Genomic DNA, 72089 nt, shown 5'->3' on the forward strand with positions numbered 1-72089 from the left:
GGTGTTGCTTCATTGTTCAGTGGCGCATGGAGAACTGCATCTCCTGGAACTGTTTTCCACAGATAACTGCATAGAAGAGCAAAACAATGCTATGCTCCCCCCTCTTTTCCAGGAGGTGAGAAATTCCGGAAGCGCAGGGCTTACCCGGGTTTGGGTTCCTTTGGAAGGAGGTGGCTGGGTGCTTACGACGTTCTGTAACATTCGAGTTTGTGTACGAATATAGAGGTTGAGCACAGCTGGCGACATGTAGCTTAAACACTCTAGCGGCCAAACCCACCGTCCCACGTGTGATCTCCAGAGGGAGGCAGCCCTCCCGAAGAGGCATTTTCCAGAACCTCCAAACCTGTCCTCTGCCTTTTTCTCCACAGGTACTTCCAGACAAGGTTTATCCTGCAATCAAACACAGAATTTGACAGCAGGCTCCAGATGTTGGCATCTTCTCTTTGTAACTCTCCTGCATTCCCCCACCATTTTGTCTAACTTTTGCCTTACTGGAAATAATCAGCTAAGGCAGAAAAGATGGAATAGCTGCACGACGCCTTTGATGGTTAGCGGCAGGAGCCCTTTGACTGGAAGCAGGCCAAGAAGCTGTCCACGTGTTGCCTTTAGCCAAAAGCAGAGTTCTAGTCCCAGTCACGGACATCTGATTTCACTTCTAAAGCATGGTAAACTAGGATCAGGCAGCTGAGCCTGCAGTGTCGAGATGGCCCCTTGAGGAGTCCCAGTAGCCCATTGCTGACAGAGCAGCAGGAGAGGGGTGCAGGGAATCTGGACTTGCTGATAACCCACTTTGAGAGACTGTGGGAGGACTGATCCACCACACTTCATCCTTTCCCCTTCAAAAGTGCCCTCCTGCAAACATACTTGGTGAGCCGAGCTACTAAAAGAACCACAGTCAGTTTCCTCTTAAAGAAATTAAGAAAAAATTGATCTCCTGGGCTCATTGCTAAGGATGAAGAAAGAGGCCTTCACCCAGAGTGTAACCCTCAAGGCTTCATCATACCTTACAGTCTGTTTATATTTAGGGCTGTGCATGGACCACCCCCCATCCACCTTGGAGGCTGCTTCGGGGCTTCCAAGGTGGCCCTAATTTGCTTCAGGCTGATTCGGAGGCCTCTGACCTGCTTCAGCCCCAGAGCCAAAGTGGGATTCAGACATCCAAATCCCACTCCCCCGCCCCCCCCGCATGCCACACCACAGGGTTAGATCCTGCAGGATCCATTTCCAGAAATACAGGGAGTTGCCATTTTAAAAACACCTCCCCGACCCACAAACAACAAGATGGCTGCCAGGGCTTCAGGTGGATGTCTCCTAGTACTCCCAGCTAAAAGGCATTGTGCCGAGATACCATTTCTCCCGTCCTTAACAGATCTTTTTCTGTGGTAAGAAAAAGGATGGAAGAAGTGGCGGGAAGGCAGAGGAGGGTTACAAACAGAAGATCTGCCATAACATTCCACAAATGTGCCAGGGCAACTGCACAATAAATGCCCAGTCTGGAAACACCCTCTGAAATGGAGGTGTGGAGTCTACTCTGGACAGGATTGCACTCCCCCTGAAGATGCAGGGGTGCAGAACTGTTTAGGGATGGGAGGCTCAAAGTGAGCTAGATGAAACAACGATCAGGTGGATCCACAGTTGGCTAGATAATCGGATTCAAAGAGTGCTTATCAATGGGATCTTCTCAAACTGGGGAAAGGTAACGAGCGGGGTACTGCAGGGTTCAGTCCTGGGCCCAGTGCTCTTCAACATTTTTATTAATGACTTGGAGGAGGAGGTGCAGGGAATGCTTATCAAATTTGCAAATGACACAAAATTGGGTGGGATAGCTAATACCCTGGAAGACAGAAACAAAATTCAAAGTGATCTTGATAGGCTGGAGCACTGGGCAGAAAACAACAGAATGAAATTTAATAGGGATAAATGCCAAGTTCTGCACCTAGGAAAAAGAAATCAAATGCACAGTTACAAGATGGGGAGTACTTGGATCAACAACACTACAAGTGAGAAGGATCTTGGAATTGTTGTCGATCACAAGCTGAATACGAGCCAACAATGTGATGTGGCTGCAAAAAAGGCAAATGCTCTTTTGGGCTGCATTAATAGAAGCATAGCTTCCAAATCCCTGGAAGTACTAGTTCCCCTCTATGCAGCAATGGTTAGGCCTCATCTGGAGTACTGTGTCCAGTTCTGGGGACCACACTTTAAGAAGGATGCAGACAAGCTGGAGAGGGTTCAGAGGAGGGCAACGAAGATGATCAGGAGACTGGAAACAAACAAAGCCCTATGAGGAGAGACTGAAAGAACTGGGCATGTTTAGCCTTGAGAAGAGAAGACTGAGGGGAGAGATGATAGCACTCTTCAAGTATCCGAAAAGTTGTCACAGAGAGGAAGGCCAGGATCTCTTCTCAATCATCACAGAACACAGGACACGGAATAATGGGCTCAAGTTACAGGAAGCCAGATTCCGGCTGAACATCAGGAAAAACTTCCTGACCGTTAGAACAATATGACAATGGAACCAATTCCCTAGGGCAGTGGTGGGCTCTCCCACACTGGAGGCATTCAAGACGAGGCTGGACAGCCATCTGTCAGGGATGCTCTGACTTGGCTTCCTGCATTGAGCAGGGGGTTGGACTCGATGGTCTTACAGGCCCCTCCCAACCCTACTATTCTGTGATTCTATGGTTCAAGGCCAGATTGCTCCTCACTGGGCCAGCTGATGTCACATCAGGGTGTGTGTGGCCCCATGACCCCACCCCGTGACATCACCCCCTTTTTTCTTTCTTTTTCTTTTTTCTCTGTGCTGGGAGGAGGCACAGTTTCCAGCATGGCAAAAGGGGCTCAGGCCAGGCTGAGATCAGAGAAAGCAGTGGGGATTTTTGGTGGTGGGACTCGCCCACATGTCCTCCAGGGCTTTCTATTCTCATCGGAGGCACAGATGACATTGGCGTCCAGGGGTAGCATCCAACAGGGGCTGTGTGGTGCAGCCAGCCCTGCTGGGCCCCAGCCCATGCACACCCAGCCCCACCAGCCCAGGCCGGCGCGCCGCCGCAATATAGCATTTCTGGGCGAAAGCCCTGATGCAAGTGAAAATGCACGTTTCTGGAAGGGGTGTGTCCTGCGCCTTCCAGAAATCAGAGTTTTCTTTCACGTCAGGGCCTGCCCCCGGCAGCGCTATATTGTGGCCACACACAGTAGGGGCTGCATGTGGACCTGGGCTGGCAGGGCTGGGCGGACCAGGCCACAAAGGCAGGCCATGCACACACGGCCTCTATTGGATACTATCCCAGCTTTGGCTGGTTCACTGGCTGCAGCCCTATCTGTGCAAAGTGGACTGCCTCATACTCTGGGTACCTTCAGCTGGATTACTGTAATGCCCCCTAAGCGGGCTGCCTGTAGAGATGCTTCAGAAACTGCAAGTGCTATAGAACGTGGCAGCAAGGATGCTTGTGGGGGCCAATCAAGGAGAACATATTATACTAGCTGCCTATTACTTTCCAGGCCTGATGTTAAGTTCTGGTCTGAGCCTTTAAAGACCTTAATGGTTTCAGACTATCCAAAGGGGACCGCCTGCACCCATCGGAGCCTATCCATGCATTAAGATCTGTATCTGAGGCTCTGCTCTCTGTCGCATCATTCTCCCGTCACTGAAAGATCCTAGATTGACAAGTACCAGGGACTTGGGATGGGCAAATCTGTCGGTTTTACTTTCTCCCACAGTCAATTGTTTTTAATCGCAAGGTCTTTCTCTCGAATATGAAGAACTTTGCAAATTTTGCTACACTATTATCAAAACAAACTGCAATGAAATTCTCACCCATCTCACTGGCCAAATTCAATAGGTACAGCTATTCCTAACATAGAGAGAACCATGATGTACTTACCTGCCATACAGTTGTTAAAGATGAGGAGCCTGTCAGAAAAAAAGAGGCGGCAACCCAAATTAAGCACTAACAGGGTTGAATAAACAGGGTTTCAAACCCAGGCTTTTAAGAGTAAAACACTCAAAGACATGGGCCTGGATGGACAAATCTCTCAGTTTGGGTTTCTCCCACATTCATTTTTTTAAAATCTCAAGTTCTTTTTGTCACAAATACAGAGTACTTTGTGAATTTTGGTAAATTCTTATCCAAAACAAACTGAAATGAAATTCTCACTCACCCTTACCATGGACAGGGCTATTTTGGTGGTAAATTCACATTTGTAGAATTAATTCCTCCTGGAAAGCCACGTAGCTCCATTCTGTGTTTTTTTTAAAAACCCTCTTCAGACATTTTAATTTCCATCTGTGTTTTACTAATTGCCATGCTCTGGATTTATGCAATTAATTTTCAGTGGGTAGGGAATGAGGAATGCATGATAAATGCTATATGCAGAAAAGCCCTAACATTTGAATATGGACTAATCAATATTGGGGGGGGGAGGGGTGCTGGATCACTTTTCAGTGTGAGGCTAGATGATCTCTACATCTTTTTCTAGTCACACTACATTTTATGATTTACAGAGAATTTCTGCTTTTTTACAAATTGGATATGATTTTGAGGAGTCCACAGCCAGTTCTTTCAAGCATGCAGTAGCCAGAAGTTTCCAACAGTCACCTCAAGCATTTATTTGATGAGATGGAAGAGGAATTGCATAAATCTAGTCTAATCTAACCAATACCAACATCATGGCCAGGTTGTCTACACAGTTTGATTCCATTGGTTCAAGGAAGATCTGGTAATGTATGTTGGTAATATATAATTGAGAGCTAAGATCTATGGAATACGTGGGTTCCGTTTGAGAGTGCTAAACTGTCATAGAAGTGGTTTACACTGTTGCATCAAAGATTTAACTGTTTGGCTAAGAGAAGCATCCAACTATCCCTGGGCTAGAGAGCTAGTGTGTTTATCAGGTTGGGCATGGTAACTATTATGTTGGGGGGGGGGAATCCCAACTTGGAGGCACTCACCAGCTTCTTCAGATGGGTGTCCTGGTGGGGAAATGCCAGTTATTACAATGTTTTCACACCCTCTAGTGGCTTACCATGAAACACTACAGCTGAATGCTTTTCAGGAATTGTGAATGAGATTCCAGACTCAAAAAGGAGGATAAGCTAAAGAGAGATAAATGAAAACCGCTTGCTGTATAAGAGATGCCATTTCACTGCTCCTTGAAAAACAGACCATCCACTATTAAGCTAATTAGGAAGCACAGACATCCTCAGACCCCTTGATTTCCTCATCCTGTTTACTTCCCTGTAATTCCATTGTGAAGAATGATCATGAATCTCAATACAGTAAACAGGTGAAAATCAGCATGCAGAATCTGATCCATAACCTTGTGTTTCTTGAATAAAAGAGAAATTCTTTTTCTCTTTAAAAGCAGCTCTAAAAGCAGCTCTAAAATCTAAAATCTAAATCTAAAAGCAGCTCTTTAGATTCATGATCTGACCTCTCAGGTACTTGTATTCCATACCAGAGTAACACCAAAATTCCCCATTGTCAAAATACCCAGCTAACTTAGTAGCGCAATTCTGTCTTTGTATTATGCTGTCTGGACACAGTAGATGTGCGACTAAATCCCTTATGGTAGCTAACTTGAAGTGTTGATGGTGTAGTTATGTTATGCCCACATAATTTTAAGTCAGTGTTTGTCCTTGGCTGTTACTGCTGAGATATGGAGGGAGAAATGCCGTGGAGGCTGGTGGCTCCGATGTCAGTGTCAGCACCCTAGATAGCTCCTTTAGAGTTCTGACTGAAACCCGGAGCAGATTCACTGCCCCACTGACATCGGAGCTACCAGTCTCTACGGAGGACTTGGGGGTCGGTTGAGTACCCAGTTAGATCCTGATCCTACCCTCCACAAGAACAGAGTCCCACTACCCCTGCCAGTATGATGTTGAGGCAGAAAGAAAGAAAGCCATCATATCAAATACATTGAAATCAATGGAGAGTGATTCAGTCAAGGAAACTACTTGCCCCACTTCCAGCCACAACGGAGAATAGGCTACCAAGGAACTCCGTTGCCAAACATGGCACAAAAACAATAACAGGGAGGCACCCCGATCACGAAAAAGAAAAAAAAAAGTGAGAAAGTCACAGCTTGGCAAAGCACATAATAAATAGGCACTGTAGTGACATTCTCACTTGCTTTTCTTTTTGCCACACATGGCACACCCATAAGAACAGAAGAAGAGCCCTGCTGGATCGGACCAATGTGTATTGAGGTTCAAGTCCATCTAGTCCAGCATTCTGTTCACACAGTGGCCAACCAGCTGTCAACCAGGAACCCACAAGCAGGCCACGAGTGCTTCAGTACCCTCCTGCCCATGTTCCCCAGCAACTGGTGTACATAGACTCACTGCCTCTGGTACTGGAGGTAGCACGTAGCCATCAGGAGGACTAGTGGCCATTGAGAGTGTTTTCCTCCAGGAATTTGTCTAATGCTGTTTTAAAGCTATCCAAATTGGTGGCCATCACTACATCCAGTGGCAGCAAATTCTATAGTTTAACTATGCGCTATGTGAAGAACTACTTCCTTTTATCTGTCCCGAATTTCCCACCAGTCAGCTTCATGGGATGACCCTGGGTTCTAGTATTTTGAGAGAGGTTTGCCACCACAAGCAGTAGGAAACACTCACCCAGGGACACACAGTTCCTGTATCAAAGCAGCAGGATTGGATGCCTTATTCTGTTTCTAGAGCTGGAAAACAGAGCACAGAAGTGGGAACCCTGTTGAAAGGACACTTTCCACAAATGCAGTGAGACACGCAGTCCCAAAACTGCGGGTCTGTGCCTCACTGGCTGTAGAACAGCACTGTCAAATCTCTTGCAGCCCAAGAGCTGAAATCAATTTCAGAGCAGCTCTTGGGGGCTCCATTCCAGTGGTGGGTGGGGTCAATGGCAAAGTGGTCAAGGCCAAAATTTACAAAAAACAAACAAACCACCTCGCGTATTTTAGCTTAAAGCTCTTACTGCTGGTAACTAAGCCTTATGAGAGGCATTTCAACCTTTTAGAAGAGGAAAAAAACATACACACACGTGCCAGAAAACCACCAACTAATCAGTAGCTGGAGAAAAGGGAGGGGGACAGGGGAAGGGGGGTGTCAGGGTGGAAACTGAGCTGATAGAACCCCAGAGCAGTTCTGATTCTGAGGAGGATCAGCCATCTGTGGGAGAGGAGCCAGGTCATCCCTCACAGGCATGGCAGCTGGCAGAGATTCCTCCTGCTGGCATTCCTGAGATAGTGACCCTGGCAGTGAGAGAGTGCGGGAGGGGGGCTTGCTAGATGCTCGATGCAGATGCAGGGAGCGATGAGCAATGGAGGGCGCGGAAAGGAGGCATAGCGCCCATTAGGCGCGCAAGCAACAGCCGCCTCCCGTGGACCCAAGGGAAAGAGGGAGGATCTCTCCCTAGCCCATGAGTTCAGGGTCTTCAAGTGATTCTCCTTCAAACGGGGATCAACTGCCTACCCGGAGCATAGGCGCTGTTCCTTCCTTAGTTGCTGGTGATTAGCATCTGAAAGAGTCATTAAGTTGTAAAAGGATTAAAGCCTTACAAAGAATCCATTCGACTGTGTCTTGAGTTGGCTTTTGGAGTGTACTGAAAGAGGCCGCTAGGGCGCTCCTGACAGGGGCCATCTGGGGAACCCCAGGCCGGTGAAATTTGGCCCACAGTTCTGAGGTTCAACACCCCCTGCTGTAGGATATTACCAGGATCTTCAGAGTCAGAAGAACATGAGCTTTTCTACGCGAGGCATTTACCTCATTGAGTGTCATTCCCCACTCATGATTGTTTACAAGTTCTGTAGATGACATCATAACCCTCCAGTTTCACTTCTGTTTGTAAACAGCACTTTCAGTGTGTGTTTTTAGAACAGTGAAAATGGGGTATTATTTCTGATGGTGAAAGAAAATGCTGTTTCCACTTGTGTATTTGCATTATTCTGCTATACCACAATGCCACCTTGAGATTATGTAGTGGAAAAGCAGGAAAGGAAACACTCCATATGTAGTGCATGGATCTCAGTTCTGTGACAAAACTGATACAGCAGATTAACAGCTTCATGTAGAAAAGCCCCATGTTCCTGGTGAGAAGGGAACTGGAGTTAAACTGATTGTTTGTGTGAACATGGTCTTGGAATAACTGAGCAACCTGTTATTTTCTGTCAGAAATGTGCAATACCCTGATCTGGGACCAGTGACTGAAGCAGGTCTGGGTCAAGATGTGATAAGACTTCATAATCCCTGGCGCAAGACAGAACAGTGAATGAGGTGACACTTCTCCTTCTCTGTCCCCTTTAAAGGGAACAGCAGCAAACAGCACTTGAAGGAAGAGGCATCTGAAAAGCAACATTTCTGGGGCTCCTTATTATAGGCTTTTGAATTTGTTTAATTAACCCAAATGCTCCCTTTGGGGCAAGTAACGAAGTCACAGCTGTCGTTAAAGTCCATATATGGTGTGTACTTGCCTCTTAATGCAATGCATTACTGCCATCCTTTTAAGCTGGTGTTTTTTCATTAACATGAAGTTCTGATTCACTCCTAAGGTTAATATGTAGGGATTAATCACCTAAGCTAAGTTTTTAAAACTACAGGGACTTGAGATTAGAAATATGAGGAAAGAAAAGAGGTAGCACTTTGATTCAGAATATATAAAACATGATGAGAGCAAGGACAGCTGTGGCTTTGAAGTTTTGATTACAGTACTGAGCACTGCTGTCCCACTAACTTGTCACAATTGAACAAAATGAAATATTCACCTTTCAATTCGTTTTTCTTTTTCTTCTTAAAACATACTTAAGTAACCACTTTTATTTTAAAGGAAGAGCAGCTGTAGGCCCCCACACCAGTTTCCTGCAGAAAATGGCTCCCTCCCTGGCTGACTAACACAAATACTAGCGAAATGCCTCCAAAGTAAAACGTGCAACCACCTCAGACACAAAACTCAACTTGTGACAGAGAAACAGGTAACATGTGATGCAAAAGCAGCATGTTTTTGTGTCATTCTAAAATGGTGGATGTGCATATCGTCATTTGGAGGGGAGGCTGTTAAACATAGCCCTGCTCTGAAAAAAACAAAATACCAAGGGGGTCATTTGCCCCACCATCTGGGGCAAACATTACACAAGCCCAAGATGTTGAGATCCAGCAAGGCTGGGTAAAACAAACAAACAAACAAACAAACAAACTGCACATACCTTGCAGGTGACACAGAGCCTGTCTCTCTAACCTTCAGCATGCAGTAGTAGGGTTGTCTGAGAAGTCCGTTTGCAGGGTGAATACTCAATGGTTTTTCCTGTTCAGAAAATCCTGGTGGATTTCATTCCATTTCTCCTGGTGGGCGTCCACTCAATCTATAGCAAGTCAATCCAATACACGGATTTCATAGTGGCTCCCCCCACTTTTCGAGGGTCCTTCTCAGAGCAGTTACTGCTGGTGCACAAATTGGCCCAAAGTTTACTATGCAAATTTAGAGGCTGGGAAATAAATGCAGGGGAAATTTGTGCAAATGTAAAGGCTGGGCAGTAAATGGAAGGGGAATTTGTTCAACAGCAGTAACTGCTCCGAGAAGGAGCTGCAAAATGCAGGGGGGGGGCAATGACTCCCCTTTCTAGATTTGCTGGAGACTCAAGGAAGTGTCGAAAGGGAGGAGGACACTAACAAGTATCAGTTCAACACTTAAGAGCAAGAGGATTACATTGCCAAGTGAGAGATACTGCCTTTGATGCGCTTACTTCATCCATATTTTTTTCCTTTTTCGGTGCTTCTGAATTGTGCAAATGGGTTCCTCCTTTGTCTTACTATTATTTTCCTAGGTCCTTCACAATTGTATGCAAATTAGCTTATATGTAGTCTCTCCTTGTCAATTTCCTTGTATGTTACCTACTCCACTTTGGTCCTCCTGTTGACAACTAAAACATACAAGGAAATTGACAAGGCAAAACTGAACATATACAGCTGAATCGCTGCTCTTGCGAAAGACCGAGGGATTTTTTTTTTTTAAAGAAGACCCCATTTGCACAAATTCCAAATCCACATTTTTTAAAACAACAACAACTCTAATTTGTACAAATTACCATTGGTGCAAATGGTGGACCCTGAAAAAAAATGTGCAAAACATTTCCAGAATTGGGGGGGGGATCCACCACAGTCTGCCACTGCTTACTGGAATAGAAACAACGAGGAATCCCATCTGGCTCAAATGGAATGGAATTCCCAACATTGTACATCCCTAGGCAGTACACACATGTCTCAAATGCAAGCAGCGTTAGACATTTTAAGAAAATTTTAAGAATTAAATATTTAATTTAATATTAAATAAAGGGCCATAAATCATCTGCTATTTTGTGGGCAGGGCTTAGGAGACTGACAGGAGGTGAACCTTTTCACTACTGATATTACTTTCCAAAATGCTGTTAGCTTATCAAGTCCAAAAGCTCAACTTTGTGTCATTTTCTGTCTCTCACTCAAAACTAGTGATGCTGCCAAATTTTGTAATTAGCTTCCTAGTTGAAGCTTGTTTGCTTGTAGTGCTCGCCTTTGTAGCAAGCATGAATCTGTGTTACGTTCAGAATTCATTGTGAGCTTTGGAGCATGCCCAGTCTGCATCTGAACAATGCCATTTCTGCTCATGCACAGAGTCGGTTTTATCAACCCCCAAAACAACCAATTAGGAAGGGGGTACATAGCCCGGTGACACATGATGCAATGCCACAATACATGTTTCCAAACTACAGCTCCCAAGATGCACTTTGATATTGTGCATGTGCAAAACCTCATATACACAAAGTGGGGAAGGTTTGTCCTCTTCTCTGTTCATTCTTCTTATTCAGAACATACTTCAAAATGATCCTGTACCAGGAAGCAATTGTCTGACTATTAGTTAGTAAACTCATATGTCACCTGTAGTTTACCTAACAAAGAATATGCCTGGCCAGACCTTGACAGCAGTCTTTCTAGCCCATTAACCCTCTCTTGTCCAAACTCCCTGTCTGACAACACTATTCCCTTGGGGAAAAGTTTCATTTTCATCACTGGACTTTTTCTTCTAAGGATGCATACACAGATGGCAGCTTTTGTGCTTCTGTTTCATCACTGTAGTCAATACTTTGGAATGTAGGAAATGCCTTGGGGAAAGGCAGGTACTATTCCCTAGAAACAACCATGGATCTTCAAAGTACATACGTGGTCCCACATCTCTGTGCACTTTTCCATGTCTATTTATGGCAAAATAGACACTCTCGTGTTCCCCACATGCTTGTGGAGCAGTCTTGTACACTTTTTCTCCTCTTACATAAGAACATAAGAAGAGCTGTGCTGGATCAGACCAAGGTCCATCTGATCCATCATTTTGTTCACACAGTGGCTGTATGCCCTGGCCGTGGGCTGCTAAGGTTTGATAAGCCAGATCCAGGTTTACTTTCAAGGAGACTTTATTGAGCACAAAAGTGTACCTAATGGTTGGATCAGACAGCTTCTCTGAACCCAGAGCCAGGGGGTACAATGGCTCTTATACCATACATGTTAGCAGTGAGGCAGCATGACAGCAGCAAGTGTTAATTAGCATTCATCTGCAACTTTCCCAGCATAGGCTAAGAGTGCTTGTTCAGAAAGAAAGCAATCAGAACTTTCCCAGCACAGCCACCTGTAAACAGAGCCTAAACAGAGCCTCACTTCTCAGGCACTTCCTAGGCCCTGATAAGATAAGCGGTAGCTTGTTAGCATGGAATGTGCTGAGGCTGCGATATTGACCTTTGCCTCATCTTACCAGCCAAGAGGCCCACTAGCAAGGGAATTGCATCAAAGCAGAAAGCATTATGGATCTCTAGGCCCCACTAAAACTACTGGTGACTTGGTTACAGGCCTGGGCCATTACAGTGGCCAACCAGCTGTCCATGGGAAACCTACAAGCAGGACATGAGTACAACAGCACCCTCCTGCCCATGTTCCCCGCAACTGGTGTACATAGGCATACAGCCTCTGATACTGAAGGTAGCATATAGCTATCAAGCCACTGATCATATTATGAGAGAGGGAGAAAAATGTCTCCCTATCTACTTTCTCCACACCATGCATAATTTCATAAACCTCTACCATGTCTCCCCTTCCTTACTTGCCTCTTCCTTACTTTTCTAAGCTAAACAGTCCCAGATGTTGTAACCTTTCCTCACAGGGGAGTTGCTCCAGCCCCTTAATAATTTTACTTGCCTTTTCTGCACTTTTTCCAACTCTACAATATCCTTTTTTAGGTGCAGAACCATACACAGTATTCCAAGTGTACTCACACATAGACTTGTACAGTGGCAGTATGATACTGGCAGTTTTATTTCCAATTCATTTTCTAATTACCCCTATCATGGAATTTGCCTTTTTCAGAGCCGCCGCACACTGGGTTGACATTTTCATCAAGTTGTCCACCACAACTCCACGATCTCTTACTTGGGCAGTCACTGCTAGCTCAGATCCCATCAGCATATATGTGAAGTTGGGATTTTGTGTCCTAACGTGCATCACTTTACACTTACTTACACTGAACAGCATTTGCCATTCTGATGCCCATTCTCCTGGTTTGGAGAGATCCTTCTGGAGCTCTTCACAGTCCCTTTTTGTTTTAACTACCCTTGTTTGTTATCAGCAAACTTGGCCACCTCACTGCTCACTCCTAAATCCAGATCATTTATGAACAAGTGGAAAAGCATTGGTCCCAATAAACATCCCTGTGATACCCCACTGTTTACATCCCTCCATTGGGAGAATTTACCATTACAACCCCATAGAAATAAAGAGTAAAATGAAACAACAGTGCCTTACAAACAAATGCAGGAAGCATAATGTGAAATTGTGAGGAATACCAGAGGATGGAGGGGGGGGGGGTTAATTTGGTAGCTTCTGAGAAGCTTATTTTCTTGGTTATCTTCAACTGGGTAATATATGTGATGTGGGAATTGAGGAGACAAACATGAATTCAGCCTTTTCATGTAGAAGAGAAATCAAGGGAAATACCGGTAAAGTTAATACTGACAATAAGAGGTATCTGGGTTGAAAGTCTTCGTCCAGATACATTATTCAGATGGGATTTTATGTTTCTTGCTAGGAGGCTTAGAGAAAGTAATCTTCACTACAAGTGGGCAGTTCCTTATATGTTACTGACTTTATTAAAAGAGAAACCAATGACCATTAAGATAGTGGAAGAAGTCCGTCAAATGGAAGAATCTTTAAAAACATTCTCAAAGCACAGTTTACAACTTTGGGAAGGGTCTGGGAGTAGTAGAAGTACAGAATTAAATATATTGGTCAGAACCCAATGTCATGCAAGCACATGTCCACTCATATGACAGGTCTTTCTCCTCATCTCCTCCCCCTGCAGCCCCCTCTCAAAATCTGCTCTGGAGGGTCTCCTAACCCCGCTGCTGTGGAAGGTCCCATCTGCAGCGGGAGGGGGAATTGCACCCTCCCTGTCAGCAGAAGGACTTAATCAGATTCCACTCTTTGTAAAATAGATGTGGATGCATGTAAAGTTGCATCTCAATCTGTAAGTATAACCATTGGATTAAGTGGGGAAATGCTTCTTGGCTCAAAAAACCAGTATTGTTGAAGTAAGTAAGTACAATAATAGGGAAGAAATATTAGGTTGGATCCAGACCTAGCCATACTTAGATTAGAGCAATTGATATCAATGGGACTTAAGTTAGTCATGACTAGCTTAAATCCCACTGATTGCAGTGGGTCTACTAAGTATGACTAAGTTTGGATACCCATCAGCTCTGATGATGAAAGCAGATGGAATGGCTGATCAAGGTATTGGACACCGTGGAAATGGATAATCTTAACAGGTCAAAATATGGAGAGGAAATGGTCTTGCAGTCTCAGCAACAACTGACTTTAAAAAAAATGGAAATACTCAGTCTCAGGGTGGTTATCTAAAGGTTAGAAGACACCTTTTGTAACACTTGATAGGAAAGTTAAAAAAAAGAAGAGCATCAAACAAATGCTTTTCCTCCACTCCTTATCAAGTCTGTCCTCACAATGACTCTGTGATGTGTATTAAATCTGATAATTCATGCACAGATAAAAGTTGCACAGATAAAAAACTGTGCATTTTAGTTCAGCAGGGAAAGATGACCATCATCCATGCCCAAGCAGATGCTTTCTCTGCATGGACAAATTGCCTGCTCTTTGTGGAGGTAGGAGACAATTCTAAGGAGCACAGCATGAACTGCCTATGAAGAGGAAACTCCAGCAGACTAAAGGAAACACAATTTGCATTGTAAGGGAGATGCTAAGGAAACACAAGCTATATTTCAAATAAGTTGTTTTGGTCTCTTCCCTGCCACCAGTCCCCAGAGAGGACTTTTATTTGAATGTGCATATGAGTATTTAATTAAACTTAATCTGGTTTTAATAAACTGAGGCATTGTGGGAGTTTTGTGACGTTGAAGTGCAAGGAAGTACAATCAATTCAAATAGAGTAAGTTTTAATAGGAAATGGACTTGCAAATATTATGAGCTGTCTTTTCTTTGCCTGACATTGGAAGATTAAACATTACATTCCCTCAGGGAAAGGAACATATACATTATCTTAACGGTGGTGTTGTTGGACATGATATGAATGCAGGGGAAATAGGAAGCATTTTGTGGAATAGACAGTGTAGTGTAATGGTTAGAGGGAACTGGAGAGAGCCAGGGACTGTCTTCATGAGCGATTTAATGCAAAGTTAGAGCAGTCTGAGTTCCTTTGCGACAGATGAAGCCATCACCAATCCACTGCCAACCAGCTGCTTCCCTCTCGAAAAGTCGCATTTTCTGAAACTTCTTTTACTCAGACTTGTTTACTGAAAGCAGCTCCCTGGCAGTTTTACCACAGAGTGTCATGTCCCCTCGCATTAAATCCGGGGCGTACCTTTGTGACCTTGCAGTGACATGATCAGGAGGGGCACCCCATTCCCTCTTGTTTCCCCAGTGGTAGTAGTTTTTCCCATTCCCATTGAGGAAATCCCCAAGAGCGCAGCAGTGACCCCTCACATTACCACAGTAGTGGGGACACTCAATCAACTTAGGTAGCCTTCTTTTAATCTTTAACATATCCCCCCCCTCCGTGCATGTTTACTCAGAAGTAAGAAATAAATTTCACTCCCCTGCAGCGAAAGGGTTAAAGGGTAACTTTAGTAACTCGCTCTAAAGTGCTCTTTCACTTCTCGGATGCTCTCTTAAATCACTATTGCGATGCTGTGCTTCTTTGATATTCTGCAGTTTTGCTGAAGTAAAGTTGTTTCTCTGTTGTTATGTTAAGTCCCTTCTCCACTTTTTTGCTTTATTGCAGTAATGATCTTTTGGGTTTATGGGAGCTTCTCATTGGGAGCGGGGGGGGGAGGGCATTGGAAGCAATAGGCAAAAGTGCATACATGGGGGAAAATGGGGTGGGAGCAATAACTCTCCAGCAGATTACTGGGATGCAGTGAAATCTGGGTGGGTTGGGGGAGCTCTCAGGATCCTTCAGATGCTGCATTGAACTGGGGATTTTGGTTTCTTCAGGGAAATCTGCACACATGGGGAAAATTAGTTACTCTCCATTCATAGTAGCAGTGGGGAGCCTGGACAGGGGTGGGAAACAAGCCTCTCTCATTGGCTGAGCAGCCCCTGCTAGTTTGATTATGTTCAGTTCTACTCCCTACCCCCCATGTATGTTCCTTTCAAGCACTGAAATCCAGATTTTAAAGGTACAGTACACTCAGCTTATCTTGCTTCATGTGTCCCTGATGGATGAATGCTGGTTCTATGAAAATCTGGGTAATACTCCAAGGGCTTCTCATTCCGTTGTCGTGAAGATCCCCCGCCCTCAGATTCAACCCTCCCACACAGCCATGAAGCTCATTGGGTGATCTTGGGCCAGTCACTATTTCTCAGCCTAAGTTATCTCACAGGGTAGTTGTGAGGATAAAATGGGGAAGTGAGAGGATCCTAGGAGGAAATCCAGGATACAAATGAAATAAATAAATAAATAAATAAATATTTCCTGTTCATCCACATCTATGTTACATATGGCACAGGATTTTTCCATCTTCTCCACCTGAAAGATGTGCAAACTACAGTTGCATGGGATAGCTTCATATCTCCCTGGTCTGGAAGATAGAAAAATTCTATTTCTGGTGTGAGAGATAAGGAGGAAGAGGAAATGCAAGGAACTTTCTGCCTAAAGCCAACTTTATAAGAGGAAGGATTGATCACAGAATCATAGAATAGTAGGGTTGGAAGAGGCCTATAAGACCATCAAGTCCAACCCCCTGCTCAATGCAGGAATCCAAGTCATAAAAAACAATTGTTACAAATGTAACCAGATAGCTCATTAAGACGAATGCTGTGCTAGCCACCACTTTCTGCTCAGTTTTAGGCCAAGTACCAAGAACCAACATAAATAGCTGTCCTGTTTGGTTTAGTCACCTTTTGATTTGCCATGAGCAGAACCTGTATTTTTAAATTTCACCAATCAGCACACGCTGAAGGGTCCTGCTCCAGGTGAACTGGGAGTAGGCAGCAACCACCACAGACACAAGAAAAGGAGTGGCTTCTATCAGCAAGGCAGCCATATGCAACGTCTGTGATTTGGCCAAATGATGCATATACCTATGCCCTAAACATGCAGATAAGTTTCATTGATTGAGGGATTCAATGACTTTCTAAGGGATAATTCATAGGATGCTTCACCATGAGTTGTCCCAGCTGCCTCTACTGGCCATGGGCTCTCAGAAGCAATAATAATGGGTGGTCCCCCTTATTATCCTGCCCAATCACTGAGGTCTTCTGAAAAGGTCAGAGATCCACTTGGAAACCACCTGGAGTAGGGCCTTTAGTGTGTTGGCTCCCACCCTGTGGGAGGCCTTTCCATTACAGATCAGGCATGCACCTACATTTCTTTGTTTTCAGCATCTGCTGAAGATGTTCCTCTTTAGACAAGCATTTCCTGACTGATGAGAGAATTCTAACGACTGTATTTATTTTTAATTATTATTTTTTGCATTTGGTGCTCTAACTTGTACACTGCTCTGAAATCTTTTGATGTGGAACAGTTTATAAATCCTATAATGAAATAAATAAATAATGGTTAACATTGGTGTGGTTAACTCACTGTGGTTGACTCATTTTCAGTTTTTATATCAAAATGTTACTGAAGGCTCTAACTTAGAGAACGATTTTGCTAAGATCTGATGAACCCAGGGATAAAATAAACAGAATCAGGCTTTGGAAGGGATCCAGAACTTGCTGGAGGTTGAAGAGCATGTGATCGGTGTGAAAGGTTCCTGGTGGTAGGAAGCCAAGAACACTGGACATTGCTCTTTTTCATTTGGTGCATTTTTCTGCCACTCCTACACTTATCATTCTCAATCTTGTAAGCTTTTGGAGTATTTTTAAAGGGAAGTCTTCGCCTTGTGAGGAAGTGTAGTACATTACTGCACTTGAAGCTGTGTGACTATGGCCTTCTCCTCCCTAACTCCAGTCTTTGTAGCAATAATCTGTGTCTTGATTGGAATAATACTGAAAGGCAGCAAGAAAAGCACTGAGAAAGAGCAGAGCAAAACCAACAAGAAGGCAGAGGTTCGCCCATGGGTGGATGAAGACTTAAAAGACAGCACTGACCTCCACGTGGAGGAAGAAGGTATGGAAAAAAGGAGAGGATAGTTCAGCATTTGAATGCCAAAGTTCTTCTAATCTGGACCAAAAGGGAAAAGTGTGTTCCTTTAAACCAGACTACTCCAGCCTGGTGCCCTCCAGATGTTTTGGACTAAAACTTCCATTGTTCCTGATCCTTGGCTATGCCTGGTGGGGCTCATGCAAGTTGTAGTTCAAAACATCTGGAAGGCACCAGGTTGGGAAAGGATGGTTTAAACCAAGGTTTGGTGAGTCATGGTTTGGGTGGCACCTAAGCAGTTTAAGTCCATCTCGTGAGGTGGTTAAGGAAGTCAGTAAAACATTCCTGCTGGTGTACATTTAATTTAACATGGTTCTGCTGATGGGCTCTCAGAGAAGATCAAAGTGGTAATGACAGTATCTCTGAGGTCTGTGGGGCCTCCTATAAGGACATCTAGTCTTTTTAGGTGGCGATGGGTCTGGCTAACAGAAGAAGCAATGGCAATGACATGAGCTGTGGGAAAGAGAGGCTGCCACTGTGTTGGTGTGTGCCTCGCTGATAAAAACTGCTTACATTCTACATGCCACGGATTAATATTGCAATCCTATATATGTCTACTGAGAACTAAGCCTCATAGAGTTCAGTGGGACATACTCCTAGGTAAGTGGGTATAGGATTGCAGCCTAAGCTACATTAGAAAGATTTGCAGGAGTGTACAACCAGAGTCCATATCTAGATACAGCTTCTAGGTATGTCTGGCCATAGCTGAATTGGGGCTTCTCTTTTCTGGTTTAACTTATAAAAAAGCACAAAGCGTTGGGGGTTAGGTATTGAAATATACCAGTAGGTTTGTCTAAGACAGACAACGAGCATTCAAGATGCAAGGCAGTTTCATATGCTATACAACATCTGCCACACTGCTGGACTTAAAATAGATGTGACATAGTTATAGGGGATATCCTTATTCTTTAAAAAATGGAAACAGATTTTCAAACTAGGGGAAGTGTCCAATGCTAGATAAGAAGCCTCCGTTTCTGATGTTGCCTTATAATTCCATTTTTCTTCTACGTCTGTTTTTGCGTTTGTAACTTCTCAGTCTATTGATTGAAACAATCCAAATTAAACATGTTGTCCGAAATATTCACCCTCAGGTTAGAATCATCTCCAGAGGGACAATGCTTTGTAAAAAGAACACAGTGGGAAAATCTCCAGTACATATGCTGTGTAATGAACAAACAACCCAAAAATGTACCTCTCATCCTTTATGCATTTCCACCCCACTTTGCTTCTTATCAACAAAATGCCAAGTTCTTCTTGGGTTGCACTTGATTAAATTTCAGGATCTCTTCCAGTCAAGCACCTTTTATCTCTAAGGAAATTAAAACAGTGAAGCGAATTCTGTGAGAAAATGCTATCCCCGTGACTGCAATTCCAGGGTATCAAAAAGCACCGAACAATACTTTATGTGCAGTACACTGTGCCACATAAGGGTTGATGTATAAAAGTGGCTGATCAGAACAGCCACTGATTCTTTTCTGAACTCACCACAGCTGCTGGTTTGTGGTGGACAGATTGTCTGATCTGTTTGCAACAGAGCATTTGCACAAGATTGTGTTTTAGTTTGGGTCGCATTACATGTTATTGGTCAGGATCCAGATTCTTTTTCTCCACATCAGGACCACCCCTTCTTTTAGGTAGAGTGAGGAAGCTGCCTCAGGCAACAGAATGGATAGAGCTGTTTGTGGCATGTGACCTGCTCTGCGCCCCCTAAGCTACCTAGCTGACCTCAAGCATAGTTGATGATGTTGGCCTTTTGCCCTTGTTGAAATAAACTTTATCCTCTAGTTTCCTCAGCTTTTGTCCATGGAAACAGGGATGGAGGGATGTGCCATCTTGCCCTTTGCCACAGGCTGCAAAATGTTTCGGGCTGCTCCTGTCCCAGAGGGAGCATTCCCTGAGCAGGGTTCAACTCAGAATGCTCCCCCAGCAGAAACAGGGGGAAGGCGATTTTCATGGATTCCCCCTCCCTTTGCAGTCTCCAGTGCAACCTTCCCCACTCTTCTGGAGGGTTCCCTAATCCTCTAGAGCAGATGTTGGGGCATAGGGGGCTGTAGCAGAGAGGAGAGTTGATGAAGATTGCTGCCTCCTCCACTCCACCAGCAGGATTCCTATGGGTTGTTAACAACTATGGGTTGTTAACCATGAACAACCCAGGAAGAAAACCCATGATTTGCTGTTTGGTTGCAAACTCTGGGTTGTTCATTGTTAACAACCCATAGTTAAACCATAGTGCAGCGTTCGCATGTAATGACAAGCCATGATTCAACAACAACCCACAATTCAATGGCAACCCATACTCAACACACACTCAACTCATACCCTGGGTTGTTGTTACATGTGAACCAGGTCAGTGTACGTCGTTATAGTGCCAAGCCTCAGCTTCTGTGTTGCCAGTTCAAGTCCCAGAGTTCCTGAGGCAGCGCCCATGAGTGATTTCAATAGCTAGATCAATGAAGATGTATGGCAGCTTTTCCCAACATGTTGCTCACCAGATGTTTTGGTCGGAAACACCCATTAACCCCAGGCCAGCATGGCCAATGCTTGGGGATTATGGGAGTTGTAGTCCAAAACATCTGGTGGGCACTGCATTGGGGAAGATTGAGGTATGGTGTTGTGCTTTGCCATTTCCATAGTTCTAGGACTGGGATGTAAAGGTGGCAATGTGAACCAAATGAATTGAAGCCACACAACCGAGAGTACTTCCAGGAGAAGCTGTTGTTGGGCAATTGCCCTGCCGCATTCACGGAATTTTACAGAGGGTGCAGACACAGAAGTTTTCAATTTGTAACTCCCCCATGTTTCCCCACTGTTTTGTTCATCTTTTTTCTTACCAGAAAAAATCCACTAAGGAGGAAAAAATGGAATACCTGCAGGGGCCCTCCGTCTAGAAATATGTTTAGTGTGTTGACTAAGCCAGGATGATGCAGAGTTAGATTTTGCATTTCTGTACCTGCATTCAGACCTGCTTAGCCTCACAGGATCAGGGCAAGGGGAGGGAGGGTGAGATACCTAGAAAAGTACATACCTCTGACCCAGCAGTCCCTTTCTTTGAATCCCCTGAACTGCTTGGGTGAGTTCTCAAGAGGCCCTTGATAGAGTTAGAGAACAGACTGAGAAAAGTGAAAGCTGCTACAGAAGCAGTCTTTGTAATTTTGCCTGCAACTAAAGAAAACATGCCTTGGCACCATCGATGGCTTGCTAAGTGAAAAGGGTGTGGAACATACCGGTTTAGTGTCATGAAGGTCATGGCTGTAGGTCAATTTTGTTTTCCTGTTTCTAACCCACTTACCATTTTTCTCTTTTACATTCTTTTGAGAAAGGTGCTTTTCTTGAGGATTTGTAGACACTAATTAGTTGACACGGTGTACCCTGAATGACAGTGGGTCAAGGGACTGTTTGGTCACCAAACTAAGATGATCAGCTTCTCACTACCATTAGTAGCCACAACAATTTTTTTTATTTTACTCTGGAATGGAAAAAAAATGGCCACATGGAGTGCCTTTTCTTCCAGTAAAGCCATGAATCGCACAGATGGAATACAATGTTCTTGGGCATGTTCCTGTTTGTTTTTTAGCACCCATTTTTAGCATGGGAAATGGGTGTTTTATAAGTGGCCACGCCTACCATGGCAGCCATTTTGTGAATGGGCAAGCTTCCCATGGCAGCCATTTTGTGAGAGCACCATGACACTCTCTCAAAATTCCAAATGTGCCCACTAATTCAAAAAGGTTGGGGACCTCTAGAATACATAGTTCAATACACTGTGGCCTCACTAGTTTAAGTTAAAGCATTTACTATAGCTAGCTAGCTACTTTCTTATACTAACTGAGACAACTGAATTCCACCACCACCCCAAACTTTAGCAAGCTGAATTTTGATTATCTCTAGAGAGACACTAATTTTTCACTCTTTAGTTTCAACGTTTCTTACTTTTCCAGATCAGCAAGCAAATATAATCTGCTACAAGGCAGGGCTGTTTGTGTCATGCTGAGCCCCATGACTTTTCTGGTGCCCTCCAGATTTTTGGGGCTATAGCTCCCATCATCCTTGACCATTGGCCATGCTGGCTGGGCCTGATGGGATTGTAATCTGAAAGATCAAGTGTTCACCAAGTTGGGGGTGGGCTGGCAGGGTCACTGGCCTACCTCTGTTCAGGAGTGGGCCACCTTTTCTTTTTTTGCTGGCCCTTATGACTCTATTATGGAGTACTATTCTTAGCTTTATCTCCATGACATTTCTGCAAAGGGGTAGGACATCTGCCTTCATTACTTATCTTTAAATGCTCCTCATTTCCAATGATTCCAGGGGAGATATAGCTAATCTGCAGAGTAGATTTGCCCAGTTTATATTGATGCTGTAGTTATGTCTATCTCGGAGAAGGCAGATTTTGCCACACACCCTAGTTGTTGTTGTTCAGTCATTAAGTCGTGTCCGACTCTTTGTGACCCCATGGACATCCAGACAAAACCACTGTAATGCACTCCACATGAGGATTGCCTTTGAAAACTATCCAGCAATGTCATCTCTTTCTTTTCATTTTTAATGTATTAATCAAAACTAGTATCAGTGACAAGAATGAAAAATGTTTACAACTCAAGTTGTTGTTGTTTTTCAGTCGTGTCCGACTCTTCGTGACAAATCAAAAGCAGAAACCAAATCAAAATCAGATTAAAGTCTCATTTACACTGCCACATTTTTCAAAATAAATCTATTAGTCAAACTGAAGATTAACCTTTTTCAATTAGATTATTTATTTATTTATTTGTTGTTGTTGTTGTTCAGTCGTGTCCAACTCTTCGTGACCCCATGGACCATAGCACGCCAGGCCTTCCTGTCCTGCGCTCTCTCCTGGAGCGTGCTCAAGTTCATATTCATTGCATTGGTGATGCTATCTAGCCATCTCATCCTCTGCTGTCCCCTTCTCCTTTTGCCTTCAGTCTTTCCCAGCATCAAGGTCTTTTCCAGAGAGTTTTCTCTTCGCATTAGGTGGCCAAAATATTTGAGCTTCAGCTTCAGTATCTGTCCTTCCAATGAGCAGTCAGGGATGATTTCCTTTAGGATGGACTGATTTGACCTCCTTGCAGTCCAGGGGACTCGTAAGAGTCTTCTCCAGCACCACAGTTGGAAAGCATCAATTCTTCGGCGCTCAGCCTTCCTTATAGTCCGGCTCTCACAGCCATACATTACTACTGGGAAAACCATAGCTTTGATTAGACGGACCTTTGTCGGCAAGGTGATGTCTCTGCTTCTTACTATGCTGTCTAGGTTTGCCATAGCTTTCCTCCCAAGGAGCAAGCGTCTTTTAATTTCATGGCTACAGTCACCGTCTGCGATGATCTTGGAGCCCAAGAAAGTAAAATCTGTCACTGCTTCCATTTCTTCCCCTTCTATATGCCAGGAAATGATAGGGCCAGATGCCATGATCTGAGTTTTTTTAATGTTGAGTTTCAAACCAGCTTTTGCACTCTCCTCTTTCACCCTCAACAAGAGGCTCTTGAGATCCTCTTCGCTTTCTGCCATTAGGGTGGTATCGTCTGCATATCGGAGGTTGTTGATAATTCTCCCAGCAATCTTAATTCCGACCTCTGATTCATCCAACCCAGCATTTCTCATGATGTACTCTGCATATAAGTTAAATAAGCAGGGTGACAATATGCAGCCTTGTCGTACTCCTTTCCCAATTTTGAACCACTCGGTTGTTCCATGTCTGGTTCTGACTGTTGCTTCTTGACTCTCGTACAGGTTTCTCAGGAGACAGGTAAGGTGGTCTGGTACTCCCATCACTTTAAGAATTTGCCACAGTTTGTTGTGATCCACACAATCAAAGGCTTTAGCATAGTCAATGAAGCAGAAATAGACGTTTTTCTGGAATTCTCTTGCTTTCTCCATGATCCAGCGAATGTTGGCGATTTGATCTCTAGTTCCTCTGCCTCTTCGAAACCCAGCTTGTACTTCCAGTAGTTCTCGTTTCGCATACTGCTGAAGCCTAGCTTGTAGGATTTTGAGCATCACCTTGCTGGCATGTGAAATGAGCGCAATTGTGCGGTAGTTTGAACACTCTTTGGCGTTGCCCTTCTTTGGAATTGGAATGTAAACTGACCTTTTCCAGTCTTGTGGCCACTGTGGAGTGTTCCAAATGTGTTGGCATATTGAATGCAGCACTTTAACAGCATCATCTTTTAGGATTTTAAATAGCTCAGCTGGAATACTGTCATCTCCGCTAGCTTTGTTGTTAGTAATGCTTCCTAAGGCCCACTTGACTTCACTCTTGAGGATGTCCGGCTCAAGTTCAGTGACCGCACTATCATGGCTATCAGGGACATTCAGATCTTTCCTGTATAGTTCTTCTTTGTATTCTTTCCACCTCTTCTTAATCTCATCTGCTTCTGTTAGGTCCCTGCCTTCTTTGTCCTTTATCATGCCCGTCTTTGCACAAAACGTTCCCTTGAGATCTCCGATTTTCTTGAAGAGATCTCTAGTCTTTCCCATTCTGTTGTTTTCCTCGATTTCTTTGCATTGTTCATTTAAGAAGGCCTTCTTGTCTCTCCTTGCAATTCCCTGGAGCTCTGCATTCAGTTGGATATATCTTCCCCTTTCTCCCTTGCTTTTCTCTTCCCTTCTTTCCTCAGCTACTTGTAAAGCCTCATCAGACAGCCACTTGGCTTTCTTGCATTTCTTTTTCTTTGGGATGGATTTCGTTGCTGCCTCCTGAACAATGTTACGAACCTCCGTCCATAGTTCCTCAGGCACTCTGTCTATCAGGTCTAATCCCTGAAATCTATTCCTCACCTCCACTGTATATTCATAAGGGATATGATTTAGGTCATACCTGAATGGTTTAGTGGCTTTCCCTACGTTCTTCAATTTAAGCTGAAATTTTGCAACAAGAAGCTCATGATCTGAGCAACAGTCAGCTCCACGTCTTGTTTTTACTGACTGTATGCAGCTTCTCCATCTTTGGCTGCAAAGTACATAATCAATCTGATTTCGATATTGACCATCTGGTGATGTCCATGTGTAGAGTCATCTCTTGTGCTGTTGGAAAAGAGTGTTTGCTATGATCAGCGTGTTCTCTTGGCAAAACTCTATTAGCTTTTGTCCTGCTTCATTTTGTACACCAAGGCCATGCCTGCCTGTTATCCTGGTGATTTCTTGACTTCCTACTTTAGCATTCCAATCCCCTATGATGAAGAGGGCATCTTTTTTTGGTGTTAGTTCTAGAAGGTGTTGTAGGTCTTCATAGAACCAATCAACCTCAGCTTCTTCGGCATCAGTGGTTGGGGCATAGACTTGAATTACTGTGATGTTGAATGGTTTGCCTTGGATTCGTACTGAGATCATTCTATCATTTTTAAGATTGTACCCCAGTACTGCTTTTCCCACCCTTTTGTTGACTATGAGTGCTACTCCATTTCTTCTAAGGGATTCTTGCCCACAATAGTAGATATGATGGTCACCTGAATTAAATTCGCCCATGCCTGTCCATTTTAGTTCACTGATTCCCAAGATGTCGATGTTCAATCTTGCCATCTCATGTTTGACCACCTCCAGCTTACCTTGATTCATTGATCTGACATTCCAGGGTCCTAAACAATATTGTTCTTTACAGCATCGGATTTTCTTTTCACCACCAGACACATCCACAGCTGAGTGTCCTTTTGGCTTTGGCCCAGCCGCTTCACTCTTTCTGGCGCTACTTGGAAATACCCTCTGCTCTTCCCCAGTAGTATATTGGACACCTTCCGACCTGAGGGGCTCACCTTCCGGCATCATCTCTTTTAGCCTTGTGATACGTTCCATGGGGTTTTCTTGGCAAGAATACTGGAGTAGGTTGCCATTTCCTTCTCCAGTGGACCACATTTTGTCAGAACTCTCTGCCATGACCTGTCCGTCTTGGGTGGCCCTGCACAGCATAGCTTATGGCTTCACTGAGTTACGCAAGCCCCTTCGCCACAACAAGGCAGTGATCACCTTTTAAAGTGATCAATAAGTAATGTTCCATCATCACAAGAACCTAAGAATTGCTTTGCTGGATCAGACTAAAGTTCCATCTTGTCCAGCATTCTGTTTCCAACAGTGGGCAGCCAGATGCCTCTGAGTACTGTGAAGATGATACTATCCACACCCAGTTGTTTGGCTCCAGCATCTGCTATTCAGAGGTGTACAGGTGGTATCATTATATAGTTTAGTCACTCAGGGCTTTTCTATATGAGGCGTTTATTGTTTGCTTGTCACTCCCTATTCACAGTTGTTTATGGGTTATTTAGACAACATTGTGGACCTCCGGTTTCACGTTTGTGTCTAAAGAGCACTTTACACAAGTTTTTTTTGACCCGGGCAAAGTGCAGTATTTAATTGTAAAACGAAAGAAAATGCTTTTTTAAACTTATGTATTTGTCCTATTCTGCTATACCATAGTGCCACCTAGAGGTTATGTAGCAGAAAAGCAGGAAAGGAAATGCTCCTCATGAAGTGCTCGGATCTCAATTCTGTGATGAAACCGAAAGTAGATCCAGTGGATTAGCAGCCAGTTAACAGCCTCGTGTAGAAAAGCTCTTGGTGGTGCTGGACTTCGTTGTATCTGAATGAAGTAAGGAGTTTCCTGTTGCCATTCTGTTCTTGTTGGTGAGAGACATTAAATTTCTTGTTTGGCGTCCTAACTGATATGTCCTCTAGCTTTCCATGATGGCGGTATACTGGTTCTATACATGGGGGATCACATTTAGTTATCGTCTCCCACAAGACAGCTAGCTGTACAAACAGTTTTACTATTATAAAAAATGATGGTCACAATTCAACGCAGAGCTGTGTGTTTGACAGCATAATCCTATACATGTGTACTCAGAAGTAAGCCCTATTAACTTTTTATTATTATTATTATTAAATTTATTAATCGCCCATCTGGCTGGTCACCCAGCCACTCTGGGCGATGTACAACATACAATAAAAACAGTTTAAAACAATAAAATTGTACAATAAAAACATTTTCTAAAATACCCTAACCCACCCCAAATGCCTGCCTGAACAACAACGTTTTTAATGCACGACGGAAGCTCATTAAAGAGGGGGCATGATGGAGTTCCCTAGGGAGGGAGTTCCACAGAGTGGGGGCCACCACAGAAAAGGCCCTCTCCCTCGTCCCCACCAGTCTAGCTGTCCTGGCTGATGGGACAGAGAGAAGGCCATCCGAGGCTGATCTTGTTAAGCGGCCTGTCTGGTGCTGCTGGAGGCGCTCCTTAAGATAGGCTGGGCCGGAACCATATAGGGTTTTAAAGGTCAAAACCAACACCTTGAATTTGGCCCAGAAAACAACTGGTAACCAGTGCAACTCCTTCAGCACTGGAGTGATGTGATCTCGCCGGCGGCTGCCTTTAATCAGGCGAGCCGCTGCGTTCTGTACCAGCTGCAGCTTCCGAACCATCTTCAAGGGTAACCCCACATAGAGCGCATTACAGTACTCTAAACGAGAGGAGACCAGGGCATGTACTACCGATGGGAGCAGATGGTCGGGAAGGAAGGGGCGCAGCCGCTGTATCAGATGGAGTTGGTACAGCAGTGTCCGGCTCACAGCTGACACCTGAGCCTCCATGGACAGCTGGGAGTCCAAAATGACCCCCAGGCTGCGGACCTGGTCTTTCAAGGGTAGCCATACCCCATTCAACACCAGGTCAACATCCCCCAGCCTCCTCTTGTCTCCCACCAAAAGTACCTCGGTCTTGTCAGGGTTCAGCTTCAGCCTATTCCTCCCCATCCAGCCACTCACCGTCTCCAGACATTTGGACAGGGATTCTACGGCCAACCTTGGTGAAGATTTAAACGAGAGGTAGAGCTGCGTGTCATCCGCATATTGATGACACTGCACCCCAAACCTCCTGATGATAGCCCCCAGCAGCTTCACATAGATGTTAAATAGCATCGGAGAGAGGATGGAACCCTGTGGCACCCCACAAGTAAGTGGCCACGGGTCCGAAACCTCCTCTCCCAGTGCTACCCTCTGGTACCTGCTGGAGAGGAAGGACCGGAACCACCGCAATACGGTGTCCCCAATGCCCAACCCCTCCAGGCGGTCCAGGAGGATACCATGGTCAATGGTATCGAAAGCCGCTGAGAGGTCGAGGAGAACAAGGAAGGAGCATTCACCCCTATCCAGAGCCCTCCTCATATCATCTACCAAGGCGACCAAGGCCGTTTCTGTCCCATGCCCAGGCCTGAAGCCCTACTGAAATGGGTCTAGATAATCAGTTTCTTCCAAGTGTGCCTTCAACTGCACCGCCACCACCCGCTCAATCACCTTGCCCAAAAATGGCAGATTTGAGACTGGGCGAAAGTTGTTCAAAACTTGAGGATCCAAGGAGGACTTCTTTAAGAGCGGTCTTATCACTGCCTCCTTGAGGGCTGATGGCATCACTCCCTCCTCAAGGGAGGCGTTCACCACCGCCTTGATCCCCTCACCCAGTCTCTCTCTGCAGCTCATAATGAGCCAAGATGGGCAAGGATCAAGTAAGCAGGTGGTCGGCCGTACCGATGAAAGCACCTTGTCCACTTCATCAGGAGGAAGGAGCTGGAACCGATCCCACAAAACCGGTTTGCCACAGGCCGCCTCTTGCTCACTAACTGTATCTACAGCGTGCAGAGTAACACACCTAATCTGATCAATTTTATCTGCAAAGTGCCTTGCCAAGGCCTCACAGGAGGCCTTAGAATGCTCCAGTGGTTCCGGAGCCACAGGACCGATCAGGCTCCGGACCACTTGGAACAGCCTCCTGGGACAGCACTCTGCAGACGCGATGGAGGCAGCATAATATTCCTTTTTTGCTGCCTTCACCGCCACGTGATAGGCTGAAGATACAGCTCTAGCCCGTGTCTGATCGTCTTTGGAGCGGGACTTCCGCCACCGGCGCTCTAGCTGTCTCACCTCCTGTTTCAGAGCTCGTAACCGCGGATTGAACCATGGTGCAGTCCGAGCCCTGTTCAGGGGGAGAGGGCGTTTCGGAGCCACCTGATCTAATGCCCCAGTGATTGCGGCATTCCAGCCACCCACCGGGGTCTCGAATGAGTGGCCATTGGCATGCCCCAGAGAATCCCCAAGCACGTTCAGGAAACCATTTGGATCCATAAGACGCCTGGGGCGGACCATTTTAATGGGTCCTCCACCCCTGCGGAGGGGTTGTGGAACCGAGAAGTCCAACGTCACCAGATAGTGATCTGACCATGACAAGGGGGTGGTGGATATACCTCTGACTTCCAGATCACTCCCCACTTCTCCAGAAACAAACACAAGGTCTAGGGCATGACCGGCTACATGGGTGGGCCCAGTTAGAACATGGTGCAGCTCCCAGGAGGCCATGGTCTCCATGAAGTCCCGAGGTGCTCCTGTGAGGATGGCCTCCGAATGTACGTTGAAGGCCCCCAACACCAGTAAGTTAGGGGACTGCACACGCACATCAGAGACCACCTCAAGCACCTCGGCCAGGGAATCAGTCGTGCAGCAGGGTGGACGGTACACGAGCAGAATCCCCAGACTGCCCTTCGGGCCCAACCTCCAGTACATGCACTCAGCAACCTTGGTCTCCCGGAGAGGGGGTCTGGTGAAGACCAAGGACTCTCGGTAGATAACAGCCACTCCCCCTCCCCGATCCCCAGCCCTCAGCTGCTGTGCATACGAAAATCCAGCTGGACACATGGCTGCAAGTGTTGGAGCAGCAGCCTCGGCCAGCCAGGTCTCCGTAATACATGCCAGGTCTGCACCCTCATCCAGGATCATGTCATGGATGAGGGAGGTTTTCTGGGTAACAGACCTGGCATTGCAGAGCAGCAAACGAAGGCCAGAAGATGGGGTCACGCCTCCCCCAGCCATCCTTTGGCTCTGGACAGGCCCGGAGCAGGGGACAGATACTACACATCTCTCCCTTGTTCCCCTTACCTGTCATGGCTTGCCCCTAGCGCTCTGCCAGCGCCTGCTGCCCAGCCTCGGTATCTTCTGGGCCCCAACACTCCCCCCACTGCCTCCATCAGGTGGACACATGCCCCCTCGCTCCCGCCTATCAGGCAGGCTACCCACCCCTAAAACCACAACAAAATCCCCCAAGAAAAAGAAAACACACACACACACACAAAACAATTAAAAATCCCCTTAAAAATAATGCCAGGCCGGAGTCCACAGGGAAGGCCAGGTGGTGGCGGTGGTGGTGGCGGCGGCAGCAGCAGCAGCTGCCGCCGCCGCCACCGCCACCACCCCCGCAGGCCCAGCAGCAGCAGGCGCGCCTCTTCCCCGGTGGTGGTGGTGGTGGCCTCTCCTGCAGGCCCTGGCTCTCCCAGGCCACCTCAGCCAGCCAGCTTATGTAGCCCCTCCAGGGAGGGCAGGTGGAGCAGCACAGCTGGCTCTGTACCTGGGGGCCTGGTCCTGCAGGGACTGGTGGTCTGCCAGGCAGAAGTCTCCAGGGAAGGCCTGGTGGTGGTGGCAGTGGCGGCGGCGGTGGCGGTGGCAGTGGCGGCGGCAGCAGCGGCAGCAGCAGCAGCAGGCCCAGCAGCAGCAGGCCCGCCTCTTCCCCAGTGGTGGTGGTAGCGGCTTCTCCTGCAGGCCCTGGCTCTCCCAGGCCACCTCAGCCAGCCAGCTTATGTAGCCCCTCCAGGGAGGGCAGGTGGAGCAGCACAGCTGGCTCGGTACCTGGGGGCCTGGTCCTGCAGGGACTGGCGGTCTGCCAGGCAGAATTCTCCAGGGAAGGCCTGGTGGTGGTGGCAGCGGCGGCGGCAGCAGCAGCAGTTCCAGCAACAGCAGGCCCAGCAGCAGCAGGCCCGCCTCTTCCCCAGTGGTTGTGGTGGCCTCTTCTGCAGGCCCTGGCTCACTTCAATGGAATTCACTGGAATTCACAATGGAATTCAATGGAACTTCAATGGAATTCACTCCCAGGTAGGTGTATACAAGATTACAGGCAAAATAATTGATTCAACAGGATACAGAATGGTTAAAGCTGAAATTGTACACACACTTACCTAGGAGTAAGGATGTTGGAGAAATCTGCCATGGACTCCACTGAGACCGGATTCTTTGGAATCCAGCCCTCCGGAGTCTGTGGCAGAATGCCCCCCTGCCCCCCCCAAATCCGCCCCCGGGACAGACCTACCTGGCAGTGGATGTGGCGGCTCTGGCTTGTCTTCCAGCCGTTGCCGGGCTGCTGCGGCCGCAAATGGCGGCCATCGTAGCGGCCGCCATTTGCGTGCCTGCATTAGGCTGTGATAGGCTATATAAATACATACGTAGCATATCACGGCAAAGAGCAGGGGCACAAATGGTGGCCGGCGTAGCGGCCGCCATTTGCAGCCACAGCAGCCTGACAGCAGCCGGAACTCCAGCTGCGGCCAGGGAGGATTCCAGGGGGAGGGATGGAGCGCCTCCCCTCCCCACAGAAGCCCCACAACGCATGGAGGTAAGTGATTCGTACACCCCTACCTAGGAGTAAGTGCAACTGAACTCAAAGAGACTTACTTCCAAATACACATGGATAGGATTGTGCTCCACATCTAGGGATGTATGAAACACTTACCTGGTTTAGTCCAGGGACATCCAAGGTGGGGGGGAGGCACTCCGTCCCTCCCCCCGAAATTCTCCCTGGCCGCAGCCAGACATCTGGCTGCTGGGCTGCACAGGGACGCAAATGGCGGCCGCAGTAGCAGCCTCCATTTGCGCCCCTGTCTTTTGCTGTGATAGGCTATGTAAATATTTATGTAGCCTATCACGGCAAAAAAACAGGAACGCAAATGGCCATTTGTTAGCCGTGACAGGCTCCGCAAGTATTAACGTAGCCTATCACAGCAATAATGAAGAAGCGAATGGCGGCCACAGACACGGTCGCCATTCGCAAATCAGCGCAAACAGCACCAGGTAAGTGCTCTGTTTCGCGCACCTTACACGGGGCGGTGGGGCGGGGGGCTTCGTTCCACCACGGATTTCAGGGGGCCGAATGCACTGGCATTCGGCCTCACTGAGATCCGTGATGGAATTCTCTGACATCCCTATCCACATCTCTGTTGGATTGTGGCCATCCCAAGCTATAATCACCCTGCAAAACAGAATGCAAGAACTGGAGATCTTTACATTTTCTCATTGTGTCAGAACAGCTCTGATAAGATTGGCACTTCAGACTAGTTAGTGCTACCTACTACCATTAATTTTGCATCATACACGTGCCATTCCCTTTCCTAATGGATTTTAATGGGTTTTAAATAGCTTACACATTAATGAAGATACTTAGCATTTTACTGGTTTTGCACTGGGAAGACTGTTTACAAAGCCAGCCAGCTTTCATTGATTTTATAAGGCGCCAAGGTCAGAATTCCAGCCCTCCTACCACAATTGGCTTTGTTAGAAAATAACACCAAAGACATCTATTTTTTTCTTATTTTTTCAAGCTGGGATTCCGGTTAATCATTACAGCCCACAAGCAATGGTCGCCTCACACACAGTCGCACATCTACATCTCTGACGAATTTCCAGACACTAACAATGCTCTATTTACTTTGCATCTTCAGGGAAAACCTCACGTTATAAGAAAGTCAGGACTGCCTCAAAAGATGTTGGGCTCTCCCCTCCTCCTCTCTAGGAACGCATTGAAGCTGCCTTATATTGAGTCAGACCGTTGGTCCATCTAGCCCAGCATTCTCGGCAGTGACTGGCAGTGGCTCTCCAGCGTATCAGGCAATTTTGCCAGTCCTCCCTGGAGATGCTGGTGTTTGAACCTGGGTCCTTTTGCATGCAAAGCATGTGCTCTACATAGGAGTGCATGAGAATTTTGGTTTTGCTTACAAAACATGTGAACATGCCCTGACTGAAGCCTGGAACATGATCACAAGCCAAAAATGTTAGTAAATAACCAAACAGGTGCTCATATTCGATTTGCACAACTTTCCTAGTTTGATTTGCACAACTTTCCTAATTTGCACAAATTCCCCCCGTAGACAGAATCAGCACTGCTTTAGTTTGTGGAGGAAAGTTGTGCAAATTTGGAAATTTGAATAAATTTGTGGATATTTGCATAAATTTCCCATTTGATCGCTGCTCAATTTGCACAATTTTCCCATTCATATAGAGCAAGAAGTGATTGCGAATGTGAATGAGAATCAGGTGTGAGATGAGTGGTGACACAACATTTGGGGAAGCCTGCCAATCTCGAACATGGCTCATTCGCCCATCCTGAGCTCTGCCACTGAACTACAGCCCATTCCCACGAAGTTAAATTTGCCCCATGTCCTCCCACCATTGTGCTGTACACTTACCCACTCAGCAAGCACTGATGGGGGGGGGGAGTGAAATGCACAAGGTAATGACATCTGGATGTCGAGTGTTTTACTATATATTGTGGAGGGCAAAGGGAGAACTCTACATGGAGCTTCCAGTGGCCCCCAAGCTTTCTGTATTTTATTTCTTTATTTTAAAATTTTGTAAACTGCTCCTTCATCCACAAATGATTCCAGGATTGTGTATACAGAGTTTTTAAAAAGCAATAAAAACAAAACAAATATAACAATAATAAAAATACAGCCAAAAGAACATTAAAAACTATTCAACCAGCAGACTGACAAACAATCTAAAATCAATTTGAACTGAATTTCTAATTTTGCTTTAATGCTGAAAAGGATCCAAAGCTGATGCTAATCATATCTCCCTCAGGAAGGTATGACAGAGTTGAGGTTCCCTGACAGAAAGACCCTCTCTTTTGTAAATGTATAAGGGCGTAATCCTATGGGAATAGTTGGCCACTTCCAAACTCGGAGACAGCTGATTATCCAGTTCAGATTGGGCAGAGCACAGAGGGGCTTTTCTCCTCCATGCTCTGGCTGCTCTGCATTTGTGGCTTGACGGCCAATTTCGGCTGTCTAGCCGAGGCACGTTGGAGCAGGGCAGGGGAGGCCGGATGGTGCATAGGAAGCCTCATAATTGAGCTTCTGCGGTTTCCTCCCCTCCCTGCCCCCCAGAGCGCCCCCTTTTCACCCGCTCCATGCTGCTCTTATGAGCGTGGTACCGGGGACAAACTGTGCCACCTATGAGGGGGAGGGGGTGGGGTGGGGAGCACAGTTTCTGGGAACCGAGCTCAGACCCCTGGCTCCTAGCCTGGTTCCCAGAAACCAAAACGTCCTATGGCCATCTAGACACTGTCTGGTGGCCATAGGATTGCATTCTAAGCCACTTCTCTGAACGATGCACTCAAAGAAGGGCCTCTTTTGAAGATCTCAATGAATGGGCAGCATGATATCTTTCTTGTAACGTGTCCTGCCTTCAGTCACCCTGATTTGATCCAATGCTGTGCTTGCAGTGAAACTACAGGCATTACAATGTATATTCCCCGTGGTTCTTGGGGTGGAGGAAACCAATCTATGGGTCTCCCTTGGGCAGAGAGGGATGAGCTAGAAACGTAGGGCATAGGGCAACAAGTGTGTAGGAGAGGGCCTCAGAAAGAAGGGAGAAATCATAGATGGTAGTGTTCTGCTAAAGAATCATTCACATTGTAGAACAAGCAGCTTGTAGGAGACATGAAGAGAGAGAGCACAGGGGCAGAAACAGACCCAGTAACTGTGGAAAAACAACAGCTACATGCAGCAGCCATGGGACAGTGAAAAATGCCTAGAACAGGATAAGGGACTTGTATTTCAAACCATTGTCCAGAAGTGGCTTATTTCTACTTAGGGCCCATAAATAAAGTTAGGTGAAAAGGTAATAGCAATGACTTCTTACAGTTAAGATTCTGGAAATCTTAGTAAAGGAAACGGCGAGATGTTTCTTTGTCAGTGTTCAACTAATGGTTAATAAATGCTGTCAAAATCTAGGAGTTGACTTTTTCTGTGGGGAAAATATTGACTGAAATTATGTACACTGATCTCTCTCGCACATTTAACTCTCCCGTCCTTCAGTTAAGCAAACCTCTCAGCGACAGTGTGTAACTTTCCCTTCTGCTTCCCACCCCCCTCAGATGATGGTGAATGGCAAGGGTTAGATGACAACGTTGCTCATGTCCCTTTTTCCACTGAGCACTACTCTGAAGAAGACATGGTTAAGAGATCAAAGGATTTTTATGAGCTTCTCAATAAGAGACGATCAGTCAGGTTCATAAGTGACAAGCCGGTTCCACAGGAGGTGATTGACAATGTGATTAAAGCAGCAGGTACTGCACTGCGTGAATTGAGTCCTTGTGAATGACTAAACCCTTGGGCAGCCATCTTGTTAGATATGGAAAACATGCTTTCAAAAGTGTAGGGTTGTTGTTTTTTTACAAAAAATGTGCACGAAAATGCATGCAAATTTTCATGTGAACTAAAAAAATATTTACAATCCAGTGAGGAATTGGGATGAAATAAATTTAGCATGAGAAAAATGAGAACCTGAGCAAAATCAAGCTTGATATATTCGTCCATCCCTAGTCACCAGTATAGTGATATTAAATCATGCCTACATCAGCAGTCAGCAATATTACTGAAGAAGAGGAGAAGTTGAGAAGTTGCGTCATGTTCCATGACTTGTTTCAGTGCTCCTCAACAACCACATACCTGTTCTTGCCAGTGGAGGCTGGTGGCTCCAATGTCAGTAGGACAGTGAATCTGCTCCGAGTTCCAGTCAGAACCAGTCAGAACTCTAAAGGAGCAATCCAAGGTGCAAAGCACCTGGAGCGGATTCACTGCCCCACTGACATTGGAGCCACCAGCCTCCACTGGTTCTAACATGTTCTCATGCTCCTCTGTTCTGTGAGAACCCATGGACCACATAGGAAGCAGCATAGCCCAGGAACAGGGCAATGCTGTTGCCAAGAACTGCAGCATAAACTCCTCCCACATGGCTTGGGGTTTCCCACATTACCCATGACAGCATGGGGAGGAGCTGCAGCAAGTCCCACACCACCAGCTTCACATATGAAAGGGGCCTGGGACAGTATGACTGGGATTTCTTGGAATGATCTGGGAGTAGAACCAAGATAGCGGTTCTGTAATGTTCAATAGCGATAAGCATGTATGCTTGCTTGCCATACCATGCATGCTTAGTAGGGCTGTCACCCAAAGTAATCATAGTTGATTTAGGGTGCAGTCCCATGGGGATGGCTGAAAGCCTCCAAACTCAGAGACTTATGGCCATCTAAAGCAGAGCAGGAGGTGTGGCAGAGGTGATCTTTGCCTCTGTGCTCCTCCCCTCCCTGACCACAGAACTGCCCCCTTCTCCTTCCCTCTGAGACCACCGAGAACAACTGGTACGGTTCTCTCATGTCAGGGGCAGGGGAGCTCAGGCTCCTGGATCTGAGATTGGAGTGCTGTCTCTGATTTTAGACCCAGGAATCTGAACTATCCTATGGCCCCCACCCCACCCTCAGACTCTGTAGGATTGCTCTCCCCATTATATGAGTTTTAATCAATTAGGCTGCACCCCAAGACTCTCTTACCTGGGAGCAATCCTCTCGAATTCAATGAGCCTGAGTAGGCACCCATAGGACTTCACCCTTAGGGAACAATCCTATGTAGGTTTAGACAGAAAAAAGTCCTACAACTCCCAACGTGCCCCAGCCAGCATGGCTGGCTGGGGCACGCTGGGAGTTGTAGGATTTTTTTCTGTCTAAACCTGCATAGGACTGCACCGTTAGTTGATTAAATCTGCATAACTGTCTATGTTCATAAAACAACAGTTTGGAAGAAAAAATGTATCATTTATTTGTGGTCATGTATATATCACAGGAGGCACCATCTTAGAAAAGACCCTTCCTCTGTGTGAAACTAAACAAGAATGTCTGTCTGAAGATAGTGCCATCCACCTGTTACGTCTCTAAATTCTTCTTTTAAAAATAATTACCTTTTTTAAAAAGTTGCCCCTTTCATTGTGGGGCTCTTTTTAGTTGATCAAAAGATTTTAAATCCATTAAACTAAGCAATGAATAGACTAAATGTTGCAGCCCTACTGCTTGTGGTATCTAATTTCCTTTTTACAAGTACCCGAAAAATCCACCAACACAATCCTATGCACGTTTAGACAGAAAAAAGCCCTACAACTCGTAGCATTCCCCAGCCAGCCATGTTGGTTGGGGAATGCTGGGAGTTATAGGACTTTTTTCTGTCCAAACATGCATAGGATTGCACTCTTACAATTAAAGAATTCTGAGTACCAAAACTTGTTTTGCATACCAGAACTTCAGGGAGCTCACAGTCCTTCCATACACAAATCCACTCCTGGTTACCCCAAAGCTTTCTTAATTTCAGCAGTATAATTTAGGGAAGGCAGGGGAAAGGATATCATGTTGTTGCTGCTATTGTTAAACAATTGAGAGTTAGAAATCCTTGTTAATCTACTGCAAATCACCCAGAGATCCACCGTAGATCTAGATTTATCTTCTGCTCACTCCTGAGATACATGAAGTAAAACACCACTATATTATACGTGGCTGTTCATGAGTGATACATCTACTATGCATCATTATTCAATAAGGCAATGACTGGGCTTCCCCTTACTCTAGGACTCTCTCAATAAATGAAAACAAAAATTACTGAGATTGAGGAAGTAGGCTGAGATCTCATGGGTGTCCAAAGATTTAAAACTTATTTCCCTTATAGTACAGCAGCTTTCTTTCAAAGGAACATTTCTTTGTTATTTGATTAAAGGAACATCTCCAAGTGGGGCACACACTGAGCCTTGGACCTTTGTAGTAGTGCAAGATATAGAAATAAAACATAAGATCCGGGAGATCATTGAAGAGGAGGAAGAAATAAACTACAAGAAAAGAATGGGAGACAGATGGGTGAATGACTTGAAAAGACTGAGGTACCATTAGTGCTGACTGCTCCAGCTTATACTGCTAAAAGAAGGTTATTATTATATTGTTTGGATAGGTCCATGATCAAAATGTGTGTGATCTATCTTGGACAGGATATTATCAATATATCCATCCAATTCAAGATGCTGGTTTTGACCTCTAGAGCCTCATGTGGCTTAGAACTGCAATACCTGATGGAGCACCTCTCCCAATATGAATCTACCCAGACACTATGATCAACATCTGAGGCCTCCTCCAAGGGAGGTTCAGAGGATGACAACAGGGGAGATGGCCTTCTTGGTGGTGGCCCCCAACAGTGGAATGCTCTCCCCAGTGAGGTCCACCTGGCACCAACATTGTTATCTTTTTGGCACCAGGTTAAGACTTTCCTCTATTCCCAGGCATTTGAAAGCATATGCTGGGACTTCTTGGTGTGTGTTTTTTTAATCAAGCCTTGTAGTTTTTATTGTTAATTGTTTTAACTTGTTTTCAAACTGTTTGAAATTTTTTTTATGTTAAAGGTGTCATCTTATATTTTATCATGCTGTGAACTACCCAGAGAGCTTTGGCTATTGGCAGTATAGAAATGTAATGAATGAATGAATGCATCCAGCTGCAATTCAAGGTGTTGGTTTTAACTTTCAAAGCCTGAAACACAGGGCCCAAGTGTCATCGGAGGGTGGGTGGGGGGCTTAGTACAAACTTAGAACAGGGACTTCCTCCCATACTTATACCATGATCCCATCCCATATCGATAATCTAGTCAATCATGAAAGGAAATTACATTTTGTAAATTTCTGAAATTGCACTGTGGTTCAGTGGCAGTAAGAGCTTTAAGAATATGCTGGGTTTCTGGCAGTTTTTACCCCACTGCATTTTGTCATTGGTCCTGCCCACCTCTGGAAGGCCCCTGATAACTTTTTCAAAGCTGAATTCAGCCCTTGGGCTGAAAGAGGTTCACCATCCCTGTTCTAGGTGATGGCACGAAGTCCAAAAGAGTATGGTACTCTCTAGCTGAAATCCAAGTCTGATTTCCTCAGAGGTTTTATACATCAGTCACATATATTTTAATAGGACTTGTCCATGTATAAATTGGTGCAGGACTGCAGCTCAGAAGGATATCTACTACTCCTGGTTTATGTTTATATGATTTATTATTATGTGATTTATCTGTTTTATTGTTCCATTTATTTTATTATTCTAGAGATATATAAACACTCTTGTAGCACAATCCTATCCTGTACATGCTTACTTGGAAGTAAGTGCCACTGTTTTCAATGGCATTTAGTTCCAGGTAAGTATGTATAGGATTTTAGCATAAGAGAAGATTGTCTCAAGAGCAGTATATATGTGTGTGTGTGTGTGTGTGTGTGTATGTAGGTGTGTGTATGTGTGTGTATGTATGTATGTATATATATATATATATATATATATATATTCTCTAAATAATAATGAAAATACCAGGGTATTAATGCTTTGGGGTTACAATTTATGCATATTTTTAAAAACTTAGCCTGATTAGGCACCTCTGTGATGAATGTTGAGATATTTACCACACTTTACAAGCCTAATTTAAACACTTTAAAAGCCTACTTTAAATGGCCTACTTAACTGTTTAAATATGAGTTTAGCAAATATTCCATTTCTAACATATCACTCTTGCTTTCTAAATCTGAAATGGGAGGCCCAAGACAACACTTTCAATATCAGAATTTGGGTGTCTACTATACAAATATAATCAATCTATATCTATGTATTTATCTATTTTACTGGGGGGAAAGTATAGACTTTTCTGTCTATCTAGGCCCCCTATCAAGCCAAGAACATGAAAAGCAACAAAAGAAGCAAAATGTAGCCTATATGTGGTCTCTGACCAAGACTTTGACCATGTACATGCTCTTCTATAGAAAAATGACACGCACTGTCGCCTGGCAGCTTTTAATAGAAGGATTTCAACCAGGGCTTTTTGTTTTGTTTTTTTAAACCAGATGCATAGTTATCATATTTTCAGGATTTTTATAGTCACTGCAAATATTTTACATGAAGATACAACTTGCATAACCTTTTAAATCCTGTTGTAGGACAAACTGGATCAAAGAATATTTGGATGCAGCTCCCTACCTGATCCTTATTTTCAAGCAGGTGCATGGAACGCTTCCAGATGGGAAAAGGAAAACCCACTATTACAATGAGATCAGTGTTTCTCTTGCCTGCGGCATTCTCCTCGCTGCACTACAGGTATGCATGCAATTTGGGTAAGAGCAAGACCAGGGTGAAACACAGAAAACATGCAGCAGTATCATCTAGGTAATTAGCACAAGCTTTCACCTTGCTGTAAATTGTGCTTGGGGCCATACTGGGTGAGTTGGGGATGAAGGGGATATCTCCCCCCATATGCCCAAGTAGGCAGATGGGAGAGAAGAACCCTAAGATGACCACAATGAAAAGCATATGTTCAGGCACCAGTGTGAAGTAGGAATAGCCTACAATGGTAGTCTGGGCTGTACGTTTGATAGAATACACAGGCACCAACAACTTAAGTCTGTCAAGTGCAATCTAGAGAAATCTTAGTGTGAAGGAGCACTGGAGCTAACCCAACATCCCTATAAGGTAGGACAGGCCAAAACTGGCCTCAAGCCCCAAAATACACCCAGTAACCTCCCTCTCCTGCCAAGAGGCACTGAATTTAGCACTCAGGTTGAACAGAAACGATCACACCAACTTGAAGTTGGATAACTGTTTATTATAGGGAAAGGGATAGAGGAAAGGGGAGAATTAGAGGTGGTGCGATATACAGAGGATTACAAAGCTGAAAGCTTGCAAGGAAAGGTATACACAGAGCCTTTATACCACACCTGAAATGGATCCATAGTCCACCAAAATCAGAGCCACCACTGGGAGTGGTTCTTAAACTAACCAGAAATGACTGGAAATGCTTGTTTCTGGAATGGGGCATGTCAGTGGAGCCCATAGAAGGGAGCTCCACTGTCCTGTCCTGATCCAGAAATTAGCATTTCCACTCATTTCTGGGGTTCCTTTACAAAGTACTAATTCTCCATTATGCTAGCAGTGGGTCTCTGTGACACAACAGAATGAGCTGGAGTGCAGCAGCAGTATAGGATACTGCCCCAGTTTTTAAAATTATTCTCAGCTATGAAGCTCAGTATGTAGCCTTGAGCATGTCACTATCTCCAATCATCACCTACCTCAAAGGGTTGTTGTAAGGCTGAAATGCCAGTCTGAGCTCCTTACAATAACCCTTTGAGGTAAGTCACAAATATGACTTACAACAGTGTGCTTAGCCTTATTATTATTATTATTATTATTATTATATTTATTATATTTATTAATCGCCCATCTGGCTGGTCACCTGTTTATTCAAAAACAGATGCAATTCGGAGATTGCCCAGTCCTGCTGAAACAAAAGACACAGGTAAATTCTTGAGGCTGCACTTCTAAGCATACTTACAAAAATGTAAGCCCCATAAGCTGAGCAGGATTTAAGAGTAAACGTCTTCATGCTGGAGTGCCAGAGGACACAAACTTAGGCATACGAAGTGTCAAGAACGACGGCTTGTTTCCCCACCATGAGACCAGGCCTGGGCGTCACGTCCCAGGCATCCACTGGGAATAGTGTGTTATCTGCCAGCTCCCTGGCCCTGTTGCTCAAGGCCATGCTCAGTCCCTGTTAAATAGGAAATAGATAACAGCTGCGTGTGGTGGGAACATCCTACCTCTTCTGGAAGAAGGTGGTCCCTTTGGGGGCTGAGCTGGTGACTGGCTAAGGGAAATCTGTCCTGGGTTGCTGGGTCTGGGCCTTAAAGGAGGTTGAGGGAGAGGCGTGGTGTCTCCCTGTCTAAACATGCATAGGATTGCACCCTTATAGAGCGCAGGTAAGGAGGGTGAAGAATGGTATTTTTACAGTATTCCTACAGTATTTCTCTGCTCTGTTTTGTTTTAGAATGTGGGCCTAGTGACAGTTACGTCTACGCCCCTGAATTGTGGCCCGCGCCTAAGGGTGTTGCTCAGGCGCCCTGCAAATGAAAAGCTTCTTTTGCTGTTGCCTGTTGGGTACCCCAGTAAAGATGCTACTGTGCCGGACTTGACACGAAAGCCACTGGATGAGATAATGGTGGTTATGTGAACATGGAACAACTGCGAAGAGACCTTCGAACATATGTTGCTATTGAGAGTAGTCTGTGGGATGTTAATTTTCCTTGACCATTTACATAAGACCCATTCAGACATGCAGCAGCTTCCTCCATAAACAGATTTTTAAGTTCATGCGCACCCATAACCACATGGAAAATGCTGTGAGTACACTGAATGTACACACAGCTCTGCTTACATGTTATTGCCACAATTCTCATAACATGTAGCTGGGTGCATGCTTCAAATGTAGCATCCACCAAACTATCAAAGTTGTACTCATGGCCAAAGACATCCACTTATGAGGAGGCTGCAACATGTCTGAACTGATATATAGTCTGTACACTCTTCAGCTATGTTTTATGTGCGTTTCTCCAGCTATTTATAGCCAGACACTTTCAAAGCACTAATAATGACAACAGGTGCATTGGCTAATAACAGCAAGCAATCAGAATAAGGAAACTTCATCAGAGTAATTATTGATGAGGATTATGGATTATTCCAAGGGCACACATGCAGTGGCATTTAAATGGCGTTCCTCCCTTTAATTACCACATTCCCTGATCTGAATTGCAGAATACCTTTTCTTAGTATGTTTGATGATTTTCATTTGCATAGTATGTGTGTGTTAGATTGGGACAGTTAGTACCCTATCCTAGCAGTGCTTACTCTGAATATAAATATGTTTTTTAAATTGCTTGGTGAATCAGATCCTCTGCCTTAAGTTTTGAGTAGCAGGCAAATATTTCCAGGGCTAGTTTTTAAATATTGGCTGTTCAGTCTTGGAGAATGTGAAACAGTAATAGGGAAGGGGGCTTCTGAGCATAAGCCTTTCCCTCCTGACCGAATTACCACAAAGAAGCATCTGTCACGCATCTGGGATAAGCATGTTTTAAGCCAGACAGCAAGCAGAGAGCTCCGGCAGGATGAAGTTCCAGCATCTCTCTTTTTAGAAAATAACTACTGGACATGTATGTATTCAGTGTCGCCTCCAGGTTTTGGAGAGCCCTTGGGCAAGACATCTTCAGTGGGCCCCCTCCCTCAGTGAGACCAACTTCTCATCACCATTGTCACCAACCGCTATTGCTCCTCATCTTTCTCATCATTGCTACTACTTGCTTGTGTAACACTTTTTTTCAGGGTCTCTAAAGGACTACGATTCTATGATTCTGTGACTCATAGCAAAGGCCTTGTACAGGAACAATTAACATATATAATTTAAATTTCTTAATTAGAATAAAAAACAATGCACATGTAATAATTTTATATGCATAACTGTTCACTTATCACTGAAACAATAAAACAGAGCACAGCCGTGTAGTCTTTAGACAGTCTTTAGCTTGAGTCCACAACAAAAATATAAATAAAACTTCTCTCTGCAGCTTGATTTTTCTGCTGGCCAAAGAAAGAAAACAGTCTCTGCTTAGTTCACTCCAGCTCTGCAGCAACCTTCTTAAAATGGACCAGGATCCAGCAACACAGGAACAACATTAACAGCCCTGTCTCAAGGGTTCAGGGTCTTACAGATAGGAGAAAGCAAGCTTCTTCCACACTGCATTTTGGTAACTACCTAAAATGGTGGCTACTCCCTATCTCACTTTTTTACTGAATATGTGCAGGAATATTCCCTCAGAATTCTTAAAGAAAAATATACCAATGGGTTACACTTGCTTGGCAGGCAGAGAGCCAGGAGCAAGTAGACAGTGGCATCTCCTGCTTCTGCTTTTCACCACCGGTATCATTGACTGGGCCAGAGTGAGAGGCAGGTGAACAAGCCTGTTGCAATGCTGAAGAGGAGGAGCAACTCCAGGTGGCTCTTGTCAGTGGGCCCCTGCTGGGATCGGGGCCCTTAGCAGGTGCCTAACCATGCCAACCCTTGACGCCAGCCTTGTATGTATTCCTTTGTTTAGCTCCCACCTTCCCCATGTTTCAGGGACAGTCAGAACTTCAGGGTCTGTCTCCTTGCAAGGGGAGAGTGCTGGAGGCTTACGGCATGGGTGTGTGCATACGTGTGTGATGCCTGTTTATTTACAAATATACAGGTTACACATTGCAGATCAGGCAAGTATCAAGACACACAGTGACTACTTGGAAGCAAATGCCCCTTTATTCAGTCTGAATTGCTTCCAGGTAAATGTGCACAGGGCTGCAGCCACAGTCACCTTGTCTTGATATTTGCTTGCATTGCAGGACCACCAGCAGCTGCTCTGAATGAACAGAAGTATAATATGAAACATTTCTGGTAGGGAAAGCTACATGTGCTGATGGTTTTCAAGATTTCAAAGAATGAAACATTTAGGCTGCAGACCTGAACACCCTTACTATGGAGTACGTAGGGTAGGGATGTACGAAATGTACTTACCTTTCCGCAGATTTTGTTTATGGGGGGGAGGCGTTCTGTCCCTCCCCCGGAATCCTTGACGCGGAGGGGAGGCGCTCCGTTCCTCCCCTCCGGAATCCTTGATGGCCGGTTGTGCTCCGTGGCAGCTCTGCAGAGCAGCCGGCCAGGCCCAGGCCAGAGCTGTTCACAGCCGGATTTCCAGCCGCAGAGGGCTCTGAGTAAAACAAAAAACACCCCCCCGTGTACGCAAATGGCGGCGGCTATGGCTGCCGCCATTTGCGTTCCTTATTTTTGGCCATCTTAGTCTACGTAAATATTTACGTAGACTAAGATGGCGAAAATAAGGGGAACACAAATAGCATAGCGGGCGCTATTTGCGTCCCTTTTTGATTCGCTGTTTTAGCCTACGTAAATATTTACGTAGGCTAAAACGATGAATCAAAAAGGGACACAAATAGTGCCTGCTACGCTATTTGCGTTCCCCTTATTTTTGCCATCTTAGTCTACGTAAATATTTACGTAGACTAAGACACCAAAAATAAGGAGCGCAAATGGCGGCGGCTATAGCCGCCGCCATTTGTGTACGTGGGTTTTGTTTTTGTTTTTACCCAGCCATGATAGGCTATGTAAATCTTTACGTAGCCTATCACATCTTGAAAAAAAACCAAAAAAACAACCACAAGTCTGCAAATGGTGGTGGCAGCAGCCAGTCGGAAGACCAGTCGCCACAGCCGCCGCCGCCGCTGCGGCCGCCCGGAAGATCCGCCCCAGGTAAGTCTCATCCCGGGGGGGATCCGCGGGGGGGGCGGGGGGATGGCAGGCCGTTCTGCCACAGATTTCGGGGGGCCGAATGCACTGGCATTCAGCCTCACCAAGATCCATGGCAGAATTCTCTGCCATCCCTAACCTAGGGCCAGCCCTTCCATGAGACAGGATGATACCCTCACCCCTTGGAAGGGGCAGCGCATTGTACTGCCTTCTCCCGCCTCGAAGGCCCCTGCTGCCTGCCCACCTCAGTGCCTCACCATGCCTCCCAATGCCTTGTCTCACCGCAGGAAAACAGCTCCAGAGAGCCCCCTAGGCCCAAATGAGGGGGGTCCTTCCTCAGAGCAAGGCATTGTGGGTGAGGAGACCATGGAGACCGCCTTACTGGATTGGGGCAATGATTTTTAGCATAGACTGCTTGAAGAACATCCATCCAAATGCAGGTACCAAAGTGAGATCTTAGTTATTGACAAAAACTGGTGTGGGCATTTTGTTTTACAGTGCTTGGAACATAGAAATGGGCAGTATAGAAATGTAATAAATGAAATGAATGAAATATAGGCATTTGCTATGTTGGTGCTGCTTCAAGCTGGCAATTTTCAGGCCCAACAGCAATGCTATGATCAAGTACAATTTAAAGATAAGATTGTTTTTGCTTTTATATTTTCCCCTGCAGGAACATCTTAGATAAAATGAAATGAACCATTTGAAATTGTCTTGCATGTGTTAATTAAAGGTTTTCCATTTCTGTGATTGGAATAACTCTGTACTTTGAACTGAGATTAGCTCAAGATGACGGGTTGTTCCATGAGCATGTAAACATGGAACAGGGATCACTGGGTTGTGTAAATATTACTTATCTGGAAAAAAGAAACACTCTTTTGATTTCTAGCCTAAAGATGTATTAATAAGATCAAACTCACTTTTACTTGTTTGATTCCGTATTCACTGTCACTAGCAACAAAGAGGTCATATGTCTCCTTGATTGTATTTATTGTTTTATTTTAGACAATTTTTACCCCATCTTTCATCCTCTAAAGGGGATCCCAAGGTGGCTTCTACATTGAAAGCAAAAAATACAATAGATTGGATCCAGACTTAGATCCACACCTCGTTTGCACATAACACAAATAAACCCATTAAATAAACTCATTTATTTAACCCAGGGGTGCAGAACCTGAGGCCTAGGAGCCAAATCTGGGCCATCCAGGGGTTCCCCAGAAGACCAAGTCCCATCCTGTGGCTTCCCAGCTTTCATGCATTTTTTCACATTCTGAAAGGTTAAACTGCCTCTCCTAAGTCTTAGTTACTGGCGGTAAAACTTTTAAGCTAAAATATGCTGGTATTTTTGGCTTCACCCCTTTGCCTTCAGCCCTGTCCACCACTGGAATGCAGCCCCCAAGAGTTTATCTGAAATGGAATTCAGCCCTCAGGCTAAAAAAGGTTCTTTTTCCTATGGTTAACCCATGGTTTGTTGCTCAGCCAGGGTTTGTCTGGCAATCAAATAAACCGTGGTTTGTTTTCTCAATCACTGGGTGGTTTGTTTCCCTCCTCCTTCACCTGCTCCCTCCCTGTATCCCAAATGCCTTTGTGGCACTGTCGTACAGGCATGTAGAGTGGTAGGTGTTGTATGTTTTTTACCACTCTTGCCTGCTGCCTCTGTAGCCTGGCAAAACAACCCAGGAACATCCTATGGTCCTGGGTCACATGTAACAACAAATAGTTTTAACAACCCAGAGTTCACAACCCAACAGCAGTCCATTGGTTTTTTTTTCTGGGTTGTTTGTGGGTAACAAACCATATTTGTTAGTGCAGCTGGGTTCACACATCACAACAACCCAGAATTCAACAACACATGGATTAAATAAACCATGGGTTCGCGTTATGTGTGAACCAGGTCTATGATTGCAAGCCTATATCCATTTACATGAGAGTAGGTGCCATTGAACTCAATGGAATATGTCTGAGTAGACATATTCCATTGTCTACTCAGACAATGATTGCACTGTAAATCATACTTAGAGTGGTCCTATTGAAATCAATGGGACTTAAATTAGTCATTTTAAATCTGTCTTTTAATTATAACTAAAACACTTTTCGTGTGAGAATTATTTTAACTGAAGAGAGGTATCGCACTGTAACACCATAATGCTAAAATGCCAATTTAAATACAATTTTAAAATCTTTCTTTTCAGATTTTTAAAAAAAACCCATTTAAAAAAATAATCATTATTGTTGTGTTAAAGCAATATAACACCATAATAGCAAAATTAACATCACAGTATTATGGTGCTTTAACACAGCATTATGTTATAACACAATACCTCCCTTTTTCCTTCCATGAAGAGAGGTATAAAACTATAACACCACAATGCTATAATTACATATTTATATATTCAAGTGAACATTCTAGTATTCTGATGTAATAGCATGATGCCTCTCTTTCATTAAAAAAACCCATCTCACCGGAAACATTTTAGTGATACCTAAATATTCAACTAAAAACGAAACAAAACAAAAACTGCATCAGAAATGGGACTCACCACAATGGTTATAACAAATGTGTCCTGCCCAAATCAAAACCCTGCCCTTAAAAAAAAAAAGGAAGTGTAGTGCTAAAGGCATCTACACCTTTGTGCTCCTCTTCCATTTTTATTTTAAAGATCCAGGCTTTCTGCCATCTGAGAAATGACAGAAGAAGCAGCGGGGAAACACAAGATGACAATGATTGGATGACAGCATTGTGTGGATGCCCTGTAAAAAGTGAGTGGAGCTGCTGCTGTGCTGTCTGGCCACAGTGATGGGCACCACCTCTGCCTCTAAATAACAAGCTGGCATTGGGCAGTAGCACCAGAACCAAGGAGCCTGTATATGGGTCTGTACAGGAGGTGAGGGGGAAGGCAAAATGATGGAAGTGACTGAGTATACGTGGCCAGGAGACTGAGAAGTGTGAGGGGGGAAGAGAGAATGGAGGGTTCTTCTTCCTCTGAAGGAAAAGGGCCAGAGGGGCTGTGGTGCACTTACTGCTCTCACCTCCCCCCCCTCCCCATTTTCAGGGCTTCTGAACTGCACTACTGGGTTCCACCTTTCTCTTATTATTATTTCTCCCTCGGTCCGTCATAATGGTGCACAAACTAGCCTATCTGCAGCCTTGTCTTGTCAGTTTCCTTGTATGTTATGGAGATTGATCAGGCAAGACTACACATATTGGACATGCGAAAGTGTGCTGTTGCTCACTTATGAAAGAACGGGGGGGAAATAATAATTTAAAAAATTATGAACACAATTGTGTACTCCCGAAGTACCAAAGAAATAATAAAAAGGTGGCGAACAAGTGATGGTCCCTCCAAAGTGCCGTTTGGGCATTGGTGGAGGGGCAGTGACTGGCAAGTGAGGCTGGAGGCAGCACTGGCAAGACTGCAAAGAGCGGTATGTGCTTTCTTGCTAGTCTTGCCAACCAGCTCGGTAGCCAATCCTGCAACCCATGGTAAAATTACTCTTTCGGGTTCAGACAACACGACAACCTACCATGAGTATGAACAACCCTACAACAAGCCATGGGTTCTCAGGGTGGCTTGTTCGCCCTGTGGAAAACGTGCCGGGTTCAGACAACATGACAACTCACCATGGCTAGCTGCCCATGGTGGGTTGCTGTGTCATGTGAACCCAGTCTCTAACTACTACATTACAGTGAAATTATAGCTGAACCAGTGGCTTCCTGGTTTCCATCTCACAGTTTTAGCCACTGCACCAGTTCCCTAGTAATCTGTTCTAGATTTAACACTATACTGTAAAATCTGCCTGGCTTGGAGCTCTCTCATAATGCAGGTAAGCTGATGGAGCTGTCTGAGCAACGTACAGGCTGAGAATGACTAGCAGGGGTCAGTTTGCATTGTAGGCATGAATAATGCCAGCTGAGCACAGGTAATCCATCATCACATAATTCTGCAGTGGCTACCTTGACAAATGAGTGTATGTATTCTTTGGTTTAACTTTGCTGAAGGTTGAAATAAATTAAAGAGGCAGGTACAACACTGGAGCACCATAATTAGAAAGCTGGCTTTCCTGCCCAAGGTGTTTGGGAAAGCAGCTTATTTGACAAAACAATGCTTTGCTTAAAAGTTACAGTGATGTCCCCCCCTGCCCTGCCCCTGCCAAAATGCAGATGATCTGGAAACCCACTGAGCATAGTAGGAATCTGTAGGGAAGCATTCCAAAAAAGGTTGCAAGTTAATTATTCAGGCTGTTGTTTTTTGTAGGATGTGAAGTTTGGTCATGATCCAGCTGAGGTTAAGTCCCATTGACTTCAACGGGAGAGATTTTAAGCAGGTGCTTTATCTCCCATTGCTACAATGGGAGATTTTCTCTTTGGTTTCTCTTTGGCAGGATTTAATAGACACTACAATTTACTATATTAGGAAGGACGTTATCAGTCAGGATTTTTTAACCTTCCCAAATACCCTGTCAGGTATATTTTTTTTTAGAAAGAAGATTACTTTAGTCAGGATATAACCAATATTTGCTATCTAATTATACTGGGGCCAACCATTCTGAGAGATGTCTGGATTTGAAGACTACTTATTTTTACTCTACCCGGGAATAGAATTTCTGAAGTATTTCACCAGCTGAAATTATAATGGGCACCATACAATCTGATTTCAAAGAAATTTAACTGTTTTCTAGATTGCATTACATAAGGTTAAGTGGCAGCACAGCAATGGCATGCAGGGTTTGAAGAGATTTGCTGCACCTTGTGCTGGGCAGTGACACCATCGGAAGGAGCACTGAGTCTTGTAAAGGCAGCACTACCTTGGGGCCAAAACAGACATTACTTTAAACGTGTGTTTAGCAGCTATGTCATCTTTTCATTTTTACTCTGGAGTAGGCACAGGGCCCCTGATCTGGATCTTTAAAAGAACAACCTCCCCTCAATGCAAGGGACCTGATCCAGATCAGGGCACAGCATCTACTCTAGAGTAAAAATTTAAAAAAATGTAGCTGCTGTGAAAACACATTGAAAATGATGTCTGTTTTGGCCCTGCTGCTTGCTTGGGAGATAGATTAGTGTGTAGCGGTGGTGAGACCTTTTTGAGCGTTGACACTGCCTCCATTCCACTAGAGTGGAATGGAATCAAGTACCAGCTCTATTCAGACATTCATAAATTGTATCTGTCAAGGGGGCGCTGATGAAATAAATCCGTTGCAGAAAATATTTGGAGACAGAGGATGCTGCACTAGTTGCCAGAAATGACCATTGCTCTTGGGCACAATCCATCTTTTGCCACCACTAACAATACATCCACCCACCCCCCTCCTGCTCAGATAGGGCACGGCAAGGGAGAGCCTCTTCGAGGCCTTTGTTCAGGTTCATTTCTAGGTCCCGTAGTCATGGATACCCCCACTGTGATAAAAGAAGGGAAGCAGCCAACCTCTAAATGCACCAAATATGTTGGGTGAGGGGGAGCGATACGCAACTGTGGTGGTGGGTTTTTCTTCTTTTTAACTATGAGAATCAACTCCATATAATCTTTGAACAAAAGACAACCGTTTGGGAAGGATTTCTGTAAGCAGACTTGAAAAGAAAAGCTCCTTGGGTGCCACATTTCTCAGTAATGGTAATCCTCTCATGTAATAGGGCTTGCTGAACAAGGGAGAATGCAGAAATGCTGTTCTAAGGAGAACTTGGATTTTTTTTAAAAAATAATCTCTACTTACAATAACAAGCCCAACATGATTTCATAATAAGCCTGGGTGGGATAGCAAGATGTAGGTGCCACAGGCGGCTGAAGCCGGGGGAACTGTAACAGCCCATGATAAATGGCTCCCTTTCCATAAGATAAATCATATCAAAGTATAAACATGGCTGCCATTTACAAGTGAAATGATGAAGTTTTTCTTTTAAATGACATCTGTCAATGTTATATGACGTCAGTAACTAAAGGCACAATCCCATGTATATTTAGACACAAAAAAAGTCCAACAACTCCCAGCATTCTCCAGCTAGCACTGCTGTCTGGGGAATGCTGGGAGCTGTAGACTTTTTTCTGTCTACACATGCATAGGATTGTGGCCTAAATATCTGATATAGTTAGGCAGAATGAAATGTGAGCAGACCCATTTTTTGTTAAGTGGAGAAAGTTAACTGCCATGTTGTAAGCATTTCATATGGTATGTTTCTTGTGTACATGTGGTTTCAAATTCAGAGAGGCTCACCTGGGGCCTACCTTGTGGTCCTTTGGGCACCAGGTGAAGACCGTTTTATTTTCCCAGGCTTTATAGCCCTTCAGTTTTAAAAAGAATTGTGTTAGAGTGTTTTTAGATCTTCGTGCTGCTGCTGGCTTTTATCTTGGTTACTACTTTAGGTTTACTCTGTTTTAAACCAATGGTTTTATGGGATGTTTTACAATGTTATTGTATTAACATTGTAAATTGTTACTGTATGGTTTTAAGCTTTGTCTTTTAACCCACTGTGAAAGGAACTTCATTAGCTAAAACTGAAACTGCACGTAGCCAAGAGTTCTGGATAAGTAAGCATGATTATGTAGATTGCGTGAGACAAGCTTGAACCTGATGAGACACCACTCAGAAAGCTTCAGCTAATAGGCAGCACAGAAATGTAATCAATCAATCAATAAAATAAAAGTCTCCCTGCCCCTGACCGTTTTAAGGCATAAATGTGAATATTTAGCTAAGATACGGTACTTATCAGGGCTGGCCGTACCATTAAGCAGGGTGATGCAGTTGCCTCTGCCAGCAGATTCTGGGAGGTGGCAGCAAGATGTTGAGAGAGCTGTGTGCCAAGTGACCTGCCCTGTGCCCCCGTTAGCCTGCTGCCTTCAAATGTGGTGGAAGATGCTGTCCTATTGCCCATGTTTGAAGAAACAATACAGTCGGCTTTTGTACATGAATAGGAGAGGGTGTCATCCTGTTCTTTGCCTCAGGCAGCCAAACGTCTTGGGCCAGCCCTGGTGCTTATTATGGGGGGGGGGGGACGGACTATACTTTCTGGATGAATCTACACATAGCAGTTTTACCATTATCATACTGTAGTGATAACTATTGGTGCCCATTGGTGTCATGTGCACCAATAGTTATCATTGCGGTATGATAACAGTAAAACTGCTGTGTGTAAATTCAGCCTCTGTCTTCTGAAGACTTTCCAATAATCCTAGATGTGTGGGACTGGTTGTGGTTATTATTGGGTTGTTAGAATGATAGAACACCCTGAAAAATTCCTGTGGTAAACAATTATTATTTATTAATTACAAACTCTCTACAAGGATTCAGGGCAAAACATGTACTTCTGCAATCAGTAACTTATTTCTGGCTAGCTTTCCCTCTCTCGTTTTTGGGCATACATCAGAGTCCTGTGTCCATATGATTATGAAGAAGCAAGTAGATCTTGCCTGAAAGCAGTATGTTTATCTAAATCCAAGAGCTGCAAAACTGCTTGAATTTAGCAGTGATCTGGTGAGGCATCGAACGTGTGAACCTGCATTATACTGAGTCAAACACTTGGTCTATTTAGCTCAGTGTTGTCTACCCCAGGGCTGATGAACATGTGACCCTCCAGATGTTGTTGGACTGCAACTCCCATCATTCCTTGCCATCAGCTGTGCTGGGCTAGGGCTGATGACACATCAGGTAGGCCACACGTTCCTCAGCCCTGGTCTACACTGACTAGCAGAGGTATTCTAGGGTTTTAGACCAGGGTCTTTCTTAGCCCCAAATTCCTGAAAACTGAACCAGGACCTTACTTACTTACTCAGTTTGTGAACTTTTCTTCACGAGGTTGTTAACTGCTGTATCTACTTTCATTTTTGTAGCAGAATTGAGATTTGAGCGCCAAAGAGCTTTTCCTTTCCTGCTTTTCTCCTACATAACCTCTAGGTGGAGCTGTGAAACAGCATATTCAGAAATAATCCTCCATTTCCCCCATTTTAAAAAACCTGGGAAAGTGCTCTGGAAAAACAGAAGCCTGTAAACAACCGTGAGTAAGGAATCTCAAGCACACAATAAATGTTTCATGTAGAAAAGCTCTGTAAATTGCACTATAACCAGTTGTTCTCAGAGGGGTGAGCAGAGTTGCCACTTTGCAACCTGAACACTGGACACACATTTTTACATGCCCTGATGCATCAGGAAATAATCCAGCCAACATGGCTCCACCGGCACATTCCTACCTTCTGCCATGCTGTGAGCAGGACTTCAGGTATCAGGCCACCCAGCAGATGAAGGAAATTGCAGGCAACGGCACATAAAGGTATGTGTGTGGCGCGCAGGTTATGAAGTGGTAAACCCAGGGTGCTTCCAAATGAGGCTTTTATCTTGAGAGGCTTTTATCTATTTTTGACAATATCATTTATGACCTTGCATCCTGAATGCTAATGATCACTACTGAATATTTAAGTATTTACATAAATAAACAAACCTCTTGTTGTATCTTTCTATTGGAGTGTGAACCTGTGGAGGGCTCACTTCACATCAGAAGTTCTGATCATCTAAATATTTTGGGTGTCTCTCTGCAGGTAATTTCATTTAAAGTAGTTGTACTGTAATTTGTTGTCACACAGAAGCATAAAGAATGCTGGTTATTATGCTTTTGAAAGACAACTCTCAAAAGGTTTATTTTAAAAGAAACACAGAGAGAGATTTTGTGAGGGATACTTTATGCAACTTAAAGAACTGACTACTTTAATTATCAGCACAGAAATGGACCACATATGCTGCACCAAAAATATAATGGTGAGCTAACCTTTATACCACTAGGTGGCATAATTACTCTGCTTTAAGCATAAATCAAAGGAAAGCCTGCATGCTTGAGAACCCACCAACCCAAACACAGCCCATCCTCCTGGAATGGCATGCCATATCCTTGACAACCATCCTTGTGTGTGCATGCGCACAATTCCTAGGCAGGCAGTAAAAATAGAAGGTTTATTGGAATCCTGGTGAGGCACCATAAATAGGTGGTGGGCTATTTTCAACTTGGTAAATCACATATTGTATAGGCCTGCTTTAGAAAAGCTGAGGTGCTGTTTTACTCTAACAATTTCTTGCACTTTCCTTATTGCGTTGTGCAACAAACAATGTAATTCCAGTAAATCATCCTTAATATTTCCAAGTGAACTATCTATACCAGCGCCATTTCCTTGTAATCTATTGTGCAAAAGAAGGGTTGGCTACCATGTCATATATGATGCCTTTCCACTTTTGGTGTGTGTCCTGTGCGTGTCCACTGCTTCTACTTTTCCATACACAAAGAGGTGTCCTATGCCAGAAAGTCAGACTTCGTATGAGAAGTTCTTCAACTTTAGCCTTGGAGAATTGATGAGCTGGGACTACTTATTGGATGATATTATAGATTTACAATTAGAATGAAAGAAGACCTTATTTCTCCTGACCCAAATATATAACTCTACTCAAGTACAATGCTGATGATGTGGAAGTGATTAGTCAACCATCTAAAATTAAGAGGTGGGCTAACACTGGAAAGGCAGATCTAACGCCCGATTTATATTCGCTTTGGATGTTATTTCTCGTATTATATTTCTGCTTTGAGCTTTTTATTTAATTAGAACATTTATTAGAATTAATGGCATCATATTTAAGATCTGATAAGCACCAGATAGCTATTTCAAAACAGAACTCCTCATAAGGACAGAGCTTCTCTATTGGTTCTTTAACATAATTAGCATACATGTAACATCATCTTTTGCAATGGTGTTGGAACTTACCAACAGAGCAAAACAACTTGTGTTGCCAACGTTGTGGTCTTAGTATGAATCTTTTGTAATGTTAATTATGACACTAATTATAAAATTATGAACTATCATTATGCTTTCATTTTGATTATTGGGTGGACCTGCAATTCACATGCAGAAGGCTTTTAGCACTAGCAATCAGAAGTCATTGTGCAGCTGTTCCATCTTTTCCTGAACTAATTTTCTGCATTAAGGAAAAAGATGGAAGGGTCACAAGTTGGGAGGGTCACAAGTAGGGATGTCGGAGAATTTCTCCACGAATCTCCGGGAGGCCGAATGCCAACGCATTCGGCCCCCCGAAATTGGTGGAGAAACGGTCCGCCCCCCCCCTGGAATGGGACTTACCTTTGTCGAATGTCAATGGCGCTGGCGGCTCCCAGCGGCAGTTCGGCAGCAGTGCGGTGGCAGCGGCCGGTCTTCCGACCGGCTGCCGCCGCCGCCATTTCCAAGTAAAAGAAAACAACAACAAACATGATATCACGGCTAGATTTTCAAAAAACACCGTGATAGGCTACATAAATCCTTACATAGCCTATCACGGCTGACTTCGGGGGGGGGAAGTGCGTACACAAATGGCGGCGCCCATGGGCAAATAGCGTTGCCCTTATTTTCGCCGTAGTCTACGTAAATGTTTACGTAGACTACACGTGCCCAAATAAGGAACGCAAATGGCAGCGCCCATGGGTGCCGCCATTTGCATACGCGCTCCCCCCCCCCCAAAGTCAGCCGTGATAGGCTACGTAAGGATTTACGTAGCCTATCACGGCTGACTGCAGGGATGCAAACGGCGGCAGCTACAGCTGCCGCCATTTGCGTCCCGGCAGGAGACGAGATTCGCGGCTGGAGGGACGGGGCGCCTCCCCCCCGGCCAGAATTTTGGCGGGGAGGGATGGGGCGCCTCCCACTCCGCCCAGAATTTCGGGGGGAGGGACGGAGCGCCTCCCCCCCCCACCGCGAAGCAAGCTGCGGGATAAGGTAAGGGACTTTCATCCATCCCTAGTCACAAGTAGAAGGTGATGTCATCTGGATCCCACTAACCCTCCCTCCATGAATGAGGCAGAGCGATGATTCCATAAAAACCTCATTTGGAAACACCCATAAATTCATCCTTCTCTTGCCATGCAAGTTTCCAGTCATGCCAGTCTTCTGTACCAGGATCTTGTTGGATGTGAGCCCAACTCTCAAGGGCAGCCCTAGTGCAAGCTCTCTCACCGCCTGAGGCAGGAGAGAACATGTGTCACAGCTGCATTGTGCCACATCCTTCTGCTGCCACATTGCACCCCTTTCCTCTTACCTTTGCCACTGCCATGTCAGCTCTGTGGAGAGCTGCACGGCCGGGAGAAGCGGTTGTGGTGCTCTCGTGAGAGCTCACCCGGGTCGCGCGAGAGCCCCGTGGCCACTTCTTCAGGCTGTGTAACTCTCCATAGAGGTGACGTGGTGGCAGGAAAAGTAAGGGTGTGCACAATGAAGGAAACAGCCCCTATCCACCTTACCAGTCCTGGGACAAACACCCCACTCCCCACACACAGTGGATGATGACGTTAATGGGTGACATAGATGTTCAGTGTTCAAAGGTACATTGCCTATTAGCTAATTCAATGGAACCTCCATGTTTAGCGGTTCCATTGATGACACTGAATTCCAGTTCCTGGATAACATTCAATAGAGAAGGGCTGTGGTTTTTATGCCCCACTTGTCAGCTTCTCAGAAGCAGAACACTGTTGGAAACAATATATTGTACTACATGGAATTTCAATGTGATCTAGCAGGGTTCCTCTTGTATTCCTATCACACATATACATACAGCTTTTAACTTTACAATGATTTATAGATATCAAAATATACTTTATCATCATTTATCAATTGTGTGCGATTAAGGTGAAATTAGCAACACAGAATGAAGTAGTCTAGAATGGCAAAAAGAGATCCAAGGTGGCTTCCAAACAGACATGGAATTCCTGTTCATGTTGTTGACCAACACCGAGCAGGAAGGAGGTCCTTTTCAGAAGTCTAGTCCAGTAATCTGTGCCACCTGCAAGAAAAACAAATAAATGGGTGTTGAAAAGGAAAATTCAGGCAACAAAATGCATTCAAATAAAATCATTTGTCGTGTAAAAACAATTAGGAAAATCCCCCAAATTAATAACTACGTATTACTGAAACAGATTGCCTTAGGTAGAATTATATGAGATGTGTTTTTGGCTAGCTGAGATGAGACAAGAACATGGCCACCCCCAGGAGCTGTTTCATATCTTACATTTTGTAGCTGGGGACTGATTCTCAGGTATAAAATACAGATGGATAAAGCCATTTATGAATGAAATGCATACATAGGTAAAGCCTGGCTTTTTCCAACAAACTATAGATGCATGGCAACCAGAAAATAATTGAGGGTCTGTTTGTGTGTATTTTGCAGCAAGGCCTTTGGTTTATCTGTATGTGTACCATTCGTAGATGCTGCTATATGGACAGGTGTTTTGCTGCTACCGGGAATCAGTTGCTGATTTATATATCCAGCATTATGCTAGAGGAAAGATGGCAAGAGGTGGCGTTGTTCCACTAGCGGTTGCACAACTGCTAGCACAACTAGCAGAAGCAACACCTAGCCGAATGAAGTCGTAACAAGCTGTGCAATGAAACAGCCGTTGCATAAGCGGAATCAAAGTACCGGATTTGACACTTGCACAAGGATAAAAACAGGGTTTCTGCAAGTGGTGTAAGCTTTATAGCAGCAGAATGACACCCTTGGATACAACCCAACACGTCAAAAAATGTGACACCTGAAGTGGACGTTGTCCTCAATCAGACATTGAGAGGTGCCTGCACAAAATCATGGATCACTTGGGCACAATCCTATCAGGATACCCATCAGCCTCTCATCTCAGAGGCTGACAGGCGTCCTATGCAGAGTGGGAGCAGCGCAAACACGAACTTCGCCTCCACACTCCTCCCGCTTTGCATTTTTGCTAGTCGGGCTTTTTCACCTGTCAAGCTGGGGCTCTATGGAGCAGGAAGGAGGGAGGCTGGGGAGGCCAGAGGATTCTTCATAAGCCAACCTCCACAGACCTCTGCCCTCCCCACCCACAGAACTGCCCCCTTTCCCTTTGCAACCTCGGAGAGGCAGCCAGCATGGTTCTCTCCATGCCAACTGTGAGGGGGTGAGGGAGGGGAGCTCGGACTCCTGGGTCTGAGGTCAGAACGCTGTCTTCAACCTCAGATCCCGGAATCCGAACTATCCTATGCCCCCCCCCCAGACACTATCTAGGGGCCATAGGATTGCTTCCTCTGAGTGCAATCCTATGCAAATTTAGACAAAAAAGTCCTACAACTCCCACCCCATCCCCAGCTAGTATGTAGGACTTTTTTTCTGTCTAAACATGCATAGGATTGTGCTCTTACTGTGTTACCAGTGAATGAATGAAATGCCCTAAGGAAAAGCACTGAAAGGCAGAATTAATTGGTTGACAGTCTCTGCAGAAAGATTAGTGTGCACGTGCCTGCTGAGGAAACAGTTCCTACTGCTTAGTGACAGTGCACTAACATAGCACTGCACTAAGGATAATTATTTTCAAAATGTAATTTAATAGTGCATGGACACCCACTATTATCATAGATTTTTCAAGAACAAAATGTATGCTTTTAAATTATATTCCTGTTATATGGGGATTAACAGATGGATAGAAAAGGTGGACTCTGAGAGCCCTAACAGTTGCAAACAAACTTAGGGCACAATGCTGTGGGGATATACGTCTGCCTCCGAACTTGGAAGTGACCACCTATCCAATGCATGGCGGGAGGAGCGTGGAGGGGATCCTCTCCTCTGTGCTTCAGCTGCTCTGCATATCACGGCTAGATGGCCGATTACAGTGGGACCTCGTTGTGGGACCTCGGAGTGAGGTCTAGTTGTGGGACCTCGGAGCGCGGGGTGGGGAGGCTGGGCAACACATAGGAAGTTTTGTACCAGCACTTCCAAACTTCCCGCCTCACCCCGGGAACACTCCGTTTCCCCCATCCCGCGCTGCTCTTCTGAGCGCGGAACGTGGAGACGATACATGCTGCCTATGAGGTGGCAGGGCCCGGGAGGCAGTTTTCCGGGAACGGACCAATCCTATGGCCATCTAGCTGCTGTCTAGCAGCTATAGGATTGCACCCTTATACTCCAAGCGTGGAAGGATAATCACCCACCACCTATCACTCAATGGACTGAAGATCTTATTGCGCTTTCTGCATTTGAACGCATGTTGTACAGTCGTCAGTTTCATCTGGATGCTTATTTAGACATCTGGTGTTCTTAGGTATATTTGAAACAGAAGTGTCAAAACGTTTTTTTAAAAATCGAAGGTGTTGTGAACAGTTTTTGCAACTGGATATGCTTTATTCTTGTTTTCCTTATTTTCTTGCTATTGGTGTTATTGTTTAAAATCCCCCCTTTTCTTTTCTTATAACTGCAAGAATAACAACAACAACAACAGCAACAACAACAACACAAAATTTACACAAGCAATGACTTCCAAACAAAAAGAAGCCACTACAGGACATGCCCACATCATATGCCTCAATGAAAAAAAAAAAAGCAGGGGGGAGACCAGCTATTACAGAGATGTTTATGTTTTTACTAGCTATAGTTAAATAACAGAAACCGTTGCTCATTTACTGCAAGTCACCTAGAGATCTACCAGCTGATCCCAATCTCCTCTGCCCCCCCTGCCCCTCCCGGGGGGCGGGGACTTTGCCACACTGCTCTTCCTGCCCTCCCCCAAATTCCCACTTGCCTATCAGTGAGGCATAACCCCATGCCCTTTTGGCTGTAGCAGCATGAGCTTTGGATGGTGTTGCACTCTGCAGCAGTTCACAGCAATCAGGATAATCAGTCTGCCGCTCTAAGTACTTTTGAAGAGAGGCTCCAGATAAATGATGTCTGGGCCTACGACGCAGCTATTATCAGCTACTATACCAGCCGCCTTCTTTAAACTATCACTCTGTTGATAGTTACTTGGGAACTTAAGCACTCATTAGGTGCTCTTAGATTTTTTCAGGTTGATGGATTTTCTGTTATTTGGAGTGTTTCTACATTAAGCAAAACCCTCCTCCAAAACCCACATCCTTTCCAGAGCTTCCTGCTTTCAGTTTCTTTGCAGGATTAGGAAGGGGTTCTTTACACGGCAGCCACATGGTTTGAACTGAGTGAGTGCCTTCCTCCCCCTCTGGCATGTGTGCAAAGGCTGGGAGTGGAGTCTTGTTTTCGTAGCTTAATTTCTGCCGTACTGTTTTCTCGCAGCTCCCAGGAAACCTCTGACTTACTTCTGAGTAGACATAAAATGTAATATTGTGCTGTAAGTCTGCAACCGTTGGCACACTTATGTGGGAGTAAGCCGCATTGAACTCAATGGGACTTACTTCTGAGTAGACATAAGATCACCCTGTAAGTCTGCAACCCTCGGCACACTTACTTGGGAGCAAGCCCCCTTGCACTTAATAGGCTGCTGTGAAACAACAGAGGACGTTGCTTCTGAGCTTGGTGGGGTGGGGGGTCAGGTGTGTCTCCCTTCGTTGCAGGGAGGTATTTTACCCTCTTCTCCCTCCAGCTGAGAAATGCAGAGGCAGGAGACGCAATCGGCAGGTGATTCTTGCCCTCGCGCCTGTCAAGTCTCATCCTGACCCCAACAACTGAAACAAACGCCCACAGCAGGCAGACACAGCGGTTTCTTCCGCTATTGGAGAATTTCACAGGGAGGTCATGGCACTCTTGTTCCATGAGCTGGAAAAAATACCACATTTTTTGCGTTTGGGGGAATGATAAGCTGGAGTAAATGGCGGGAGACACCCCAGAGGGTGAGGGTGTCCTCTAAAGAGCCCGCAAACTTCCGAGAGAGAGCCATCTCAATAGCAGGATAGCAGGATAAAAGCTCCGTGTGATGAACCCCTTGGCGTCAGAGGAAGACTGGCAAGGGGAGGTTTTCTGAGATGCCAGCTGCTTGGCTGGGGATGAAACAGTGCACAAAATGTTTGATTACTCCACCGATCCCCAGAGACTGAATGTTCTTGCAGCGTTTTTAATCCAAAAGGGGGAGAGGAAGAGGGGAGAGCCTAGGGGTGACCACATTGTTCGGTAAGAAAACAGCATTTGTTTGTGTTTGAGTTCTTAGCTTTCAGATGAACTGGTTTAATACATTCCTCAACCTTCTCTATGATTTAATACTGGACCTTCCTTGTATTTTCTAACATTTTTTCCCAAGTGGCCATGCAGTATGAATAAGGACTATGTCTCCATTTACACTGATTGCCTGGAAATATGTCCTCTGGGAAAAGAAACAGAAGGGATGCAGATTCCTGGAGAATGGAACAAAGAGCAGGTCTGTCTTGTTAGCACAAACCACCTCCTGCATATGTGCCAGGCAGAGCGGAGGGTGTGTGTGTGTGTCGCTTTCCTGTACAGTTTTGAAAGTTTGTACTTGCTTTCCAGTTCTGTCACTTATTCTTATTTTGTAGGTATGGGCAATTGAGTGGTATTGTTGTCTTTGTGGATATAGTTTCTTATGCTGAATTATAAAAACATGAAGTAATAAAATAACACATCTTGAAAGTCAGCCTACTCCCTGCTCGTAATGCACTGCTGTTCCTAGTGTTGTTTCTGGACAGACATTGTCTCACGCCATTTTAAATTCAGTTTTGTGACAGATGAGCCAGAACTGAACACAACTTTCTAGCATGGAGTCAGACTTGGATTATTTATGTATTTATTTTTCTTTAATGAATGTTTAGCCTGCCTTTCAGGGGATTTAACCTCAAAGGAGGCTGACAATATAATAAGAGACAAATAACAATATATTAAGGGTGGCATCCAATGTCATGTGAGTGGACTTCCCCTTCCTCTCATCCGCCTTGCACCCTCCCCAAATCTGCTCTGGAGAGTTTCCACAGCAGATTTCTGGGGCACCTGGGGGCTGCAGGAGGGAAGGAGAATCCGCTCTGCCAGCTGTCCATTCTGGTGGCAGACAGACACCGCTGGATCTCATGGCAAAATTTCAGATTATTAATACAATGGGGAGAACATTAAATTTAACAGCAACAGATAAAACAAACATAACCTACCACAATGTGTGTTCGAACAAAAACTTCTGTAAGAAGTTGAGAAAATCCCATTGAACTCAGTGGTGCTTATTCCTGAGCATACATGCATAGTATTGGGGTATAGATAGACGTTGCACACAGGGGTGCTGCAAGGACTGGACGACTGGGCACAGGTCAGGGGCCCTGCAGCCTGGAGGGCCTCCACATGTAAGGTTCTCCTAAAAGCCAACTAAGAAAGTACCATACATAATTTCCTGGAGGATTTTGCCTGGGTGGCTTATAGAAGACTTTCATGATAAAGAAAATTATAACAATTAAGCTTGTATTTTTTTAAGACTAGGTAGGTAATTTCTTTGACTAACTTCTGCTGGTGAGAGTGTACATGTGTGTGTGTTTTTTAATTAACAAAGCTATTAGAAACCACTAAATTGGTTGAAAATGTGTAAAACAAAACAATTTAATACAAATATCCTAACGCATTTTAAAATGTTGTGCTTCTGTCAGATCCGCAAAAAAATAATATTTTTAAAAATTGATTTTAAGCTATGATTTAAGGAACAACCTTTCATATTTCCAAGGTTATGATATCACAAAATACGGATAGATTTTATGAGTGGTAACTTAAAATAGGAACCTCAAAAGAAAGTAGTGAAGTCATCTATTTACACTAATTACTCACACTTCCACCAATACAAATAGTCAAGTGAAGAACTCTTACAATGTGTAAGATGTATACAGCTCCTGCTCTAATATGAAAGGAAATTAGCTTCTTTAAATTCTCTGTGACTTATAACATGTTGTAAAAACCAGTGGGAAGGAAGCTGGTCATTTTGGTTCCGTTCAGCTGATCCATGACTAACGTGGAAGTAAGTGACAGCATTCACTTAATATAAATGCTTGTCCACCACAGATACTGTGCCAACAGAAACTCTCTAGAACTGGGAGGAGAGAACACACAAAGACTAACCACGAAATCTTGTGCATCTGTGTTCACAAGCAAGCACCACTGACTTCAGTCCTGTACTTACCTGGGAGAAAATCCCATTGAACTCAGTGGTACTTACTCCTGAGCATACATGCATAGTATTGGGGTATAGATAGACATTGCAGACAGGGGTGCTGCAAGGACCGGACGACTGGGCACAGGTCAGGGGCCCTGCAGCCTGGAGGGCCTCCACATGCAAAGCTGCACACATCTTTTTTGTTAACAACTTTCAGAAGCCCTTCCACCAGCACTCTCTCTCCACTTTCTCTCTCCCTCCCCTGATGCTCTCTGTCTCCCCACTCACTCCCCCCCCCTTACCAGGCAGTGTCACCCCCCCACACTTTTAGAAGAGGATGGGGCTGCTGCAGAGGAAACTGCAGCTGCACTGGCATCCTCATTTTTCTAGAGAGTATCTAGGGGGCAAGAGGAGAGAAAGTACTGGGGGTGGGGGGCAGGGAAAGAGAGAGGGAGGGAGAGCATGCCAGGAGGGACAGCAATCAGGGAGAGAGAGAGAGACTAGAGGGGTGGAGCACCCAGGAGTGGAGAGGCAGAGGACACCTTGCCCAGGCTCTCAAGGTGCTACTGATTGCAGGTACATTTTTGTCTGACCCTTTTTTTTCTCAGCCAGATGACAGCTCCTCCTTCAGTGTTGACGTGAAACTTGATTTTCCATTCAGCTATCTGACCTGTAGTTCATTGATAGTTAAGTGTTGAATTTTGTGATATGTGCCACAAAATCAGTAATTATAAAAATTATTTGTGATGTCTGCCACAAAACCAAATCAATAATAGCTCTCAACACTGTATTAGACGATACAGTTGTTGCTGGATGCTCAATCCTGACTGCTTCTGAAAAATAAAACCAACCAAAACATGTTTGGCCATACGCTGACATCTAGCAGGTCTACCCTCTATGCTGTCATATTTTAAGTTTTCATGCATTCTTCTTCACCACAGTTCAATGATACAGAAAAATATCACTGTCAAATAATACATTTAAAAATGTTAAATATTTATTGATGTTCTTGTTGTTCAGTCATTCAGTCGTGTCCGACTCTTCGTGACCCCATGGACCATAGCACGCCAGGCCTTCCTGTCCTGTGCTCTCTCCCGGAGTGTGCTCAAGTCCATATTCATTGCATCGGTGATGCTATCTAGACATCTCATCCTCTGCCGTCCCCTTCTCCTTTTGCCTTCAATCTTTCCCAGCATCAGGGTCTTTTCCAGGGAGCTTTCTCTTCGCATCAGGTGGCCAAAATATTTGAGCTTCAGCTTCAGTATCTTTCCTTCCAATGAGCAGTCAGGGTTGATTTCCTTTAGGATGGACTGATTTGACCTCCTTGCAGTCCAGGGGACTCATAAGAGTCTTCTCCAGCACCACAGTTCGAAAGCATCAATTCTACGGCGCTCAGCCTTCCTTATAGTCCAGCTCTCACAGCCATACATTACTACTGGGAAAACCATAGCTTTGATTAGACGGACCTTTGTCGGCAAGGTGATGTCTCTGCTTCTTACTATGCTGTCTAGGTTTGCCATAGCTTTCCTCCCAAGGAGCAAGTGTCTTTTAATTTCATGGGTACATTCACCGTCTGCGGTGATCTTGGAGCCCAAATGAAGTCTCTCACTGCTTCCATTTCTTCCCCTTCTATATGCCAGGAAGTGATGGGGCCAGATGCCATGATCTGAGTTTTTTTAATGTTGCGTTTCAAACCAGCATTTGCACTCTCCACTTTCACCCTCAACAAGAGGCTCTTGAGATCCTCTTCGCTTTCTGCCATTAGGGTGGTATCGTCTGCGTATCTGAGGTTGTTGATAATTCTCCCGGCAATCTTAATTCCGACCTGTGATTCATCCAGCCCGGCGTTTCTCATGGTGTACTCTGCATATAAGTTAAATAAGCAGGGCGACAATATGCAGCCTTGTTGTACTCCTTCCCCAATTTTGAACCAATCGGTTGTTCCATGTCTGGTTCTCACTGTTGTTTGTTGACCCTCGTACAGGTTTCTCAGGAGACAGGTAAGGTGGTCTGGTACTCCCATCTCTTTCAGAATTTGCCACAGTTTGTTGTGATCCACACAATCAAAGGCTTTAGCGTAGTCAATGAAGCAGAAATAGACGTTTTTCTGGAATTCTCTTGCCTTCTCCATGATCCAGCGAATGATGGCGATTTGATCTCTAGTTCCTCTGCCTCTTCGAAACCTAACTTGTACTTCTGGTAGTTCTCGGTTCACATACTGGTGAAGCCTAGCTTGTAGGATTTTGAGCATAACCTTGCTGATGTAGTTCAAACCATTTGCTGCTGCTGCTTTTTGTGTGTGTGTAGATATGTGGGCAGTTCTTGAGCAAGGATAGAGTAAGACAATGATTGGATGCCCAGTAACTGTGTGTAAAAAAAAGAAAATCATGAATGTCCCAGTTCCCCATTCATAGCCATCCACCACCATGCATAAGATAACACTTTTTGATTGCTGGAAAGCAATCTCTTATTATTGGAAAGCTGCATTACTCTAAGACGATCAGTTATACGGTATAATGACTACTTTCACTCAACTGGTCCCAGTGGACTACAGAAATTATGCAAGGACAGATTGTGAGATAGTTGAGAAACACAACAAAAAGTTTTGTGGCACCTTCAAGATGAAACCTTTATTATGGGATACACTTTTGTGGAGACAGTCCACTTCATCAGATGTTGAGGTTACCTTAGCATGGATAAATGAAGAACGATTAAACTTTTTTCTAGCTGTGAATGTGATATGTCAGTGATATAGCTTTTATACTTTCTAAATGACAAGCCATAAATTATCTCCAATTAAAACAACTACTTACTTACTTAAGGAAGTAACAAGAGAGAACATGTTGGCATTATCCTTTTAAGGTGAATTTATTCATTTGCTAAATTTGCTGACAAAATCATACAGCGTATGGAAAGGCAAATTTGCTTGAGTGGAAGATTTAGATGACTGGGAGATGTCATCACCTTATTACCATGTTTAGTGAAAAATGTCATGTCAGGTGCCAGCTTTCCTATTGGCTGTCATAAAAGTGCAGATATACTTTTCATCATGAAGGTAATGAGCTAGAAAAGCAAGGAGCCCATGCTGGTGCTTTGAATAAAACAGGGTTTGTTAGGCCACAATGAGATTGCTTCATTTTCAGAAAAGCAATTTGAACGATTTCTTCCTAGAATGTGGGACAGTCTTATTTCTTTACATAATCAAGTTTTGAAAACTGCTGAGAAAAGGCAGTGTGTGCACACACAAATTGTTGTCCAAAATAGCTGGAATTCTTCACCATAGTGTGGTATGGAATCTGTTTAACTAGTAACTATACAGTATTTTAATTATGATCTAATGCAAGTTTTTTTCCTAATGCTAACTGCCATGGCAGTGGATGGGGGAGAGCAAATTTCACCAATATTGTGGCTGGAGAGGGAAGGTTTAAATCAGCCCTGCCTGCATGCTGCATTCCTAACGGCAACTCCCCGCTCCAACACACACACCTGCTATTTAATTTTTTAAAACCCATGACATAATTGATGATCACGTAATTAACGTAACAGCCCTTGGATAAAAATGCCAGCAGCCTAAAAATTTGAACTGCTACAACACTGACCTCTGGAAATGGGGAAAAATACTGTCTAGTGTGCTTTAAGTCTGCAAGTGGCAATCTTCTTGCTGCAGACAATCAGAGGCTGCAGTCCTAGGCGTGTAATTGAACTCTCTAGGATTTTCATCTGACTAAATGCATATAGGATCAACTTATTTCCAAAGCCAGGTTGGTAAAATCAAGCAGAGCTATTTCCCAATTTCGTGGGAAGAGGAAAAGTAGCTTGGCTTATTTCCGAGCCAATCCAACATGAGTCACCCATCTCTAATTTAAAAATGTGTGGTATCTCTGAGCAATAGGCCCATCTCTCTGTTTTAGGCTGCTGCCATGAAGTGCTGTTTCTTCTAGGATGGTTTTGCAGAAGGCATCATGGTCCATGGTCAGGGAGCCAGACAGTCCATCATGACCCCTGACGTGAATGTTCAGCTGCTATCTGGTATTAAGGAAAAGGCCTAAGGATGCTGGCAGCGAATACTGCCACAGCACATTGTTCTTTTGAATGAGATTCCTTGTGGCACCTTCTACAGCAATGGGAGGTTCAGAGGAGCTCTTAGCTGAAAACAGCTGCTTGGGCCAATTTCACACTTAATCATTCTCTATTCAAGAATGGATGAGCTTGCTGAGCGAGTGGAAAGCAGGGCTCCCAAAAGCAGCAGCAATATATTTTGCAAGCTCATTATCCCATAGACTTCATGAATGGAAGCTGAGACTTGTGAAGGTCTCTCAATGGCACAAAAGACTCGCCCCCAAAGTAACTATCTGGACAAGAAACGAGAGACATATTCAGACAAATTTCATATAGTTTGAAAGTATTCCCCCTTTGATATGCAGGCAACAGATGCTTGAGGAGCCCTGGGCAGCTGATCTGGAAAACAAGAAGCAATTCTCCAAAGCAGACTGGGCAGCTGCTTCATGCACTTACGAAGAAGCAACCAATTAAAGATCTTTTTAATTGTTAACTGACATTTTAATGCTCAGTGCAGTGCACTTATATATTGCAAACTCAAAATGAAAGTGCCATTTTGAGGATCCTGAAGGAAAGGTACAGTGGTTGGATGACTTGCAATTTAATAAACAAAAACTATCAATCATTGATAGAAGGAAAGGCCTAATTTTTTTAAAAAAATTAATATAGGAATATTGAATATTCCAGATTATGCTAAACACAGTAAAATAGTTTAAAATAAACAAAGAAGCCTGAAAATGAAGTTTTAGTTTATTACACAGTGCTATGCATGCTTACTTGAAAGTAAGGGCCAAAGTACATGTTGTTGTTAAAAGTGCTATTAAGAAACATGCTTAGAACTGTTCATGCCTCTTTCTTTAGCAACTCCCCCACCTTGTGTGTGTGTGAGTGAGAGAGAAAGAGATTGCAACATGGGAAGGAGAGGTTAAACTCCCCCTCCCCATGCCATTTTCTGCTCAACACCTCCCCCTGGAACTGCCCTATTTGCAGCAAATAGCATATTTTCGGAGCATTTTTTTTTTGGTCAGGAAAACAGCATGGGGAGAAAGGATTAAAAAACACCTTCCACATACCATCGTCTAGATCTAAATTGGAAGGCAGAGGACGGAGGCTGCTTCTGCTAAAGAGAGAGCTGGCCAGTTTGAAGCACATTAGTTAAACATGCTTTTAACTTAATGTATTGTTAAGATATCAAGCCCTCTTATTTCAGTTGAATTTACTCTGTATTAACTGCGATTAGGATTGCAGCCATATAGTGCAATCTCATACATATCTACTCAGAGGTAAGCACCATTGAGTTCAATGGGACTGACTTCCAGATAAATGGTGCATAGGCTTGCAGCCTCGATCATTTAAGTCTAGGAGCGCCAGGAATAACTGGTATCTGTTCAGTTACTCTTGAAGAAGGCAACACAAGAATTTAAGACAGAGCTCTCCCAGCAATAAACTGCAAGTCCAGTAAAGGAAGGAAACAAAATTACACATCATTGTAATCCAGTGGGTGGAGATCACACAAGCATGACTGATTTCAGAGAAGAATCATCTGGAAGGTATTATAAAGCAGAACCCCTCTTACACATCAAGAGTTGCAAAAATGAGATCGACAGAAACATCCACGTTTAAAGCAAAAAGGGGAGCTGGTTACTGGCTTGCTCAGCTATTTTTGTGTTTTCCTAAGAATTAAAGTGCTTCCCATATGAGTTATAAAACTTATTTCCCTTTTCTTCCATCATTATTGAAATAGCACTAATGGCAGGCCAAAGAGGTGAGTGCACTTCATGCAAACTAAAGGCTGATCTAAATTAAACTTTTAAGGTTCAAAAATAGTTTACCCCTGCACTATGACTCAAAGCGTTCCTGCAGTGCCAAATTTACCTCTTAAACTGCATAAAGTTTGAGAGTATTTGGAGCTGGGCCTGACATTTGCATAATAATTTTGACACCAACACCAACATTCCGTTTTCTCATGCAGAACATGCACCGTATATGTACACTATGATGATGCAGCATTCACAAGGAAATCATATTAGCAGAAATCAATCCTATCATGAACATCGTGATGCTTTCTATCTGTGAATGGATGCTTTGATAGATTCATCCATAGCCACAGGAAAGGCCTGACTCTCAAATGTATAGACAGATTGGGCTCCTGTTATAAGGAAAAGTCCACCACTTGGTCATTGCAAAACAAGCCTCCCTGGTGGGCTTTGTTCTAAGCCAGAGGTGGGGAACCTCTTTCAGCCTGAGGGCTGAATTCCCATTTCAGAGAAGCTCTTGGAGGCTGCATTCCAGTGGTGGGTGAGGTCAAAGGCAAAGGGGCTGGGATCAAAAGCAACATACAGAACCCTGCAGCAAAATACAGACCCCCCCAGCATATTGTACCCTAAAGCTCTCACTGCCAGCAACTAAGCATTAGGAGTGGCATTTCAACCTTTTAGAATGGGGGGGGGGATTGCAGAAAAGCCAGGAGACCACCAAAGAACAGATGGCTGGGGGAAAGGGGGTATGGCCATTGGGGGAACCCCGGCGGGCCGGACTGGGACCTCGGGTGGGTCAGATTTTGCCCCCAAGTCTAAAGAACCCCACCCTTGTTCTAAATATAAGGGCTTAAACATTATAGCACTGCATGCTACATTTCTTTTCTGACTTCCAGCAGGCCCTTTTATGACCCAAAGAGGTCAATCAAACCGCACCTCTTAGCATAGTCAGCTATGAACAAAGGTGTGGCCACCTTAACAATCCATCTCCCAGCAACCATGTTCTTAGCAAGAAAACATCCTGGCAAGAAAACATCCTATGACCTAGGACTCCTCTCAGGTGTAGCACTGAATTGAAATGACTAGTACATTTTCTCTGTCCTAGGTTGAAAGGCAGGCCAATTAACACCTCCAAATATGACACTACAAAAGCAGTTATAACACTTAAAAACAAGAAAAACGACCATTCCGGCTGGGAGTCCTAGGAGTTGTAGGACTTTTTTTCTTTCTTAACATGTATTGGATTGTGCCCTTAGAGAGTAATGCCGGCACTTTTTGACTATCAGGGCTGCTGTCATCTCCTGCCACCCCACCCCCCTCAGAATTCTCTGTTCCCTCTGAGCTTAGCAGCCATTCTCAAAGCAGCTGGGGGGAAATTAATTTCCCCAGTGACAATATACTGTTCCCTGTTGTAATGAAAAGTATTTGGGGGTGGCTTGGTCTTGAATGGTCAATTAAGACCCATTACCTATCACCACCACTGCTCCTGGTGGAGATAAAACTGCTAGAGCTGGTTTCTTGATATGGACCAACACAGCTGCCTGAATTTTGGGACTCTCCTTGGGGACATTGCTATGGAGACTGTCACGATGATTGCCTGCACTTCAAAATTTACCACTACACCACTGGAGAGGGCTTTCGAAATTAGTTTGTGGCATGGCTGATCTGCTGTTCAAAGAAACAGAAGTCAGACATGCCTTTGGGCATGCCCAAGCCCTTGGCTGCCCTAAAAGTAGTTGCTTGGATCCCAGCCTTTATTTTAGTAATCCTAACAAAACCCCTATAGGATGTGTCAGTATAATTATTCCCACTTTGCAGGCATGGGTGCTGATGCTTGCACAAGGCCACCATTAGCTAAGATTTGAGGCCGGGACTTTCTCAGTCACAGCTTGGACTCTTAGTCATTATCCTGCACTAGCTTTGTAAGAAGTGCCTAAGTTTAATATTCCACTGTACTTTTTGTTGATATTCTATGTTCCCCTAAGATTCTCCCAGTGTTGGCATTGCCGGGTCTTGTATACTTCTGAAAAGTTGGATGTGAAGTTAGTAAACACTTTATTTGGTTCAACATATGTTAAGGAAGTGGAAACAGATGGAGGCTCAGGCAGAGTGAGGAGAGAGCTGGTGGGCAGGTTATTTGTATGGGGAACCGTCTGTATAGTCTGTTTGTACAGAGCCTTCTACCATGTGAGGCCTTGAGTCTTCACAATATCTCCGATTAATCTCCCCTGCCTTAACCCATTTTGTTCACAGCAATTGGACTATGGGCATATTCACTCGCTGTGATCAGTTACACAATGGCTTCTCCTTCCTTTCCTCTGTTTCTTCCATGCTTCTCTTCTCCCTTTCTTTTTTGAATGGCTGCTGCCTTTGTTTGGACTATCCAGCAGACACAATAGCTATGAAAGGGAAAGAAAATGGTCTCCTGGTCTAGCATTGTCTGCTGCTACACCCCAAGCCATTCAACACTGATATAAATTGGGGAGGGAGGGTGGCAGCCAAGCAAACACTGGTCAGAAGCAAGGAGGAGAGAAAGCATCTGGGCCATCCAATCTGTGCCAAATTCAGACAAGCAAACCAAGCATGAATTCTGATGAAAATAATGACGGGGGGGGGGAGGGAAGTGGGATGTCAAAGGTTACTCAGCAAATGGGCTGACTGAGGGGTTGGCAGGACAGAATAATAATAATAATAATAATAATAATAATAATAATAAGAAGAAGAAGAAGAAGAAGAAGAAGAAGGAGGAGGGAGAGAATTCAGATCCCGCCCAGGTTTTGTTTTTAACCTCAGTGATTAAGGGAAGAGCAGGTGGGTGGGTTGGCTAGACTGAAAGAGAAATAGTTGGATATCATTGCATGACTTGTAGAAAGAAAAACTGAGTTGAGAGATAAAAGGTTCTTAGGGCATTTTTGCACATGACGCTGGAAGTGCCTTTGCAGCTCTTGTGCTATTTCTGGGTCTATGCGAATGGCGTTAATGCAGGCTAGAAAAAGGAAGACAGCAAAAAAACCCAAATGAACATTCTAAGCCATGTAGGTTTTGCATGCACATCACTGACAATGGAAGCGACACTTTTAACATCATACATAAAATGCTCATAAAGTGTTCATGAAGCCCAAACCTATGCATGGTTACTCAGAAGTAAGCCCCAGTGAGTCCAACGGCACTCATTTCAAGTTAGCATACGTACAATAATCACTTGTGTTCTGTTAAGTAGTGTTACACCATAGATGGCTCCCATTCAAAATGGGCCACCCTTATCGGGCCAAAGAGTAAACATATAGTCTGTCTTATTCCCCCACTCCATTTCTCCTGTCGACATACTTTAAAGTTCACTTCACACTAGTCGCCGCTGATTTCCAGTAATGAACTAACCCAAGCAGATAGGCATCCTGTTGCCTGTCAAGTGTAAATCTCATGCAATGTAGGTCAAGCAAACAGATATACTTGGCCCTAATTAGAGCTGGCAACAAGGAGCCACTCCATCTGCATTGTTCTCTGCCTCTTTATTCAGCCATTGGAAGCCTGGGCCAACTGGAAACAGTGCTCTCGCTTGATCACAAGGGCACCCTGGCTGAAAACTCAGTCCCAATTATTTCATGGCTCTGTGTGTATGTGTGTGTGTGTGTGTGTGTGTGTGTGTGGTCATCATCTCTTGTCTTTATCATTTCAGAGGGTTGCGATCCAGTATTCTCAGAGATCACACTACTTTCATTCTCAACATTTGTGTAAGCT

At 44.5% G+C, this 72089-nt stretch overlaps 1 protein-coding gene across 2 annotated transcripts; it reads left to right on the forward strand.

Annotated features, from left to right (window-relative positions):
* Positions 1-17277: 17277 nt before the first annotated feature.
* On the forward strand, positions 17278-42973 carry IYD (iodotyrosine deiodinase). 2 transcript variants are annotated; one of them, XM_084827828.1, is made up of 6 exons: positions 17278-17633; positions 34631-34822; positions 37293-37452; positions 39526-39682; positions 40833-40877; positions 41406-42915. In XM_084827828.1, exons 1-6 carry the CDS (start codon positions 17450-17452, stop codon positions 41586-41588), a joined length of 921 nt encoding a protein of 306 aa, XP_084683954.1. In that variant the 5' UTR covers positions 17278-17449; the 3' UTR covers positions 41589-42915. The 2 variants fall into 2 exon arrangements, with proteins under 2 accessions (XP_084683954.1, XP_084683955.1); XM_084827829.1 differs by lacking the exon at positions 40833-40877 and having other exon boundaries at positions 17300-17633; positions 41406-42973.
* Positions 42974-72089: the final 29116 nt, after the last annotated feature.

This window comes from Heloderma suspectum, chromosome 1 (assembly GCF_057233095.1).
Source record: "Heloderma suspectum isolate Gila_16-S chromosome 1, 16-S_ref, whole genome shotgun sequence".
NCBI classification, from domain to species: domain Eukaryota; kingdom Metazoa; phylum Chordata; class Lepidosauria; order Squamata; family Helodermatidae; genus Heloderma; species Heloderma suspectum.

Bases quoted from the DNA above. Each gene is read 5' to 3' on its own strand.
- IYD (XM_084827828.1), top strand. From the start codon at position 17,450: ATGGCCTTCTCCTCCCTAACTCCAGTCTTTGTAGCAATAATCTGTGTC. The intron at 17,634-34,630 runs GTATGGAAAAAA...CACCCCCCTCAG, and splicing joins CCTCCACGTGGAGGAAGAAG to ATGATGGTGAATGGCAAGGG. The intron at 40,878-41,405 runs GTAAATTCTTGA...GTTTTGTTTTAG, and splicing joins TGCTGAAACAAAAGACACAG to AATGTGGGCCTAGTGACAGT.